Genomic DNA, 72,089 nt, shown 5'->3' on the forward strand with positions numbered 1-72,089 from the left:
GTCTCCTAGTAAAGGGGCCGTAATTGTTCAATTCATGGCTCCTAAAGGGGGCTCTAGACATATAGCTAATGTCCCAGAGAAGCCCTGGTTATGTTTAGATCCTGCTCTGTTAGGCAGAAGTAAAAGGCGAGGAAGAAAAGGAGGGTGGAGGCCAGGGGGGAGGAGCGGGGGCAGGGGAGAGAGGCTGGGAGGGGGATGAGGGCAGGCAGATGGGGGAGAAACTGAGTTTGATCATCAGTGACAACGAGAAGGAAAACCTGTCCTAAATAAGTGTCTCAGACTTTCAGTCCTAGCACTTGTGGGGGCAGAGGAACAAAGATTACTGTGACCTGAAAGGCCAGCATGGCCTAAGGGAGGAGGGCCAAAACCAGATGGTCATCAAATCTCCTTATTTTGTTTATTTAGAAAAGTGGACATAGTTTAACAGCTGAACGTGTGATTCAGAATACGCCTTTAGGCAATACACCAGTTATAATGGTTTTCAAATGCAGTGTTTGGATATTCCCTTTGAATTTCTCCTTTAAAGATTATTAATTACACATTTGTACTTAAGTTTCTCTCAGGGAGTTCATAATGTAGTATGATAGTTTGGGACCATTTTGAGTTATTGACTATCTCAAAACTCTGATTTAAAACATAGCTGTGCTCATCAGGAACGCAGGAATACAAGTAAAATTTGCATTAGTTCTAGAGTTTAAAGACTACCTGGACCTTAAGAATGCTTGATATTAAGGAAACAATAGGGGAAAACTAACTCAGAAGTAACACAAATTAAAACAGTAAGTTCAGATAAAGAAGGATTTTCATGGATATGGTCTGAGCGGGGAGGGATTCACGGTGAGGAGCATTGTGGCTTGACATGGAAGGATGAGGGGATCTTCCTGAGGCCCCAAGCTCCCGGGGAGAACCCACTTCTATGACTTTACTAACTGGATGTAGTATCAAACTGCCCTCTAAGTAATTATCTCAACCCTTTCCACATAAATTTACTTTTGCAATGGATAGGGGTTAATAAGTGTGGTGGTTTCTAATGTGGGCTTTTCCACTCATGCCCAGTTCCCAAATAATAACTCAAAGTATTACTATTATTAATAAATGCCTAGACCATAAACTATGCTCATTCCCTGACTAATTCTTAACGTATATCCCGTTTATTCTAACCTGATTTCAGCTACGGATGGTTTCCTTTCCTCTGCCACTTAAGTCTCCTTCCAGTGCCAACAGAAAAAAAAAAAAAAAAAAAAAAAAAAAACTTTTTTTCCAGTCTCATGCTCTCCCAACTGGAAGTCCCTCCTTCTAGTCCTGCCTCAGTTTATTGGCCATTAGCTTTTTTATTGACAAGTGATTCTTCAACACAGTGCACAGGAGATTATACCTATGGTGGTTTGAATGAGAATGTCCTTCATAGGCTCCGATGTTTGAATAATTGGTGACTAGTTGATAGCGATGTTTGGGAGAATTAGGAGGTGCGGCCTAGATGGAGGAAGTATCTATGTCACAGGGGTGAGCTTTGAGATTTCAAAGCCCCTTCCTTTCCCAGTACATTGTACTTGCTTCACACTTGAGTCTTAAGATATGAGCAATCAGCTGTTCCTGCCACTATAACTTCCCAACCAGGCCATGATGGTTACGAACTCTTTAACCCTATGAAACTGTAGGTCTAAATCAAGTCTTTCTTCTGTAAGTTTGTTTGGCCAGGATGTTTCATCTCAGCAACAGAAAAAGAGCTAGAATGATAGAGAAACTCCAACTTGTCAAAGTACAGAAAATAAATGTGGAGTGCTCAGCCATGTGCCCAGGCTCAGGAAATACTGCAGGTGACAGGGCAGAAATATGGTAATAGCCAAGAGTTGGGGGGGGGGGCTGCTTAGAAACAGTGTCTCCCCAACATGGTAAGGCCATTGCACTAGAACTCACAGCACGAGACTGGCCTAAAGCAAGTCAGTGAACATGGAGCACAGAGCAGGAGCCCCACTCCTAGTGGAGGAACTACTGGCAGCTAATAGCTGCTGAGAGAGAGTCCGGTTTGTTGCTGTTGTTTGTTTGTTTCTTTGTTTGTTTGTTTTTCCAGGACAGAAGCCCAGGATAGGTCCCCAAGTTCCAGCTTATGGCCCCACACCCATGTTTATTCAGACAATACTAATTGAACTCAGTAGGTTTAGGGTGTGGGGAATTGTTGTGGATAGCCCTAGTGTTGCTTTCATTTTGATGCTAATTCTGCTTTTGGGGAGGTGGAACAAGGAATGAGTCAAGTATTCAGGTGACTTCTTGTGAACCCCCCCCCCCCATGAATAAAGGGACCAATCACTGGGCGAATAGGCAGGACTTCCAGGTTGGATGGAAGACAGGAAGCAGGAGAGAGTTAGGGACTTTTAGGACACAGATAGCAAGAGAGCAAGATGTAGATACTAGTGTCTCCTGGTGGATTCGCCACTGGAGGACTTAGATTTAATATGGTCTACAAGATTAGGAATCTAGTTGTTGTGCCCAGGCCCAGCGATTGAGTTACCATTGTTTCTGAAGTAAGTTTGTGTGGTGTTTTCCTTCATGCAGTGGCTTGACTGGGTTCAAGAGAGAAAGGTACTGCAGCAAAGCGTGGGTTTGCCAGATGTGCATCACAAAAGGCCTTGGGCATTTGAAGTATGGGTCTGGCCAGCAAGGTAAGAACTGGCAGGCAAGATGACCGGGCTGAGAATAGCTGGGTGTAGCACGGGATCCTGCCATTCTTTTCAATATTTCCAGCAACAACAACAAATATATATATATTGGGGAGGGGTCCTTGAGGGGGTGGAGGAAGACCGTAGGGATAAATTTAAATACACTGTATACATGTCTGAATTAACAAATAATTATGAAAGTAGGGATGGGGAAACACATTCAATGCTAAAAGAGTAAAGTAAGGAATGAGACATCAGATAAATATATGAATTTTTGGCATGCCCAAAAAAGGGAAATCTTTAAAACAAAGGAAGGTTTGAGTTATTCTATACATAATGCCAAGTTGTTCAGGTTCTGTGCAGGGGAAAGGACAAAGTCAGAACAGCACATAGGAAAGAATGTCTAGCGACACTAAAGGATGAAGGGGTTTGGACAGGACTGAGAATACAGAGAAAACTACCACACAGTCATTGATAAGTGAGTGGTCAGTGGCTATCAGGGCAAAATAGCAGTGTCTTCTGGGATGTGAAGGGGTTCGCAGAAAGAATTAGAAAACTTTACAAAGCTGTGTTTCTTAAATGATAGGGAACATAGGATATGAACATTTTCAGGGCAGACTGAGTTTGGGCTGTGAGTGTTTCCTGAAAATTGATGTAGCATGCAGCTTACAACTCTGTGACTCAGAATAGTAGTGATATTAATAGTTGTAACAGTGATGAGGGAATATTAAAGTGTCATTGAAAACAGAAGAGTCTTCAAGGAGCTAGGGTTGCAGAAAGTTAAGGGTCACCAAAGCTGCTCCAAACCAGTAGCTTTCAGGTTCTTATGCCTAGAAGTTGAAAAATAAAATTAATAGACCATAGAGATGAATTTTAGAGAAAAGTTTAGACCCAAGAAAACCTTATAGACTTTCCTATGGTCTACACCAGAGGCAGGAATTATGGAAAGAAAAACCACATTGCATTAGCTCACTACAGGTATAATTATTCCTCCTATTGTCTTTAACAGGGCTTAAAATGGACCTGCCTCCATGGAGGTGGTCCTTTGGCCAGGTGATTAACCTACCCAACTATTAAGAGAGGAGACAACAGGATTTCTCTACCCAGAGGTAGGTTCCTTTTGTCTTATTGGGCCCTCAATGCCACTGTAATAATGTTAAGACTAAATTAAAATTTTTCAAACTGTTGAAAAATTGCTGAACCCCCTCCCAAGAGAATTTTCAGCCCTTGAATAGGTAGAAGATCAGCAATTAGTTTGGGATTCCTATCCTATTCCAAACCCTTAGCCTCTTAACTTGTTTTCTTGTTTGTTTCCTTTTTCTCCACTTCTAATTAAAATATAATTACACCAATATATAAATCATCCCAATGTTAGTATGTATGTATATGTATATTGTTAGGGAGTATATAGTTTCAGAGCTGACCATCCCTGTGAAAGGCTAATTCTCCCTCTCTCCTTACTCATTAGTTACCTATGCTCTTTGTATATGGGTGGACCTTGAGATTTTCTTTGTCTGGGACTTATTTATGCAGAGGTTTCTAATGAGGCAGTCTCACAGAGAACTTCCCAGTACCCTGGTTCTTGCACTCTTTCTGCCCATTAATGCAACATGATCCTTGGAGTGTGAAGATAGAAAGTGTGGTATGCAGACAGCAGAGGTGAGTGATATAGCCAACTACTTCAGAAACTCTTATTTTATACAGGGAGACAATCTCATCAGAACTGTTGAGGTGACAGACAGTTCACAGCATCGTACATTGGAGTGCTGATCAGAAATGAGTTTCTTTCCTCTTCCTCAACTGAACGCATAATAGTGGGTACAGAGGTGAACTGGTGGTATATCCTTGCTTGAGCAAACACAGGGGTCATGTTCCGGAACATTCAGGAAGTCAGTGTGCAAGCAGGTGACAGATTGGAGTTACAACTTGTGGCTGCTGATGACCAGTCCAGATGTGCTTTCCCCAGCCCAGTGTCCTTAGAAGATTTGGGGCCATGAATGAGCCCAGCGGAGCTGGAGCGCTGACCTAAGTCCTGCAAAGCAGGTGTCTTGGGACCATGGAGCTGCCACTCTGATGGATGGATGGAGCTGCCTCCAGCTGTTTGAGCCTTTCCAGCCTCTGGTGGAGAGAGGGACATGGACTTCACACGTGTTTATTTAGGAGGAGAAGGTAAGGAAAGCAAAATGGTTTCTTCACAGGAGGTCTCTACATCTTTCTGAATTTCTTTTCCAGTTCTCCTAACCTGCTAGCATGAACTGAGACCTGATACAAAGACTCTGTTTTGTAGCCTGCCCTTCTGTCTCATGGACCCTCATACTCCTTCCTTGAGAGAATGCATAAGACCCACTTCTCTGAGGGTTAATTTTTTATTTCAGAGTGTAGGAAAAACACAAACACACAGAGAGAGGCAGGAGCAGAAACTGTGAGCCCTGTCAAAAATGGTGCCGAATCAGGGCTGTAGAGGTGCCTCTGTCAGTAAAGGTTTGCCTGGCAATCAGGAAGTCTGAGTCCCAACCCCTAGAACCTGTGTAAAAAGCTGGACATGGTGATGTACATTTGTAACTCCAGCCCTGAGAAAGTGGCAACTGGCAGGTCCCTAGGGCTCACTGGCCAGTCAGCCAAGCCTACTTAGTGGGTTCAAGGCTGGTGAGAGGCTGTGGGGGTTTGGGGGAAGAGAGGGGTGGCACCTGGGCAGGAGTGGGAGGTTACTTAGTGGATCAGAGGCAATTTATCTATGGCTACATTAGTGAGGAAAGTGACACCCTCTGGCAACATTAATGGCCTGAGTCACACAAGAAAACCAGACATCAAAGTCGGAGGGAACTCCCTGAGAAGGTTCCAGATGAAGTGGTGAGAATAAGAAAGAGACATGGGGGATCAAAATGAATGTTATGTGAAGGTATGAAACTGTCACACAATAAAAACAAAATGTTTAAGGTGAACAGTGCATGAAGACTCAAGGCTGCTCTTTGATATTTACAACTAGGTGCACACAAGTACACATGCACACACAAGTACACATGCACTTGCCACACATACGGGCACCTAAAAGCACAGAGAAATATACACGTGTGTGCATTTCAGACATATTAGAAAGCCTCTAATTTTAAAAAGTACACACATCCCTTCTCGGCCTTTTGGCTAAGATCAAGTGTAAAAAGAAGTACACAGATGATTTTTTTCAGAGATGGAATTTTTGATGGTCCATTTTAATGGCTACTATGTGTTGACAGGAGGGAGCAACAGAACCCTGCTGAAGACGGAACTGGAGTGTGACATGGTGAGCCTTGAAGCTTGCTTGGGGTGTGGGGCTTGGGTATAGGACTGTGAAAGGTAACCTAGTTTCTGTTTGAGCTAAGGTTTGAAACCCCGGTGACTCTGCAGGGGATAACCCTGCAAGGGACAGTAGGTGTTTGGCCACTATCCTGGACACCAGGCTTCTGGCACGAGGCCACAGCTCTCCATAGGTTTGTGGCCATCAGTCACGTAATGGCAACACCCTAAGCCCCTCCAAAGGTAGAGGGCATGACCACAGGTCATGGGTCACATAGCCTCAAGACAGATCTCCATTTTAATGAGGTACCTAAAGGCCTGGAGGCTTAGCCAATAAACTCCCCTTCCCGGACACTCCTCCCTGCAAAAGGCATTTAACCTCTGGGCCACCCTGAGAAAGTGGGGTACAATTTTACTCATCGCCACTCTCCATCATGACAATAAATGCCATAAAACCATGGACTGTCTCTTTCCATCAGGATCCGAGGTGGGGAACAATGGAACCATCCTTCCCTAAAGAGCCACGTCTAATCTCTCGCAAAAGGCCTCTCAGTGCTCCTTGTATGGTCTCCACCAAGCCAAGCCAACCACCAAGCAAGCCAAGGACTCTCCACCCCATGGGACCCAGCTGGAGTTCTCACCTCTTTTCCTCTATGGCCCCAGAATAGATCCAGCCCACGGGACCCCACTCTGTTCTCAGCTCTTCCGCGGCATCCAGTGGCATCTGGGGTACCCAAGAGCCTGAGAACTAGGCAGCCCCAGCCTCTGTGCAGGCCCGGGGACCCCTGATCCAGCCCCAGCTATCCCTGGGAACCTCAGACTGTGCTCCCCCACCCCCGGGTGGGGTCCAGTGACTTCACATAGCCTAACACCGACCCAGCGCTGGCGTGGGGTGAGTGCAGTCAAAACTCCCTGTGTCCTGCCTCCCTCAATAGCCCAAGCCCTGTGGCAGAGTGGACACCCCATAACCCAACACTTGGGGTCTTCTCCCAGCACTCTGTCCCATATGGAAGATCTCCTGTGAATAACCCAGAAATCTTGCAATGTTGCACATGGAGACCGGATATTCTTAACAATTTTTCTATCTTCACCTTTGAATTTCAGGGAGTAAACTTCTAACAGGACATATATTTCAGCTTAATTCTTAAAGGAAGGAAATCATGAGAAGATGATTGGAGACAAAACTATACAAGCAATACACTTTCTATGCACCACTTCAGTGGTGTTCTTTGCTTATTTGCCAACCAAAGATTTATGTACCCCAAAAATGTTCAACTCACTTGCCATTCACATAAGAAAAGCAGCAGGCATCTCACCTCACAAACCACAATTCATGGCTATTTATAAGTGGAGTGGAATAGTAAATCATTAGGGCGTGTCAGGGAGCGTGGGTAACACGCTTATTGTATTTCATGTGTCCATGTGCTATCTCAGCGTTTACAGACCCAGCAGGAGGAGTTTCTTAATATTTCCTTCTCAGTTGCAGCCAGATGGTAAAATTACAGTGTTTCTGGTTCACAGAGAACTGTGGCCTTTGTACAGGAAGGGTGTTGGGCTCCTAATAGGTAAAGAGAGTGTCGGTAATAAGAACTAGTGTTTCTCAACGTGCTTGATGCTTCTTCAATCTAACTTCAGCTCTTCGCTTGGACCATCTGTGACACCCTGGTCCACATTGGCACTTGGAATGGTTACCAAATGACACATTCTGAAAAGATATTTCAGATAAAGTTACATTCACTGTAATGGGAGGGTGCACTCCACAGCGGGAAGGGTTCAGGCAGAGGGGCTTCTGGGAATTTTGTCATTTTGCTGATGCGTTATCCATCTCTGACATCCTAAGGGACTTGAACTTGTACTGGACCTCACAGTCAGAGTTAGTAATACACACTGACGTCACTTAAGTCTGCTGTCCTACTATGTGCTCAGCCTGTCTGTTTAACCTGCCTTTAAGAGAACAATGTCACAACCAACCTCCTATGCCTTAGAATCCCCACATCATCGGCTTTACAACCTAAACTACCACATAGCTGCAATCTTAAATTCTGCATTCTTCCATGCCCCTGACCAAAGACTGACACATGTGTGATTCTACATGTGTTTTAATAAGCATTTGCTGCAAACAGCAAAGAGATGGAGAACAATCTTATAAAATGAGTATCATTGTAAGGGCTTGATAGACAATGGTGACTGAGATGCTGTTTGCTGTCTGGGTGTGGAGTGGATTGACCTGATGCTGCTTATATTCTACAGCTAATACTGGTTCCTCAAGACCTGGTTGCCCCAGAGACGACAGAATCCACATGTATACCCAAGTGACACTATGTGACTTTGCCCCCAAGTTATTTATGATTGGTGACTAAAGATGCCAACAGCCAATAGCCGGGCAGAAGAGATATGGGTTGGGGTTGGGGTTTCCTGGACTTGGGGGTCAGAGGAAAACCCAAGGGAGAGAAGAAGATGAAAGAGGAGAACCTGCCATAGGTTAGGTGAGTCATGAAAACTGGCTAATTGGAGTTAAAAGCAGACCAGATGAAACATAGTAAGTGAAAATCAGGGTTATCTGTAGGAAAATGGATTCTAATAGCATAGAGAGTAGATACCTGCTCAGGTCTTGTGCATGTGTCTTTTATCCTGGAACTGAATGATCAAGGTGGGGTAGAAACTCCAAATTGAGATTGAAATTTTCTACAACATAAGTGAGCAGGAGTCAGTGAGTTTACCTCTTGTAAAACACTGTAAAGGACCTGTAAAGGTTTCCTCTCTCCTTCCCCATGTGAGGCTTTCTGTGCTGACCGATAAAAGAGAAGGCAAAGCCCTTTTGCCGGACAGGCACAGTGACAGATTCACAAGACAGCACTCAGGCAGGCACATACTCAGACATATATGACAGACAGACAGACAGGCAGACAATGAAAGACACAGAGATTGAAGGAGAGAATTCAAATCTAGGCTCACTCTGGTCAAACAACATCAAGGGGAAATGCTTTGATTTCCTCCCTTAATGCTACATTAACAAATCAATTGTGACTCCGATCTTATTATCAATGCGTTCAAACTGACTACAGGTGATGTTCTATTTGTTAGCCATTCTGGCTTCTTTGTGAAACTCAGCTCACTATGTGTGTGTATATGTGGGGTTTTTTTTTTTTACATACACATAACATTTTACAGTAAAAATAAAAGTTAGACATATTAGTATAACTCACTAAATCATATCTGACCCCCCACACACACGCACACACACACACTGAGATTATGTTAGAATTACACAGAAAGGATTGTCTTCCCAAGCCATGAACCCACAGAACTAGGAGACTGGAGGAAAGTAAGGTAGAAACCAGAGAGACCAAGTACATTTTAGAGTAGCTCATGTGGTATAACAAGTGACTGACGTAACAAAGGGAAAACTCCCCACACCCGGGAAGGGGAAGGAACAATCCTTGGAAAGTCTCAAGGGTTAGTCCTACCAGACAGCCCTGAAGCTGAGGTGTTGTCGGGACTCAAGATGACAGGATTGGCACCCAGTCCTTATAAGAAGCAGTCAGGCCTCCAGATGCCTCCATCACCACAGCAAAGATGACAGATGAGAACCAATGGGAGTCACTTTGCACAGCCCAGAGCCCCAGTGCTGGGTGAAATTTCAGATGCTGAGGAAGGAGACAACTTACACACTTCCTGACTTGACCTCCTGCGTCCTGGCAGTGAGCCACACAGCCCTCGACAGGAAAGGACCAATTTCTGTCCAAGAAAACTGGCTGAATGTAAAGACTCAAATACTCAGATATGCAAAGTCCATCAATAAACAGACTCCTCTGGCAAGCACACACAACGCGAAACATAAAGATATACTATACATACATATGTAAATATGTTTATACATACATGTATAAACAAAAGTACATGTGTGCAGTCACAAACAAATACACATTTGTACACACATACATACACAGAAATACAAAACATATACACATAAAATACATATATGTACACATATAAATATATTCATAAATACAAATACATGTATGCACTCACAAACATATATTTGCACATGCATGCCCTTATGTATACAAATATGCATGCATACACTTACATATACACACTCATGCACACTCTTATGTATACACACAGGCACACACTTACATATACACACACATGCACACACATTCCCACAAAAAGTACATACATATACCATATGCACACACACATGCTCACATATACACTCATAAACACACACACATACACACAGAGAGTGCTTTTAATCAATACTTTAAGCCTTCACTATCCACTATAAACAGGAAAAAAGTGATCAGATATTTGAAGAAAACCCTTTGGCACTGAGACTGTCACAAAAGTAAAAATAAACAAGAGTGGAGTTTAGATGACACAGTTACTGTGGAGAGCAAAATAAAACCATAGACACTAAACATGCTAGATTTAACTTCATCAAACAGGAACAGAATGCAGTAAAAAGGAAACATTTAAGAAAAAGACTCACAAGTAATTAAATGATAAGATGACAGAAATAAAATACAAAATTTTAGATATAAAAATGCTGAGAAAAAAAAACATCTACTTAGGCTGATGATGTAGCTCAGGCTAGACACTTACCCAGCATATATGGGGCCAATGGGCCTGACCTACCATCACAAGTAAAAAGAGCTGAGTGATGGGGATGGTGAGAAACTCCATGAAGGGACAGAGGGAAAAAGTGTAAAAGCCTCCGAAGGAAAGAGAAAACAGGCATTAGAAAGCCAACAGATTCAACAGCAGCCTTGGTCTCCAGCAGAAAATGACACACTGTCCAGCTCTAATAGCAATCTGTAGAGCATTCGTGCACAGAAACACAGGGCACCAACCCTGCAGAAACCAGTCTACAGTGGCATAGGAGGAAGAAACATTTCAGAAAGAGTGTTCCCAAAGGGGTGGGTGATGGGATGCGAAGGCACCTTCAGTGTTGAACATTTGGAGATGAAATTCACACTACTTCTGGCTTTAAGTCCGATGATAAATTTGTTACAATAGAAAAAAAAAGAAAACCTACCAGAGTGGGAAAATTGTTTTTCCTGAACGTAAGAGGAAAAGTTATAAAATGACTTGTAGCTTCCACCCAAGACAAATGAGCAGAGACTAGGTTTACCACCTGAACAAACCAAACCAAAAGGGACAAAATAGTCACCTAAAGTAAAGATGTCCAGACGCTGGCCATCTCTCACGCAACCATGTCCTGATACGTGATCTTTCAAGTGAACCACATTATGGATCATATTTTTTCCTAAGTCTTGGGCTACGGGAGATAGCTCAGCTGGTAACAGGCTTGCCTTGAGAACCCCAGGATCTGAGCTTGGCTCCCCAGACTCCACCACAGAAGGCCAGGGTGGCAGTGCATGCTTGCAATCCCAGCGCTACAGAAGCAGCACTGGCAACTCCCGGGCCTCACTCATCTGCTGTTCTAAACTACTTGGTGAGCTCCAAGCCAGTGAGGGGCTGTGTCACCAACCAAAGTGGCTGGTATGAAACAAATATGAACTAACAAAGAATCTGGCCAAAGATGAGGAAGAAATATATACTGGAAACTGGAAGACATTGTTGGGAGAAAGTAAAGGCCTGAAAAAAAAAAAAGTACTGTTGGTGGGCACAAAAATTAATATGATTAGGATTTAACTTCCTAAGTTAATTAATAGATGAATTAACTGGATTTTTTTTTAGAAAATATATCCCAACAGATTCCCTATAGCTATTCACAAGCTGAGTCTAAAATCTGCTAAAAATGCAAAGGCTTGAACAACTCCAATATTTTAAAAACCAGAGTAAAGATCTAACATGCAGGATAACGGTCAACATACAGTCTCAGCCTCAGCACAGAGAGCAAAGCCAGCAGGCCTCTAATGGACTGTTCCACTCAGCTGCAGAAGCTCTGCCCTTTATAATCCAGACATTTTGGTCTTCTCCCCTCCCCTAGCCCTCCCCTCCCTTCTCCTCCTTCTCCTTCTTCTTCTCCTTTTCCTTCTCCTTCTCCTTCTCCTTCTCCTTCTCCTCCTCCTCCTCCTCCTCCTCCTCCTCCTCCTCCTCCTCCTCCTTCTCCTCCCTCTCTCTCTCTCTCTCTCTCTTTCTCTCTCTCTCTCTCTCATTTTCTCCCTGTATGCTCATGTTCTCTCCCCCCCTTCTCTCTGTCTCCCTCCCCATGGTGACTTCTCAGGCCTCTTTCCTTGGGACATGTAAACCAGCTGAAGAGCAGCTTACCAATAAGCCTGCCTTTATATACTTAATTTGGCTTGAATTGGCTCATTTCATCAGTGGCGAATAACTTATCCCCTAGGACCTTGTCAATGCAACACAAGCACTCTACCAACCAAGCTACACCCTTGGCCTGCAAATACACTCTCATTAATAACTATGAGGGACCTGACTACTGCTTGCAAAAGTACCGCATCCAAGGGAAGTTTATAACATGTCATCACCAGCCTGTTATATAACAAACTATTAGTAAGAGAAAACTTTATTTAATAAAGAAGATAGAAAAGAAAAAAGAAGGGAGGAAGGAAGGAAGGGAGGGAGGGAGGGAGGGAGGGAGGGAGGGAGGGAGGGAGGAAGGAAGGAAGGAAGGAAGGAAGGAAGGAAGGAAGGAAGGAAGGAAGGAAGGAAGGAAGGAAGGGTAGTGTGGCATGTGCACATTGGCACCCACCAACTCCCACCTCACCGCTCTAGCAACCCCCTTCTCTGGGGGCATCAAGCCTCCACAGGACCAAGAGCCTCCACTCCCACTGATGCCAGATAAGGCAGTACTCTGCTACATCTGTAGTGGGAGCCATGGACCAGCCCATGTGTATACTTTGGTTGGTGGTTTAGTCCCTGGGAGCTCTGGGGGGGTCTGGTTGGTTGACATTGTTGTTCTTCCTATGGGGATGCAAACCCCTTCAGCTCCTTCAGTCCTTCCCCTAATTCCTCCACTGGAGTCCCCGGGATCAGTCCAATGGTTGTCTGTCAGTATCTGCATCTGTCTTAGTCAGGTGCTCACAGAGCCTCTCAGAGGACAGCCATACCAAGCTCCTGTCTGTAAGCACATCTTGGCATCAGCAATAATGTCGGGGTTTGGTGTCTGAGGATGGAATGGATCATACAGTGGGGCTGTCAGTTTCTAGATGGCCTTTCCTTAAGCCTCTGCTCCATTTTTGTCCTGGCATTTCCTTTAGACACAGACAATTCCGGGTTAAAAAATGTTTAGATGGGGGGGGGGGGGCATCCCTCCACTGGGTGCCATGCCTATCTACTGGAGGTGGTCTCTTTAGGGTCTCTCTCCCTGCTGTTGAGTGTTTCACCTAATGCCACCCACATTTCAGTCCTCCCTTGGCTCAGCTTGTACGAGGCTCAGAGACTTAATCAGTCTCATAGAAACCTTCAGCCTTGGCCAGCTGCTGCCCTAATTGCTCTGAAAGCCTCAAGACACCAAGGCCAATGGGGTTTTCCCTCTGTGGAGCCTCCCCCAAAACTAGGCTTCAGAGTTCTGCTTTCACCATGAATGTTTAATCACTCTAAGCTTTCTCTCTATAATAGTAAGAGCCATCCTTACTATTCATCAAACTGTTCATTTGATCCCTGTGTATCTCAGAATGCTATGATGATCTCAGTACATGGCTATTTCCCAGAGTAAAATGTAAATTTCTACCTGTGGTGGTGAGTGTTAGTGTGTCACCTTAAAAGACACAGCTCATTGCCTGGGAAGGGAGTTTCAATAGGGATTATATAAACCAGTTTGGCCTCTGAGCATATCTTTAGGGACTAGTCCTGGTTATCTTAACTGATGTGAGACAACCCACCCACTGTGGGGGACACTGTTCCCTTCACAGAGGGTCTTGAATGATGTGAGAGTGAAGAAAGCAAATTGAGTGAAAACATGTACACATTACCCCACTGTGCTTTGCTTTTGACTATGCATATAATATGACCAATTCTCTCAACCGCCCATCACTATGACTTCTGTGCTAGATGGAGTTAAGAGATAAAATAAGCCCTTTCTTCCCTAAGGTTATTTTAACACAACAATAAGAAATAAAACCAATACATAACCCAAATCACACTGAATGGTTTTCTTCTTGACTAGCAACATAGACTCAAGTGATAAAGATGTAGCCAAAGGAAAAAATAATATCCGTTACCATAAGGAAAAGTATCTTTCAAAAATTACAGAAGGAAGAGAAGAAAAACAGAGGAGGATAAGAAGACAATAGGGGATAGGGGGTGTTGGTTGATTTGGGTCAAAGTGACACAAAGCTAGACACACCCGAGAGGAGGGGACCTCGACTGAGGAAATATATTCCATCAGACTGGCCTGTGGGCATGTTTGTGGAGCTTTTTTATTAACGGTTGTTGTGGGAGGGCACAGATCATTGGGGTTGCCCTGGGTCTGGTGGTCTAGGCTCTATACGAAAGCAGGCTGAAGAAACCATGGTGAGCAAGCCAATAAGCAGCGCTCCTCGATGGCCTCTGCTTTGGTTCCTGCCTCCAGGTTCCTGCCTCCAGGTTCCTGCCTCCAGGTTCCTGCCACACTGGACTTCCTTGCTTGACTTTCCTTCAATCATTGGCTGTCATCTGTGAGCCAAATCGACTTTTCCTCTCCAATTTCCTTCACAGTGTTGTGTCACAGCAATGACAGAAAAGCTAGCTGTGACCGAGGGTGAAGAGAGGACAGAAGAAGAGAAGGCAGCAGAGGGCGAAAAGGAGGAAACAAGGGGAGGGAAGCAGTCTATGAGACACTGGACTATAGACATGCCATCTTCTGCTCCTTTTCAACCCCATAGAACCAGTACAGCATGTGAATTCTCTCCATGGCTCTAAGTTGCTGCACGCCAGTCACTACCATTGATTAAAGCCACTACCTTTCATTTTTAATTTTGTGTAAAAGAGAGTTGCAACCAGTCTTCATAGCAGGTCACTGTGGGAGCTCAAAAAGTGAGAAGCCTTATGTGGAGACAGAAACTCTCACTCTGGGTGAAAATTAAATGCTTAATTAAAATGATGTTCCACAGTGGCTGTAACACTCATCTTTCTGAAAGGGGGTGTTGTGTATTCCAACACCTACAGTGTGAAAGCTAAATTCTCCAGTCTAAAATTATTTCTATCCAGCTGTAGGGATGATGTCACCTTAAAAGGAGCCCATGGTGGGATTTGCCATTTGAATAAAATGTAGTTTAACTCGAGGCAGGATGATTCGATTATTCTTTTAATTTTATGCTACACACCTGAATAACACTTATTCTGCTTCATAATGAAGTTGTCTTAAAAATAAAAGCAAAGAGTTATTGACCAAACTCTTGCATAGCCCCCACTGATGAGATCTCACTAGGGTCAGCAAGGGGATGAAGAAAAGACAGACAGACACAGACACAGAAAAATCTGAAATCAGGTGGACTGGGCTCTGATGGAGAAGTCAGAGGACCCCAGGAGTTCAGCATGTTTCTCATGAACAGCTGAACAGGGAAGCAGCAATACTGTATACAGCTAAACAAGGGTGCAGGGTTATTTCCCAAAAATAACCTAAAAATCATGGTCAATGTGATCAGAACTTCAAGGAAAGTGGTCTGTCTGCAATAGATTAAGCTCAAATTTCTTGGAACAGTCCAGCTCCATTTGTTCTGTCTCGTACATATGCTTCTGTCCCCATTTTTGGTACAAATTAAAAAAATAAGTCCTAAAGGTCCATGTCTATAGGACATCCATGCTAACATCTGCAGCAAGTCCTTACGTAAGTCTGGGTAAAAAAAAAAAAAATGCATCTTTTTTACCCAGAATCTCAGAAAAAAATAGATTTGGGAATCATAAATATGGGATTCAAATCCCTACTAGCCCACATATTATCTCTGAAATCATTAGCAAGACGCTCTCATTCTCACTCTCTCGCTCTCCTCCCAGGTTCTTCCTTATATAAAATCTAATTACCTACCTGAAAAAGTAGATTGGAGTATTCATGCAAAACTACAAGGTACATGATGCTCAGAGAGTCGTTGAGACGTGGTTGTGTTTTAATTGTAAAGGTTCAGCTTTAATTACTTACATCCTTTCATGGTTCTTAGAAATACCAAGATAAATTAAAAAGGGAAACTACAGTAGGCTGGAGCCAAAACTCTTCCCTCCATCTCACCTTACTGAGACACTGTAGAATGTATTTGCCCAGGAAGCAGAGGCTCTGGGGAAGCTGCTGTGTGGTTGCCTTCACTCTAGGAGGGAAGGATCTGGATTCCAATCGTGACCTCTGTGCTGCTCCCTAGTTCGAGGTCCATGCCCCATCCTAAAGCAAACACATGAAATCAATTACACATCTGAATTCCAGGCAGGCTCCTCTTAGCAGGGGATATCGCTGTGGCCAAGAAAACCTGGTTTACCACGGAGAGATTTCTGCAGAGAATGTAAAGTCACATCAGTGAGATTGTTACACGCCATATCTTAGCAGAAGAATGCAACCTGGGTGTTCTACTGGTCTCGTGTGTCTGTGTGTGTGCACCTTCAGTGTGGCTGTGTCTACTCTAGAAGACTGCAGTCTAGGACTAAGAAGACCCCAGACAGAGCAGGTGAGGGGACCAATCATATACTGCTAGCTGTTTGGAGGAGAAATGCAAGGATTCCAATCTGAATCACATGTCATTGGTCCTTAAAATACTCACTTCTCACTTATAATTCTCTGAACTCTGACCTTTCATCTGTTTTAGCAGAACTTGCTATGTTGGAATTTGCCAGGCCTTCAGACCCTCCATCTCAAGACCTCCCACTTAAGTTCAACTGAAACTATTTTTATTTTTATTTTCATAAACTGAAGGGGAGAAAAGGATCGCTTCCCTTAGCAAGAGGAAAACAAGCAGACTTATTAAGAAGGCGTCTTGGTCAGTGTTCTGTGGCTATGAATAGACACCATGACCAGAGACACAACTCTTATGAATGAAGATATTAAACTGGGCCTGGTTTACAGTTCAGAAGTTTAGTTCATTACTATTATGGCAGGAAGCATGGCAGCATCAAGGCAGACATGGTGCTGGAGAAGGAGCTGAGAGTTCTGCATCTGGACTGGTGAGAGAGAGAGAGAGAGAGAGAGAGAGAGAGAGAGAGAGAGAGAGAGAGAGAGAGAGAGACTGGACCTGGCTTGAGAATTTGAAACTGCAAAGCCCACCCCAGAGACTCATTTCCTCCAACAAGATCACACCTACTCCAACAAGGCCACACCTCCTAATCCCTGTCACATAGCACCACTCCTAATGACCAAGCTTCCAAGCCTGTGAGCCCATGGGAGCCATTCCTCCTCACACCACCACAAGAGAACAGCTGGCTTCCCAAGTGAGGGAAGTGGCTCAAGGCACAGAGTGGCCAAGGCATCTACAATAAAAAGTCCATGTTTTAACAAGCAAATGTAACTTAGAAAAGGGTGGTACAACAGAAAACAGTCTAAAGCTACAGAGGTGGAAATGATCATAAAATTTGCCATTTTAACCATTAGTAAATGTTGAAATCTAAGGCATTAGTTACACATATAGTGTGTTCTGCAAACACCAGTACTATCTAATCAATGAATCCTCAAAGAAAAAAAGTGTTTCCTTAGAGAACTGTTCTCCAGTGAGTATGGTAGCACACACAGTCCATGCTAGAGGAGGCTGGGGAACACAGGATCTAGAGTCTGAGACCATAGTGCTAGACGTGGCTCAGCAGTTAAGAACAGCTTGCATCTCTTGCAAAAGATACAAGTTTAGTTCCTAAAGCCCACATGGAGTGGCTCATAGTGATTGTAATGATATGACACCCTTTTCTAGTCCTACAGACACCTACATACACAAAGAGCACCTATACATATTCAAGTACCATACACATTAAATAAATAAATAAATCTAAAAAATTTAAAAAAAAAAAAAAGGAGTGTGAGGCCAGCTGGAGGAAAAGGAGCTCTTATTGTTGATATTCATCCTCACTTTTAAAGGCTCTCTTTTGGTAATGTGATAGTTAATATGGAAGGTCATCTTGACAGGATCTAGAATAGCCTAGGAGACCAGGCTCTGGGCATAGCTGGGAGGGGGTGGGTTTCTAGACTGAGTTACTTGGCATGGGAAGGTGCACCCTACTTATGGGGGACATCATTCCGTGAACTGGATAAAAAGGAGGACGTAGCTGAGCTCTGGCTTTCATCTCTCTGCTTCCTGACTGCGGGATGTGAGCACAGCCTCACGCTCCTGCTGCCACGCCCTCAAACTGTGAGCCAGAGTGAAGCTCTCCTCCTTGTCTTCTCCTCGTGAGCCAGAATGAAGCCCTCCTTCCTTTAAGTGGCTTTTGGCCAATATTTTGTCACCACAATCAGAAAAGTAACTAAGATGACAGTTTATGTAACTACATCTGCACCGTGCATCATACTCCGCAAACATGCTAAATGCCATTCTCAGTGCCAATCAAAGACGCTAAGATATTGGAACTTCTAAAGCTTCTCTGGGCCAGAGATCAAGATAGACATCTCGGAAAACTTTTTTTATTCCATTTATTTATTTATCTCTTTAGTGTGAATGTGTGTGCACATGTGCGCATCCTTGCACCCATACACACATGCATATCACAGTACAAGTCAGAAGACAGCATGAAGGAAATTAGTTCTCTGCTACCCCTGTGTGAGTCCTGGGCATTTGAGAAGGCTTGTTAGCCGTAGCTGCAAGAGTTTTTAACTACTTACTAGTGGCCTCTCTCTCCCTCCACTGCCTTTAAATAAGAAGAAAATAGTGGTGAACAGATCTAAAACGTAAAGCATTGTTTTTTCTTTAATTTTTTTTTAAATTTCTTTTCTTGTTGGAAAACAACTATGGTAATGGATCATAATTTAGGCAAGAAGACCAATTTTCCAATTTCTGTAAGAGAATTTGAGCCTGTCTTCAGCTTGTTTTTTTTTTTTTTTTTTTCAGTTGTTCCTGAGAGTACAGATCTGCTCTTAATAAAGAACCCAGGTCACGTGAAGCTAGTTCCTTGCCAAAAAGAATGCAACCTCAAGTTGGCTACTCACCAACCTTATAAAATCTAGTTGCGAGAAACAGCATTAAGAAAAGGACTTATAATCCGTTCTTTCCTCGAGAAGTTCCAATTGTCGTCCTCCGTATTAAGATTTAGAGATAGTAACCTGCCAAAACACAACACAGCTCTTCCTCAAAAGCAAAGATCCTAGACTTAAAAGAATCAATGAAAGCATTTTTTACCAAGGAAGCTGAATTTAACAGTTAACATTTTAGAAGCATTTGTTTGCTATAAACATTCATCCAGGAGAGGGGTGACCACAGGAATAGAAACTTTTAAATGTGTGTTTGTTGAAATGGATTGCATGATTGTTGCAATTTAATACCAACACTCCAAGTAGGAAGGATTCTTTCTAAGGGAAACAATATTCTCTTGAATAACCAAAGAGTCGTCAAAAGAATCAGGAAGAAATATTTAAATTTCTACAATCAAATGAAAATTCAAATCCAGCTGACCAAAACCTTTGGGATAAAGTCCAGGAAGTTGGAAGAGATAAAGTTATAACTATGTGAGCCTGCATTTAAAAATCAGAAGGAATGGGATTTTTGTAGACTTTTTGTTTTCTTTTGCTTTTTTTTTCCTTATTGGTCTTTTGTCTGTTTTGATTTTGGTTGGCTGGTTGGTTGGTTGGTTGGTTGGTTGGTTGGTTGGTTGGCTGGTTGGTTGGTTGGTTGGTTGGCTGGTTGGTTGGTTGGTTGGTTGGTTGGTTGGTTGGTTGGTTGGCTGGCTGGCTGGCTGGTTGGTTGGTTGGTTGGTTGGTTGGTTGGTTGGTTGGTTGGCTGGCTGGCTGGCTGGTTGGTTGGTTGGTTGGTTGGTTGGTTGGTTGGTTGGTTGGCTGGCTGGTTGGTTGGTTGGTTGGTTGGTTGGTTGGTTGGTTGGCTGGTTGGTTGGTTGGCTGGTTGGTTGGTTTTGAAAGACCGAGAGAAAAACATAAAGGGAGGTGGTGAGAATCTGGGAAGTGTTTGGGTTGTGAAAAAATGTAGTCAATATATTGTATAAAAAGTTAATAAAAAGATTTCAAGAGAATAAAAATAAAAATCAGAAAATTCAAATAAATAGCCTACTCAAAGTCTTAAGAAAAAACGAGAGAAATACAAACTTGAAATCAGTAACAATGAGAAATATTGGAAACCAAGGCAGAGATCAATTAAATGGAGAAAGAGACCCATATTTGAAATAATAAACAAAACTGACAATCCTTAGATAAGCTACCCAAAGAAAAGAGAAGGCCCAAATTAGTGTAACTAAGGACAAAGGAGTTGAGGTTGGTGCATCTTCCAGTAAAATACAAAGAACCACTGAAAATAGCTTGAAAATCATAGCTTGAAAGCAGGACTGTCTACAATAAATAGATACAAATTTCTAAATATACATGACCTAACAAATTAAATCAAGAGGGCACAGAAAACTCAAATAGTTTGGTAATCACCGACAAGATCAAGTATGCATTAAGAAGGTGCCCACTAGCCAATTTGGCTTCATTCCACTGATGCATTGACATTCATAAAAGATTTGAGGCAGAGATTTTACAAGCATCTCGCAAAAAAGAAAACCCTTGGTCCTAACAGATTCATTGTTAAATTCTACCAATAAGGAGGACTAACACCAATGCTCCTAAACCTGTTTTATAAAATGGGAAAGGGGGCTAGAGAGATAGCTCGGTTGTTAAGAGCACTGACTGCTCTTCCAGAGGTGAATTCCCAGCAACCACATGGTGGCTCACAACCATCTGTAATGGAATCCAGTGCCATCTTCTGGTGTGTCTGAAGACAGCTACATGTAGTCATATACATAAAATAAATGTGAGAAATATTTAAAAAATAAAATAAAATGGGACAGGAATGAGTAGTCCCAAACTCATGCTATGAAGCCAAAATTATGCTGATACCAAAACTGGATCATAACACAAAGAAAGAAGCAGAGGAGGCAGGAACTCAAATTTCCCAGATTGACCGAGATGTAAATAGTCCCATAATATTCTGAAAAACCAAATTCAAGTATGCATTAAGAAGGTGCCCAGTGACCAATTTGGCTTCACTCCACAGATACAAGATTGGTTTGACGTTCATAAATCAAAATCTGTAGTTCAGCACATGAGTAGACTTAAGGATACAAATCATAAGATCATTTCAATCAGTAAAGAAAAGGGCTTTGGCAAAGTTCAATGTACATTTATGATAAAATCCCTGGAAAAGCTACGAATTTCATGCCTATGTATTGCAAACCTATAGCTAAAATTATATTGAATAAGAAAAGACTGTGTGTTTTCTCTAAAATATGGGATGACATAAGGGTGGGCCACTCTCTCTTCTCTTCCTCGAAGAACTCTTACAGCAATAGAGATAGACATGAAACGGATAGAAACAGAAAAAGAAGAAGCCAAATATCCCTGCTTACAGAGGACATGAGCTTATACTTAACAGCTTTAACAGCTGTGTCTGAAGTCTTAGACCTGATAAACAGTTTTAGCAAAGTAGTAAAATACAAAACCAATACATAAAATATATATGATATATATAGCTTTCCTATATGCCAATAACAATCTTGCCAAGAGAGAAACGCCCCGGATTGTGGGTAATCCCATTCATAATAGCTTCGGAAGGAAAAAAATTAACTTTGGAGTAAATATAACCAAGAAGGAAATTGAAAGGTGCTACAATAAAAGACATTAATTAATGAAAAAACTTGAGGAGAGATGGCGCTATAAGATAAATCTCCATGTTCATGGATTGACAGAATCAATGCTATAAAAATGACTATATTATTAAAGGTGTCTACATATAGAATACAATCCCCATCAAAATCCCAATGACATTCTTCATAGATCTGGGAGGAAGGAATCCTAAAATTCATATGAAATTTAAAAAGTGGATAGCCTAAGCCATCCTAAGCAGCAAAAAACAATGCCAGCAGTTTCACAGTGTCTGAGCTCAAGTTATACTACAGAACCATGGTGGCAAAGACAGCTTCATAGTGTCACACAACAGATATATAGATACACAGAACAGAACAGAACAGAACAGAACAGAACAGAACAGAACAGAACAGAACAGAGGACCCAGAAGTAAGCCCACATGCCTACAGTCACCTAACTTTTGACAAAGTTGTCAAATATATACATTGGAGAAAAGAAAGCCTCTTTTATATGTGGTGCTGTTCAAATACATGTCGAAGAATGAAACTAAATTCATTTCTCTCACCCTGTACCCTGCACAAAACAGACCTAAGGCCTTAATATTAGATGGGGAACTTGGAAACTGCCAGACCAGAACATTTACAAAATACAGGATAGGCAAAGGTTTTCTAAGAAGACCCCAATCAGCACAGGACAAAACCCCAAGAACTGACAAAGCGGTGCTATTTGAAATGAAAAGGCTTCCAGGCAGTAAAGAGGGTGATCAGCAGAGTGCAGAGACAGCCTACCAAGTCCAAAGGAAATCTTCCCCACAGTGGATTAACATCTAGGTCATAAAAGAACTGTAAGATAAACATTATATCAGCAAGTCACCATCAGGCCTATGGGTGAGCTCATTCATAAAACACAATAGCTCTCGGAGAAGGACAAAAAATGCTCAATAAATATGTGTGTGAGTTCTTAGCTATCAAGAAAATGCAAATCACTCAGAGCTCCCAGGGACTAAGCCACCAACCAAAGAGTACACATGGAGGGACCCATGGCTCTAGCTGCAGATGCAGCAGAGGATGGCCTAGTCGGTCATCAGTGGGTGGAGAGGCCCTTGGTTCTGTGAAGGTTCTATGCCCCAGTGTAGGGGAATGCCAGGGCCAGGAAGCAGGAGTGGGTAGGTTGGCGAGCAGGGGGAGGGAAGAGGGGATAGAGAGTTTTCAGAGGGGAAACCAGGAAATGGGATAATATTTGAAATGTAAATTTAAAAAAATATCTAATTAAAAAAAAGAAAATGCAAATTAAAATTGCTTTGAGAATCTATTATAGACAAGTCAAGGAAACAGTGACAGTCAATGCAGGTGAAGGCATGGAGAAAGAGGACCGTTTATTTTCTTTTAAAGTTGTATGATTATTTAACTGTGTGTGGAGGGGTGTCCTTGAGTGCAGTGCCAGCCAAGGCCAGAAGAGGGTTTCAGATTCCCTGTAGCTGGAGTTATCCAGAATCAGGAGTCACCACCAAGTGGGTCCTGGGAACTGAACTCAGCTCCTCTGAGAAACAACACAGGCTCTCAATCAAGGGCCACTGCCCCAGGCCCCCTTTTTTTCTGCTTTAGTTCACTGTTTACACTGGCATCCCAAGTGAGTTTTTCAGGCAGCATTGTCATGCATATTCATTAGAATTTGTTCTTGCACATTTCTCTCTCCCACTATCATCCTAACATAGTAGGCATTGGGGCGGGGGGTGGGGGGGATGGCTCAGTGGTAAGGAACACTGGCTGCTCTTACCAAGAGCCCAGGTTCTATTCCCAGCACCTACATGGTGGTTCACAACCATCTGTAACTCCAGTTCCTGAGTATCTGAGGGTCATTTCTGGACTCTCTGGGCACTGCACATATGGTGTACAAACATACATGCAGACAAAATGCCGCACATAAAATAAATAAGATCTCAAAAAAAATTAAAATAAGGATATACTTAAATCTCTCTGCTTATGCCCCCTGCCCTCTACAAGCAAGGCAAGAAGGCACTCAGCCCTTCTCCAACTACCTAGAGATCATACTGCAGGAGTCACACATTGTCCCACCCAGGGATAGAATGACCACTGTCACTTAGCTTAGATCGCATACACCCCCACAATCTTGCCTCTGTCCCACGTACTAAGCCTGCTTCCTCGAATGCAGGACCTGCCCTTCCCCAGAGACCTATAAAACTGGCTGCCTTTCTTTGTCTAGTAGGAACTGGAATTCTTCTGCCCCATCCCTACCCTCGTGTTATCCTCTTGACTGAAGGACACAAGACTCAGCACCTGTTTCTCACCTGCTCTAAAAAGCTAACCCCCCATATGAATACTTTATGGTCTACTTTAGGCAAAAAGGGGGGGTGAGCAGGTTTTTGTTACCCCCTTGGTCATCAGAGTAACGATATGCAGGAGAAAAATAGTTTGGGTCAACATGACATTGGCAGGCATTAATTCAAACTTCAAAGTCTAACCCCAAGCACGTTATTTTAGGCATATTTAAGCACAGCACAATTGGATGAAAATTCTCCTGGTGACAATTAACACAGTCCCACGGGCACAATAAGACTTAAGATGCAGCTACATCACAGCTACATGACAAGACGGGCAGTGGTGGCGCACGCCTTTAATTCCTGCAGTTGGGAGGCAGAGGCAGGTGGATTTCTGTGTTCGAGGCCAGCCTGGTCTACAGAGTGAGTTCCAGGACAGCCAGGACTACAGAGAAACCCTGTCTTGAAAAATAAAAACAAAACAAAGTGTATGTGACATATTTCATAAAGATGGGTTCTCCAAATGCCCCTCAACAGAGGAATGGATACAGAAAATGTGGTACATTTACACAATGGTGTACTACTCAGCTATTAAAAAGAATGAATTTATGAAATTCCTAGCCAAATGGATGGACCTGGAGGGTATCATCCTGAGTGAGGTAACCCAATCACAAAGGAACTCACACAATATGTACTCACTGATAAGTGGATATTAGCCCAGAAACTTAGGATACCCAAGATATAAGATACAATTTGCTAAACGCATGAAACTCAAGAAGAATGAAGACCAAAGTGTGGACACTTTGCCCCTTCTTAGAATTGGGAACAAAACACCCATGGAAGGAGTTACAGAGACAAAGTTTGGAGCTGTGTCAAAAGGATGGACCATCTAGAGCCTGCCATATCCAGTGTTCCATCCCATAATCAGCTTCCAAACGCTGACACCATTGCATACTCTAGCAAGATTTTGCTGAAAGGACCCAGATATAGCTGTCTCTTGTGAGACTATGCCAGGGCCTAGCAAACACAGAAGTGGATGCTCACAGTCAGCTATTGGATGGATCACAGGGCCCCCAATGGAGGAGCTAGAGAAAGTACCCAAGGAGCTAAAGGGATCTGCAACCCTATAGATGGAACAACATTATGAACTAACCAGTACCCCGGAGCTCTTGACTCTAGCTGCATATGTATCAAAAGATGGCCTAGTCGGCCATCACTGGAAAGAGAGGCCCATTGGACACACAAACTTTATATGCCCCAGTACAGGGGAACGCCAGGGCCAAAAAGTAGGAGTGGGTGGGTAGGGGAGTGGGTGGGAGGGTATGGGAGACTTTTGGGATAGCATTGGAAATGTAAATGAGAAAAATACCTAATAAAAAGTATAAAAAAATAAAATAAAGATGGGTTCTACAGACTGACTGCATGTGACACCTTGTGTAAAATTAGGTACTATAGATTGACAAGCTCATGATAGGGTCTGGGGGGAGGAGCCCGTGTGGTCTTAGCCACACAGAGTGTGAAGGTCACCAGGCTATTGACCCCCTTCTGAGTGGATGACAGGTAATGTGTTCCTTCCTTTGAAGGAAGAAGCTCGTGTGTTTGACATTCCTGTGACCACAGTGACCTCAGTGGCTCCCACAGTGGGGAGAGGTCAGAGAAACCTTTCTTCACATGCTTTCCCAAATTCCTTCAACTTGAAATATTCAGTATGACAAGGTGCAGTCTTTCAAGGAACATGTCTTGAGCATTTCTACGGCCTAACATCTGCCTGCCCTTTCTTACACATCTGAACCCTCTTGGACTTAAGTATCAAAAACCTGGGGGCATTGGCTTTCATTTCTGCCCTCAGTTCCCACAGTGCCCTGCCATATATAATTGGCAAGTCACCAACCTTAGGGGACTGATTTAGCCCCACACATTTGCCCACCAGAGAAGGGCTTGGCTTGGTCTACTTAGCTTCCCTACCATTCAGCCCGCTATGACGAACTCTGGTTTGCCAGAAACGGCTGAGTTTTGAAATAAGGAGACAGACAGGAACGGCGAAGTGAGAAAGAAGAAAAAGTAAAAGACCTTTGGGAAGAAGCAAGACTTGGGCTGATACTCAGGAGGGACCATTTGTGAGGCCCCACAAAACAGGAGTAAACCGGAGAGGTCGTCAGGGGTGTAGGATAAGCAGGTACCCATGCACTGAGGAGAAGAAGGCAGAGGAGAGCCTCTAGATGTGGCTGGAAGCTCCCAGCTTGTGTTACTCTCAGCCTACTTTGGAGGCCCAAGGCAGGAATTCCTATTTAACTCCTTTTGGTTGCTAGGTTGTGTCCCTTTAGCATGGCTCTTTTCTAGGGCTGGGCCATATGGGCTTACTTGCATTCCACCTGAAGCATGCATTCACATGCCACGTTAACAGAGGACTTCCTCCAGACCTGTGTTTCGTGGTACTCCGAGAGAACTCTCACTAAGCATGTTCAGGGGTTTGGTTTGGGCATAAGCTGTTGCCTTTGCATGAGTCTGGGCATGTCTAATGAGGTGGAGACAGAGGTTTCTATCTATACAAGACAATCTCCCTTGGAGAGATGACGGGTGAGGTGGGGGCAGGAAAATGGACTTTCCAAAGCACACGGTGGGAGAGAGCCCAGATGGCTCTCCTGATTATCTTAGAGGCTTGTGTGAGCCCTAACAAGAAGGCAACTACAAGAAGAAGGAAAAAAATGGGAAGAAAAAAATAAACTGTTTTCCCAAGGGACCTGTGTAAGCACACGGCTTCTAAAGCAGAGATCACTGAGTATGCAGCTGAGGAAACAACTCCCACGTCGTGTGGTTTGTTTCTAAGGGGTAGGGTCAACCGCAGAGTGTACGACTGTCCCTGATATCTCAAAGTCGCAGCTCTGAGAGCAGCAGGCTGTACTAACAATGGGCAGCAGGCTCTTGACACATCCCCAGATAGGGGACTTTAAGCAGAAACTTATACCTGATCATGCGCTTAGAGTGCGCATGACTACAGGGTCGCAGGAGGCGAACTGCATCATTTGTGAAGCTGCCGCATCTGATAGCACAGACCTAACACCGTGTTCTGTTGATGCCAAAAAAGTAAGTCTCTCTTTTTTTTTTTCAGTCTTTAAAAACATATGACCAAGTGTGGTTTATAGTGGACAACGTGAGCAAATGCAACTTTATAACCCAGCCTCTGCTCAGACCGCCACAATTTACAGCAGCTCGCTCCATTCCACAGATGCCCACGAGCACTGGCACACTGCTAAGGCACTGTGTGGGCCAGCATCTCTCACCTGGAAAGAGAATTTACATAAAAGCAGGTATTTTTAGCCACCTACACACACACACACACACACCACCCCTTCCCTACCTCCCACCTTGGAACCAGAGAGCCTGGCTGCAGGGTTGTAATGTGAGACCTCCCGCAGCTTCAGAAAGGTATAAAGAGACCCCACTTCTGCCCACATTTCCACTGCTTGGCGTCCTGGCCATGCTATTGCTTGAGTTAAGAGACTTTCCCTGCTGTCGTTTTTGTTCAAATCTCCAGGTACATAAGGACTGAAAGGTCTCTGCTGGCATCACAAAGAAGTAACAACCCTGGTCTGGAGAAGAATTCCAAGTATCTTGACCAAATAAACCCTCACAGCCATTAAGCTATCTGGCTGCACTGCTCTGTTCTATGCTGTGCTGCTCTGCGCTGTGTTCTCTGTAGTGCACATCAATCCACATCACTAGAGCAGCATCGACTGCCACATCAGCCTCCCACTGACCTTGGGCCACCAATGGGAAGACTTCCTGTGTCCTGATCCCTAACTGACTACAGAGGTCACTTCCCTGGGTTCCAGCATTTTTGGCTCTGCCTCAGTCAAGGAACCTGTGCCACCATCTTGAGCCCAGAAGACTGAGGGGACAGAGGCTCTGTCTCATGTTGTATTTAGTGGACAGATTCTATTTCATTTTAAAGTGGATTTGAAGCAGCTAACTTGTTAGTGGTTTGAAACCTGAAGTTGTCCTGTTAGTCTTAGTTGGGGTTTTACTGCAGTGAACAGACACCATGACCAAGGCAACACTTATAAGGACAACATTTAATTGGGGCTGGCTTACAGGTTCAGAGGGTCAGTCCATTATCATCAAGGTGAGACCACGGCAGTGTCCAGGAAGGAATGGTGCAGGTATTGTTGACAGTTCTACATCTTCATCTGAAGGCTGCTAGTGGAAGACTGACTCCCAGACAGCTAGTATGAGGGTCTTAAAGCCCATGCCTACGCCCATGCGCACAGAGACACACCTACTCCAACAAGGCCACACCTCCTGAGAGTGCCACTCCCTGGGCCAAGCATATACAAACCATCACAGACAGGAAGAAAAATACAGCCTTTCCTGAAGCTGCACAAACATGAACGTGTGCCTGTAAACCCCACAGTCTGAGGTAGGTTGTGAGCTCATTCCAGGAGTGTGTGCTGAGACAGTAACTCACTGTTTATAAAGAGTGAGGAAAGGGAGGGGTGAACAGGAGCAGTTGTACCCTGTCCTCGGTGTTCCATGGGATCTGAGGTTGTGTTCTCTCATACAAAAAAAATAATTCTCAATTTATATCATTTGTTGCTGCTATTTTGCATTTTTATAGCATATATATATATATATGATATTTTAAAACCTCTTCTTAAAAGATGATCTAATATAGGATGACAGCGGTTGCTCTATGATTAAGAGCACTGGCTGCTCATACAGAAGACCCTAGGCTCCCAGCACCCACATCAAGGCTTACAACCTCTGTGACTTCAGTTCCAGGAGACCCAACGCCCACTCCCAGCCTCCACGCACCAAGCATGCTTATGGCACACATACATACATGGAGGCTAGCACTCACATACATAAAATAAAAATAAAATTTTTCAAAGATGATGTAATGTAGAGAATGGGACTATTGTGTTTTGTTAGCAACAGAAAGTGCACACCCCTCAAACAATAATTTATACCCACAATGCCTTTGGACTTCACTGGTGGCTGGGTAAGAATATTCTAAAGAAGAGATTCCCTACAAGCTCAATTATAATCCCTACATCGTGGATAGATAAGCAGTTAAACTTAGCTCTTAAGAGTCTAAAAACAGGAAAAGTGTAAAGACTTCTATATTTTTTTCCATTCTATATAAAATTGTAACTCTAAGAATCTATCCTCTTTCCATTTTTAGAAAAATCCAGCATAAAACAAGAAAATGTAGGAAGCCATGGGTTTCACTTTTTTGTTTTGTTTTCTCTTTTTTCCTTTTAAGAACTTCCCTATGCTCTTCTAAAAGGATTTATCTTGACTCTCACACCAACCACAGGAATCTGAAATTTGATCTGCTTCTGGTGGTCCATGAAGTAAAGTCTTTCAAACCCCACTTGACAGATGTTGCAACGAAAAAGGTAACGCCCTCCCGTCTCCATTTCTAATTAGCAGGCGGCTCCTCTCCGTTTGCTGGACTTCCAACTGGACACAGGTACCTTGATAAATGTGGAGATGCAGAGATTTGAGCTGTGGTCAGACATTGCACAGGTGTCCTTCATAAATGTCAACGACCAAATTGACTGTTCCTCAGAGGTTGGAGTTTTCGGGGCTAAAGCACTAGACGCATTCATCACAGAGGCAGGCTGGATGCCACGGCCCCAGAGCAGATCCAAGCCAAGCGTGCTTGGTTCCATTAAGATCTTGCAGCACATGGAGTAATCATGGGCTCTGAAATAGAAAGCAGCACATTAATGAAGAAAGTCACTATGGGAAGTGAAATCACAGACGTTTCTGAGCTCACAGAAGTCTAGGGTAGAACAGCAGCCATTTTCTCTGGACTTTTCTATGGCGAAAGGAAATCAAATTATTCCAGGAGGAAAATATGCTGTGGTTTTCCTTTCCGGGGAAAACACAATTTGCTCTCTTATTATGTTTGACTGGGGCTAGGATTTGACATTGTTGCCAGCCTGTCTGCTATTGTGAGTCTTGAATAAGCCTTTAAATAATGGCAAACTAAAGTCCTGAGCAGACACAGAAAACCCCAAAGGTTTTCTTTTTCAAGCTAATATGAATCATTCTTTTCAGTAGCTTGCGACGTTTCTATATAAACACGCTCGGAAGAATTAATGATACTATACATAACATGAGGCATTTAAAACTTCATCTCCCTCATTAGGAAGTCTGGCTTTTAGGGGGCTGGAGGGATGCTAGGCCATTAAGAGCACTTGCTAATCCTACAGAAGGCTCCAGATCGGTTCCCAGGACACACATAGCGCAGCTCACAATTGCCTGTAACTCTAGCTCGAGAGAACCCACAGTTCCCTTCTGGTCTCTGTGGGTACAGCATGCACAAGAAGCACAGAAACAGGTTAGAAAAGAGAGTCTGTCCTTTCACCTGGGTCTACGCAAATGTTTAATGATTCCAGGGTCCTCTCTGTTTCCATGACGATTCTCCACCTTCTCTTCGTTCTTAATGCTTTCCAAACTAAGTTCTTGGTTTCCTCTAAAGCACTTGGAATATGTCACTCATTGAAATCATTTATCAAAGGGGCTAGAACGATGGCTCAAGAGTTAAGAGCCCTTGTTGTGCTTGAGAAGGATCCAAATTCGATTTCCAGAACCCACTTGGTAACTCACAACCATCCATAACTCCAGTTCCCAGGGGATCTGACACCTTCTTCTGACCTCCATGGGTACTAGGTGTGCATATGGTGCACAAACATACCTAAAGGCAAACATCTATGCACATAAAATAAATCCTTAAAAATTATCAAGAATATTCACTAGGAAATGAGGAATTTTATGCTAATATAGAGAATTCTACGACAAAGATGAATGATAGTTTAAGCTAAGCTACTGCAACAAAGACATCAAAAAGCAGTGGTTCAAACAAGATGACATTTTATTTTATTTTCCTTCCATGGAACAATTCAGAGATACTTGCTTAGCATGGACATGTACATGCTACATATCACCACGGAAGAATCAGATTCCTCTGATCTTTATATCCTGTGTCCCCCTATACCCAACTGGGACTAAGTCAGGAGCAATCACCTTGGTTCCCAGTCACCTTGGTCACATAATTGTACAATAATAGGCCAGATAGCCCCATGCATAGCTAAATTCCAGACTTTCTCTTAGCAAAGAGGAAATGATGTCTGGGAGTGCAGATTATGCTAGAACACTTGCATAGTATGCGTCATACCCTGGATGGGATCCCCAGCGTCATCAAGAAAAGCAAATTAAAGCCAAGCTTGGTGACGTATGCTTATAATCACAGGCAGAAGGATCCTTAATTCTCTGACCAGCCTAAATCTGTCAGCAAGACCCTATCTAAAATAAAAGAAGGGAATGAAGGAACAAAGGAAGGAAGAAAGGAAAGGTCGGAGGGAGAGAGAGGTATAAGCATAATGTTTCTGCACTGTGTAAAGATTACCCTTATATTATTCAAAGGCTGATGTCTCTGCCCCACATCCTGTTGCAATCCAGATGTGGCATTGTAATGCTTATTCTAAATAGCTCCATTTTCAAGTTTCCATAAACATTTCTCCCTGTTTATTCTCTGACTTGTCAATAAAAGCAGATGCTGATCAGTCAGTGTCAAAGCAGAAGAGAAAATAGGCTGGGCTTCCACCAGCCAGAAGAAAGAGAGAGACAGAGAGAAGCAAGGGGGATTCACCATGAGGAAGGGGTCTCAGAGACATTATGGGAGGACATACCTGAAGCAGACACACTCAGACCAACACGAAAAGGCAAGTATCTTGGGGATTTGGGCTGGAAGATGGCCAGATTAGCTTAGAGGATTAGAATAGATCAGTGACTGCCCAGCTACTATGTTATAAAGCTAAAGAGATAAATCTTATAGTCTCGGACTCATTCCTTTGGGAGCTAGCTGGGGTTAGTGAAAAACCTAGCAACATTTTTTAAAAAAAAAAAATGTAGGGAAAAGGAGTGAGCGAGGAAGGGGGAGGGGTGAAAGGGAATTAGGAAGAGAGGAAAGGAGAGTCAGGAGGAGAGAGGGAAGGGTGGAGATCGGAGAATGGCTGATAATGAGGGAGAATTACAGTCTCTGCCAATGACAGGATAATGCAAAATGGGCTGAGTAACCCATGAGATGCCATTGGGCTTGCCAGTAAAAGGTCTGTACTCAACTAAGCTCAAGGATCACTAAATTCAATAGGATTTAATGGCGTTTTCTGTAGGTGGACTTACTGTGCATGGCACACTAATGTCGAAGCCTGTGAGTTTGGAGCATTACTCGGTTTCTGCATTTGTTGGGTGTGCATCTCCGTTTTAGACAACACAACTCCTGAGGTTAACACTTTGAAGAACACATTCCAGGGCACTGTTGTGTGCGGAGAGCTCTTGGAATTTGGCAAGAATATTTACAATAAGCCAGGACAGGAAGTAGGCTCAAGAAAAAAAAAATAATACAGCTGAGGAATGTGTTCCTTGCATCTTCGTCATCTTGATTAGTCCCTGGATACAGTGACCAGAGGACCTCTGTTGATGCCTTGTCTGTTCCTTGAATACTTTGTTTATGCCTTAGAACTGACCCTGCTCTTTGTACCTAGAATGGTATGAAAGCAGCATGGAAAAAAATATACTTGCTTCAGTGCTTCCTGGAGTCACACTATATTGTTGTCTAATTGGGTTTTTTTTCTTTATGCTCCCTCCCTCCCTCGAGACCCTGTTGACCAACTGAGAGGGCTTGATCAGTTACTATAAGTATTATAAGCAAAGTCACCAACTTAGTTATATATCATAATTCACTCAGGTGGAGAATGAAAACACTTTCATATTAACACGCTGTATTCTTTAAAGACAGACCTAAAGACTGTTTCAACTCAGAGGCTACACTGAACTTGACTCTTCTGTCAAAAAGAAAAAAAAAGTCTTTTCTTTAAAAGGTAGAAAAATAAAAGAATAAATAAATATAAATGTTAGGCATGGCATATAGTGGAATCATCAACACATTTCAGGGCAGTCACACATGAAATCCTTGTCTATGGGAGGAAATTCACAAGACCGTAAGACAAATATCTTTAAAAGCAGGATACCGCCGGGTGTTGGTGGCGCATGCCTTTAATCCCAGCACTTGGGAGGCCAGCCTGGTCTACAAAGTGAGTTCCAGGACAGCCAGGGCTATACAGAGAAACCCTGTCTCGAAAAACAAAGAAAAAAAAAAGCAGAATACCATCAAACATTGTTGATGGTGCCAAATTATGTCCTTTAACACACACAGCTACAGAACCAGCTATTTGGAGCCTATTTTAACAATTCTATGCATCTTGCTGGATACAGTGTCTTAGGGTTTTATTGAATAATAAGACACTATGTCCATGGCAACTCTTTTTTTTTTTTCTTCCAGTTCTCCTGAAACTGGAGTTACAGACAGTTATGAGCTGCCAGGTGAGTATGAGAGTACTCTTAACTGCTATGCCATCTCTACAGCCCTCACAGCAACTCTTACAAAGGAAACCATTTCATTGGAACTGCCTTGAACAGTTCAGTGGTTTAGTTACCATAATGGCAGGAAGTATGGTGGCACACAGGCAGATGTGGTGCTGGAGAGGTAGCTGAGAGTTCTACATCTGAATCATCACGCAGCAGGAAGAGAGAATAAGCCACTAGGCCTGGCTTGAACTTCTGGAACCTCAAAGCCCACCCACAGTGATATACTTCCTCCAAAAAGGCCACACCTCTGACGGTGTTGCTCCCTGTGAACCTATGGGAGCCATTTTCATTCAAACCACCAAAAGCAGTAAAGACTGAAGACGATTAATTCTGTTGACCTCTGTTCATTACTTGACCTGTTGACCTCTATTTGTCACTTTACCTACTGACTTTTGTTCGATAGGTTTAAAAAAAAAAAAAAACATACCTAAGTCTAATTCACACACCGGAGTAAAGTAGAGTGATCACTGGTGTTTACCTTTATGAAATCCTAAGACTCTAGGTTACTGTCAGATCACCAGACAGACAGGGCTAGAAAGATGGCTCAACAGTTAAGAGCACTGGCTGCTCTTGCAGAGGCCATGAATTAGGTTGCCAGCCCCCATATGGTGACTCACACACACCAGTAACTCCAGTTCCAAGGGATCTGAGACCCTCTTCTGGCCTCTGCTGGCATCTCCACTCACAAGCACATGCCCATACACAGAAATACACAGAGATACTTAGTTAAATTTTTAAATAAATATTTTTAAATAAGAAATTAATGCTCAATTTTGTCTCCTACACAGAGGATGTCATGAGCAACTCTAACCCTGATACGTGTTGTCTAGCCTCCGAAGCTCTCTGGAACCTTTGGGTAAACTTTCATGACTCCTACTCCTTTGATGCTCCCAGGTGAGGGTATATCAGTCTCCTAAGACCACAGCTTCAGTGACCTCTGTGTGCTTTTGACTCTGAGCCAGGAAATATACTGTCCTAGGTGGCTGATCACTGAGTACAAAGCCCTCACGGTTCTCGTTGTGAATCCACTATGCTGGATGAATAAGAACATGCCCCGTAGGCTCATATATTTGAATGGCCAGTCGTGGGTTGGCAGAATGTTTGTGAAGGATTAGGAGGTGTAGCCTCGTTGCAAGATGTGTGGCACCTTCGTCAGAGGGGGCATGGCTGATGTGTCTCTCTGCCTGCTGCCTGTGGAATACGATGTAAATCTCTCAGCTATTGCTCTAGCATTATGCCTGCATGCAGCCATGATGATCATGGACTAAGCCTCTGAAACTGTAAGCAGGGCCTCAGTTAAGCTAAGCTTTCTTTTGTAAGAGTTGACTTGGTCATGGCGTCTCTTCACACCAATAGGACTAAGACAGTCACTTTTCGAATGAAAGTTTTTCAAGTGAATTTGCAACTGCTTACACTCGAACTCAGAAGGGTTGGAGGCTTTCCTTCAAGGCATCTTTCTTCTGACTATCAGAGCTAAGTCAATGGTTTCTCCTTGATATCACTAGTCCCTTTAACAATGCCATCCACTTTGTCTGCACTTGCTCTCTAAAGAGTTTTAACCAGCTTCTGGCTCCCTTCCTCACCTAACTGCACATTCCATCTATTCTGTCTGCAGCTTTAGCTGGGGATCTGCTTTTCTCTGCACCAAACTATGTTTTCATGTCTTCTGGCCCTACTTTCTCCTCTGTCTAAGTGCAGATCTGGATAAATGCAGCCCGTGAGAGTGTGCCTCTATCTAGTGGTAAATGAAAATCTCTTCCAAAAAGAAACTTAAGAGAGGGAGGCTTTGCTTGGACTCTGTTTGGGAGTTACAGGCCATCACTCAGGACAAGGTCTAGGAACCAGAGCTTGAGGCTGCTGTACTTCTCTGCAGAGCAAGAAACAAGAAGAAAAAATGCTGGCCCTTAGCTATGGGACTTTAGACAAGTACACCTGGGTTTCCTTGTCTGTAACATACAAATTATAAGGCTTGCCTCATATTTGAAGGAAATGAAGTGAAAAACAGAATGCAAAGCACCTATGACAATGGCTGTCACATGCAGGGACACAAATACGTTTATCTCCATTCCTAACCAATTTTCCCAATCACAGTGGTTCAGAACAAGGGTGATGGAGCAAACATACCTAAGCTTGCATCCTTGTTCTTCTGCGAGTCTGAACCAGATATTTAATCTCTCTACACCTATATTTCCTCATCCATAAACTAGAATACTTATCTATTAGATTGCTAAAATGTTGCTAAAGATTTCAAGAGTAATAGAATAGAGGACACATAGTTCACTAAACCTAAGACTCCATCCAGTTCAAATGCAGCCTGGTTTTAGAAATGTATGTGGAGAACTGCTTATATTATTGAATTGATAAAATATGGTGGTAAGCCCCCGTTAAATACTATACTTTGTTACTTCATATAACTTCTTATTGAGATGGCTTGTTTGGAGGTGCAGGGGTATGGCTTACAGACATTGGAAAGGTCACCCTTTGTCCCAGAATGCCGAGTGAAGTTATATTGGCTACAATATAGGATAATAAATGTGCTATCAGGAGTGTGTGCATTGGGCAAAGACATGAGAGCAGAAGTTATGTGAAACCTGGTCTCAGATTATGCGTCGGGGTATGGGGAAGTCAGGACCTAAAGGGAAAGGCGGCTTCCAAATAACAGATTCATAAACAGGGTTTTGAAAGATGAACAGGAGGTTTAATGGCTGGGAAATGACATTCCAGAAAGTGGAGGAAGGAACTGAAAAGCAACCTCCAGTGCTGAGGAGTATGGGGCTAATCAGCGGGGCTGGAATGTGCACAGCCTTCATCCTGACTGAACGAGGGCACGCAGACATGCGCAGAGGCCGGAGCGCGCAGACATGCAGAGACCAGAGGAGATGATCTTTCTGTATTCCCTGAGACAGCAGCTTCTAAGCAGAGGAATTTATATTCATTCAGGGAAGAATCATAAAGCAAGTGTACCAAAACTCCCAACCCTGTAGGATAATGCAAAAAAAAAAAAAAAATGGATAAAAAATCTCTAAGGAAAAAAGAAAAATAGGTCTCGAGTCTATTTCTTAAAGAAAAATGTGTGCCAATCAATGAGAAACTGACAAATTTGAGCATCTTTTATGTTTCCAAGAGACTAAATCCCAAACCTTCTGTATTTTAAGCACATTTTATTTCTAGTTTAAATTTAGATATGGTTTTGCATATTTAATACGACCCCACCTTTTGGAATTTTTTTTTTTAAAGAACTTTAGCACTCCGAGTACCATCCTGTTTTTTGTTTGGTTGGTTTTGCTTCTTATTTTTTGTTGTTGCTTCCTGGGGATGTGGTCATTTGACTATGCTTGGCACATAGGAAGTGTATGGCCTTATTGGAGGAAGGGTGTCACTGTGGAGATAGGCTTTGAGATCCTCCTGGCTGCCTGGCGAAGACAGTCCCTCCCAGTTGCCTGTGGATCAAGATGGAGAACTCTCAGCTCCTTCTCCAGCACCATATCTGCCTGCATGCTGCCATGATTCCCACTCTGACAACAATGGACTGAACCTCTGTAAGCCACCCAATTAAATGTTTTTCTTTATAAGAGTTGCCTTGGTCACAGTGTCTTCTCACAGCAATAAAACCCAAACTAAAACAGGGAGAGTGGGTTTTGGTTTGGTTTTTCAGTTTTTTGTTTTGTTTTGTTTGGGGGGAGTTGTTTTGTTTTGTGATGCTAATATGTCACTAAAATCCACTCTGAAGCAACACATCTCTTAGGAGTGTATTAAAACACACACTTATTGAGATCAATACATAGTCAACTTTGAGATACAAAAATAACCATTAAATCAAAATTAAAACTCCCTTAGAAATGCTAAGTATAGTATATTCTCATATGAGGAGACAGCGACCCCCACAGCTGCTTATGTTTCACCCACGAGCCCACCCAGAGTTCCCTGTACTGCAGTGCTCACACGTATTTCCCAGTCTTTCCTATGCGCCTGCGTGCACAGTGGCCCAGGTGAAGGGCCAATGGAACAAGGTAACTCCTAACACTGTACACATTGACAAGGGTGCTGTGTGTTTTGTTACTTTTTGAGACATGGTTTTTTTCATGTCTGACCTCAAACTCACCCTGCTCGGGCCTTAGCTTCCCGAGTGCTGGGGCTATAAGTATTGCTGCTTCATTAGTTTTTAAATAGCATGCTTGCTGCTATGCGGAAAAGAGTAGAAATGTGCTCTGTGGAGGGCTCCATTAGTGAACCCAGCAGACATAAAGCCTATACCTAAATCTTATGTAGTCCTCAGAGATAAACCATAGAACATTAAAAGCCATTTTAAAGCTCATTTGAGGGCCTGGAGAGATTGTTCATTTGTAAAGAACACTAGCTGCTCTTCTAGAGGATCCAAGTTCACTCCCAGCACCCAAGTTGGGCAGCTCACAAGCGCCTGTAACTCCAACTCTAAGGGATTTTATACCCACTTATGGCCTCCACGGCTCCCAGTTTGCATGCTTGCACACACACACACACACACACACACACAGAGTGTTGGGAAGAATCTGGCTGTTGGTGCACTACGTGCATGCAGTGCCTGCAGAGGCCAGAAGAGGGCACCAAACAACATGGTGCTGAAGTTGCAGATACCTGTGAGCCACCAAGGTGCTGAGAATCAAACACAGACCCTGTGAAAGAGCAGCCTCTGTGCTTATCCACTGACCCATCCCTCCAACCCTCCACCTGGTGTTTCTTAATTATCTTTGGCTCAAAAACATTTGTATGTCAAAAGAGAATTTATTTGGGATGGCATAATTCAGTTTTCTCCACCTTCCAATTAATTAAAAAATAATAATAAAAAATAAAAGAGGAGTGGGCAGAGGAAGAGAAAGAACTATCAAAGCATGAGAATATGCCCTCTAAGCAGGTCCGAGAAGTGAGGCCTGTCCTGCAAAGACAGCCTTTGGGAAGGCCCTGACTCCAAGACATAAAACCAAACGATTTCCACACTGCAGTATCAGGCGTTTAAGTTGCTCCAGTGTATCCTTCAGGATCTTTCCACAACCTTGAAACACGAACACTCCAAGGTTCTATAGTCACTGTGAGACCTGGGTGGGGTAAAGTGCGGATCAGGAAATATCAACTAAGGAAACAGCTCTTACTTCAAAGAAATAAAAGGTGTGGTTTATTCTGAGGCAAAATATGAGTGACCTTGGCCTGGGAACAGTGACTTAGATCTCCCTAGCAACAGCGCTCCCATGAGGTAGGATACTGTGAACACCTTTACAGTAACTAAAACAAGAAAGCCATAAGTCAAGACAGTGTTCAAATACATTGCTGGGAACATCAAGCCATAGCAGGGTGAACAACTCTGGGTTAGGCCTTAGGTGCTGTGCAACAACTCTCTTAGCCCTTTGGTTGATGGAAAACTAGGGTTTCTGTTGAGTTAATACACCCAGGTTTTTATTTGTGTATCAGGATGTTATGTCTGTCTTTGTCTTATTAGTAATAGAATGTTAAATCCAAAGCAAAGTGGGGACAAGAAAATGACTATTTAGTAGGTCAAAGATGACCCACCATAAATTATAGTTATGCTTTGAACTTGCACTATTCCCACCTCTCCACATCAGTGAAGTTTTCATCAGTCAATCAACATTTGCAGACACGGCTTTTTTTTCCTAGGAATTTTTTGATCACAGAAGAAAGATATTTAAAATGAAGACAGCCCTGGGCCCAGGGGACTGCTGGAATGTAGAGTCGTGGCTCTCATACAGTCCTTGTCCAATTAGAAGAAAAAAGTGCCTCCTCCTTCCCCAGTCACTGGTCTGTTTCCCTGCCTTGCTTTTGCTCTCTTTCTTCTCTGCAGGAACTTCTTCAAATCCCAGAACCTTCTCCTCTGTCCTGCCGAGGTTGCTTAGCCTTCCTGGGGGTAACATTTAATGGTTTGCAGCTTGACAACTTTCATTGCAGTCTATTTTAAGGTAGGGAGATTTCTGTTATTACAGAAATAGAAGAGGCGACAGAGAGAGAGAGAGAGAGAGAGAGAGAGAGAATCACCTCATTACTCTCATTACTCCCTCTCCCTGCAAGAAGCCAGGTATGGGGGTTCCCTAAGTTCCCCTGAAGGGTAACAACAGCTCTAAATCTGAGGCCAGGAGGGCTGGAGTGACAAGATTCTGAAGATATAACTGATGCCAAGAAATTAGCAGAGACTCAGCAAAAACTAAACTCTCTCCTATGCCCAGTCAGTTTGAAACAATTTCTTTGTCTTCATTTTTGGTGTCCTTAAAGGGAAACGCTTACCCAGTTTGAGCCTGACCCTTAATCTGCAGCTGTTGGCTGCTAAGCTGATTGCCAAAACCTTTTACTTCATCATCAAGAACAGGGGTGTGTGTGTTTGGAGGGGAATCCTGGGTAACAGCTCAGTTGGTCCAGTGTTGCTGCACAGGAGTGGGGAGCTGAGGTGCGTCCCCAGTACTCACGTCCTAAGCTGGGTGTGGTGGCTTGTACCCTACATCACAACGCTGGGGGCACAGAGATAGGGGATCCTGAGGGCTGGCGTCCCAGCCAGCATAACCAAATCGGCGACCTCCAGACTCAGTGAAAGAGCCTGCCTCAGACAAACAAGGTACACAGCATCTGAAAAGCACCTGGGTTTGGCCTCTGGTCTGTCCATGAACACACAGACAGGTCAAGGTTAAGCTGAGAAAATACTGAATTAAACAAACTCCAATTTTATTGGCCTTACCAGAGTTCCCGATATGGTGGAACACTTGAGAGGTGGGATCTAGTTGGAGGAAGTTAAGACATTAGGGAGTTTTCTTGAAGGGGACTGTCTTAGGGTTTCTATTCCTGCACAAACATCAGGACCAAGAAGCACTTGAGGAGAAAAGGGTTTATTCAGCTTACACTTCCACATTGCTGTTCATCACCAGAGGATATCAGGACTGGAACTCAAGCAGGTCAGGAAGCAGGAGCTGATGCAGAGGCCATGGAGGGATGTTCCTTACTGGCTTACTTCCCCTGGCTTGCTCAGCCTGCTCTCTTACAGAACCAAGACTACCAGCCCAGAGATGGCACCACCCATAAGGGGACCTCCTCCCTAATTGAGAAAATGCCTTACAGGTGGATCTCATGGAGGCATTTCCCCAACTGAAGCTCCTTTCTTTGTGATAATTCCAGTCTGTGTCAAGTTGACACACAAAACTAGCCAGTACAGGGACATTGGCTTCCAGCCCCTTGGTTTCTCTCTGGAACCATAAGGACTATGGGTGCCCTCTGCCATGAGATTCTGAGTGCCCATTGGCTCAAATCAGCAAGGCCAAGGTTTCAAGTCAAAACTCCTACACTGTGAATTGAGCTGACCCCCCCCCTTCTTAGTTGATCATATCGGGTATTTTGCCACAGACCAGCTCGCTGTGTCCTTCAGAGCCAGTTAGATAACAGTCTCTCGATTTCACAGCATCTGAGCTGTCATCTTCTTGCACTTTCAGGATTCAAATAATTATTCAGCATTGGCCTTTACCTCCACCCCCAACTCCATGGCTCAGTGTTCTGAATTTTAAATAAGGAGGGGATTGCTCTCTTTAGTTCAGGCCAGCTTTCTTCACTTACTCTCAAAATATTTTTTCTTGCCTCCTTCCATTTCACAAAGATAAATCCAGAGACTTCTGTCTTGATTGCTTCTTTATTTCTATGATAAGACACCATGACCAAGGCAACTTATAAAAGAAAGCGCTCAACTCAAGTCTCATAGTGCCTGAGGGTAGTAGAATCCATCAGCATCCATGCAGGGGGCACATCAGCAGGCAGGCAGGCAGCATGGTGCTGGAGCAGCTGAAAGCTCACATCTGGTCTTCAAGCACAAGGAAGAGTGAGTTGACTGGGAATAGGGTGGGTTTTTGAAAGCTCAAAGCATGCCATGACACACCTCCTCCAACAAGGCCCTAATTCCTAATCCTTCCCAAACAGTTCCACCAAACATTCAAATATATGAGTTTTAAGGCCCATTCTCATTCAAACCATGTGTAGATGTTGTGATATATGTGAGTACAATCTTAAGGCACTGAGAATGAAATTAACATAGGGTTTATTAATTAAGAAACAGCACACATGAATGCTAACATGAGATAAAAAGACAGAGTTATGAATGCAAATGGAACCACCATGCCCAATAAATCAAGTAATAATATTTGATGGATCAAGTAGTTCTGGAATATTCTATTTGTGTATCTGATATAGGTGAAATAAATATAGTATAATCAAAACTGGAGAGATGGCTCAGCAGCTAATAACACTGATTGCTCTTTCAGAAGACCCAGGATTGATTCCCAGCACCCACAAAATGGCTCACAAACATCTGGAACTCCAGTTCCAAAGGATCCGATGCCCTCTTCTGGCCTCCATAGGCACTAGGAATGCACATGGTGCACAGACATATGTGCAGGCACAACACCCATACACATGAACTAATTAGATATAAATGATTTAAATTTGGCAATGTAGAGCTTTGATGAAATTAGACATTAGCTTTTATAAGAAAGCATTTAACTGGGGGCTTACAGTTTCAGAAGGCTAGCTTGTTATTAACATGGTGGGAAGCATGATTGCACAGAGACAGTTGTGGTGCTGGAGAAATACTGAGAGTTCTATATCCTGATCCACAGGCAACAGGCAACAGGCAAAGAAAGAGAACTTTTGAAACCTCAAAGCCCACCCCCAGAGACACACCTCCACCAAAAATCCACACCTCCTAATCCTTCCCAACAGTCTACCAGCTCTGGCCTAAGTATTCAAATATATGAGCCCAGGACTATAGTTTGCTTACTCACTCATTTGTCATAGACGAGGAATGTTTCCTATCTTCCACAGTGTGAGCCATGCTGCCATAGACATGGAAATACAAAAATCTCTCCCATATCATTCTGCTCATTCTTTTGAATGGTTGCTCTGTAGTGGAACTGGCAGGTCATATGGAATATCTAGTTTTAATGCTTTTAAAAAGTATCCATTTAATTAAATTTTAAAAAAGAGATACTCTGTTTCCATGTTTAAAAATATAAATATGTGTGTGTATTTCCATATATATGTATATGTGTGTGTATGTATATATGTATATGTATATATGTGTGTGTGTGTATATATATATATATATATATTTAACATGGAAACATAAATCTCTGTCTGCTCATCCAGAAGTCCTGAGTTCAGTTCCTAGCAACCATATGGTGGCTTGCACATACATGCAGCTGAGCACTCATACATTAAATAAATAAATAAATAAATCCATGCCAGAGAGCACTCATACATTAAATAAATAAATAAATAAATAAATAAATAAATAAATAAATATATATATATATCCATGCCATGCCAGAGACCCAGAACAGGGAAGGACCCAGGGAATCTAGAGAGGTGACTCTAGCTGAGACTCCTAGCAGTGGGGAATATGGAGCCTGGTGTGGCTAGCTCCTATAGCCATGCAGGACTCCCAGTAGAGGAGTAAGGACTCTAACCCACCCACAAAACCTAAAATGTATCCTGCCTACAAGATGTACAGGGACAAAGATGGAGCCGAGATAGAGGGAATGGCCAGCCAATGACAGGCCCAACCTGAGACCCATCCCATGGGCAAGAACCAATTCCTGACACTTTTAATGATACACTATTAATGATACACTATTAATGATAGGCTTGCAGATAGGAGGAGTCTAGCATGGCTGTCCTCTGAGAGGCTCCACCCAGCAGCCAATGGAAACAGGTACAGAAACGCACAGCCAAACATTGGACAGAGCTAGGGAAGTCTTGAGGAATAGTTGGGGGAAGGATTGAGGGACCCAAAAAGGACAGGGGCTCCACAAGAGTCAACAAACCCAGAGACTGAACCACCAACCAAAGAGCAAGCATGGACTGGACCTAAACTCCCCCACCTCCACCCCACCCCCAGCACATATGTAACAGATATTCAGCTTGGTCCTCATGTGGGTACCCCAACAATTGGAGCAGGGGCTGTCCCTGACTCTTGTCTGCCTCCTGTAACTAGGCTGCCTTGTCTGGCCTCAGTGGGAGAGGATATACCTAGTCCTGCAGTGAGTTTATGTGCCAGGGTCAGGGGATACCTCCCCCTTCTCAGAGGAGAATAAGAGGAGGGATGGGGGAGAGACTGTGTGAGGGAGGACCAGGAAGAAGTGGGGCTGTGATCAGGATGCAAAGTATATAAATAAATTAATGAAAACAAAAGTCTCCATGCTTCTTTCCATAGATTCTGCACTATTTTATATTCCTATATAAAATCATCTATTCTCTGAACATCTTCACCAACACTTTTTATGGATTTTAATTAACAGCCATGCCAACAAGTATAAAATGGTATATTAAATTGTAAAAATTCCTGCACTGTGCAAATCATTCCATGGATGCCATTTCTCCCCACCAAATTCTCAATGAAATTTTCTTCTCGAGATTATAGAATCCAGGTGTAGAGATACAGCTAAGAACTGGTTAAGAACACTAACTGCTCTAGCAGAGGACAGGAGTTCAGTTGTCAGCATTTACCTCCATAGGTACTGAATATACAGATATAGACAGATAGACAGACACACACACACATACAGACCTCCACGGGCATTATATGCACACACATATACACATATACAGATACACATATACACAACTTCATAAGTACCTGGACACATACATAAAGACACATTCTAATAAAAATGTAAATATTTAAAATATTCTAAAATTCACATGTAACCACAAAAGAAACAGAATAGCCAAAGAAATTTTGAAAAAAACTAAGCTGTAGATATTATACATTGACTTCTAATTATCTTATATATAAGTTTAATAATTAAAACAGTGTGGTGTTAGCCTAAAGATAGCCACAGATATCAGTAGAACAAATAGAGTCAAAATAAGTTTACAGACAGAAGGTCAACTAATCCGTGATAAGGGAGCCAAGAATATTCAATGAAGATGAGGTAGACTTCTCAACAAATGGTGCTGGGAAACTAAGTAGCCATAAACAAAAGAATGAAGTCAGGTCTTATCTTCTACCATTAAAAATCAACCCAAACACATTGAAGACGTCCGTGAGGAGCCAGGCATGGTAGTAGGTTCCCATAATCCCGGCACTGGGGAGGCTGAGGCAGGAAGACGACACATTCCAGGCCAGCCAGAGTTACAAGATAAGACCTTTTCTCAAAAACAAAACAAAAACGTAAGAGCAAGCAACGCCCACATCTATAAAACTCTAAAGAAGAAAAGAGAAGCATACCTAAAGGATTAGCAATAATTTCTCTTGCAAATGACGTCAGACACAAAAACAGTAAAAAATGAATTAGTGCTTCAATGTCCAACGGAAAGGCTAGGCTGGCAGAGGAGGTGGTGAGCCGAATGAACGGGCAGCCCCGCAACTGGGAGAAAATATTTGCAGGCTATGACTATCATTAGATACTGATTCCCAAATTTTATAACTAACACCCACAACCTAGAAAAAAAGCAAAATAACAACAACAAAACAAACAAAACAAAAACTCCAGGTTTGAAAGTTGGCAAAGAGCCGGAGCACAGGTATTTCTCCAAAGTTGTACATATCAATGACCAACAGTGCAGTTGACTGAAGACCTGTCCTCCAACACCATTGATTATGAAGGACATGTGAATCGTTTCTTAACCTACATAATGATAGTCTGAGGAAATGGTCTGAAATGAAAGCCCAAAATTGCGGGACTCAGACAGGCATTGCCTGCCTTTGGCAAACTCTGCCCCCTGGTGGCTGTAATAGAAATTTATCTATCTTCAGCAGCAGTGCATTGTGGGAAACAAACAGTAAAGCCTTTCTTTTGATCTTTTTGTTGTTTGTTTGTTTGTTTGTTCATCTTGTACTGGGAATGAACTTAGGGCCTCATGTGTGATAGGTAAATGCTCTACCTTTGAGCTATACCCCCAACCGTAAGATAACTTTTTTAAAATATAATATTTTTTTACTAATTATTTGGAAATTTTACATCGTGCACCCAGATCACCCTTATTTCCCAGTCCTTCCGGGTCTGTCTGCCGACTCTTGTGGCTTCCCTTGATTTAAAAAGAAAAAGTCCAATTTGTGCTGTCCATATAGTCACTGGAGCATGGCCAAACTCAGGATGGTCAGTCCTTTAAAGAAAAGTGTGTCTTCCCTCATCCACACTCCTACCAGTAGCTATCTATTGTGGAGAGATATATTTCAGCATTCTTGTCACAATTTTTTAGATCTCTCTTCAATGGCTTCTTGCCTAGGTTGTTACTTTTTGTGGGGTTGTCACAGAAGTGTCACTCTTTGTCAACTGTGAGTCCGCAGTTATCGATACCAATGCAGAAGGGGCTTCTGTGTCCTTTACAGCAGCAGGACTACAGATCATGAACTTCTTGGTATCTGGTGACAGCAGGGACTACGGGCGTCCCTCTGGCATCAGTGCGAGCCAGGGACCTCAGCATAGTCTCCAATGACAGTACAGGCCACAGACACCAACACAGTCCCCAGCAGCAGCCCAGCCCATGGAGAAAACGGCTTCAGGAGGTAATATTGAGTACACACATAGCATGGATTTCAGTGGTAACACAGGCCGCAGACATCAACACAGCCCCCAGCTGCAGAAGGACCCAGACATGGCCACTGGTAGCATCGTGGCCCACGGACACCAACATAGCTTCAAGGGGCTTGAGCACCACTTGGCAGGCTCTTACAGGCAGCTGCCCCACACCAAGATAAGTTTGTTGTTGTTGTTGTTGTTGTTGTTGTTGTTGTTTAATTTGGTGTGTGTGTGTGTGTGTGTGTGTGTGTGTGTGTGTGTGCAGATGCTCTTCAGGGACAGAAAGTGTGTGTGTTCATGTATGCGTGTGTATGTGCGTAAATGTTCTCCAGGGCCAGAAGGCAGTGCCGGAGCCTCTGTAACTGTAGTTAAGCAGCCCAACAAGGGCACAAGGAACTGAACTGGAGTCCTCTGTAAGGGCAGTAAGAGCTCTTGACAATTGAGTCATCTCTTCCACCGCTCAATACCAGTGTTTTACTCCGGACTTCCTCATCTCCCAGCAGCTGTTTCTTACTTGCTTTTATCAACTGACTGACGTAAACAATACAGGAAACCCCAGGATGCTGCCAGTCACCCAGAGAAACTGCAGCATGTGTTTTGGGGTTTGGGGGTTGCTTTTCTCTCTTCTCAGGATCACCAGGATTGGTACAGACTACTCATGTCTGTGGTGGTTTGAATCTGCTCGGCCAGGGGGAAGTGGCACTATTTGGAGGTGTGGCCTTGTTGGAGGAAGTGTGTCACTGTGTAGGCAGGCTCTGAGGACTCCTATTGCTCAACCTTCTCCCAGTGCGGAAGAGAGAGTCTCCTGGCAGCCTTCAGATCAGGATGTAGAACTCTCAGCTCCTTCTCTAGCACCATATCTGCCTGGACACTGCCATGCTTCAAGCCATGATGATAATGGACTGAACCTCTGAAACTGTAAGCCAACCCCAATTAAATGTTGTCCTTTGTAAAAGTTGCCTTGTAAGTTATGATTTAAAAAAAAAAAAAAAAGCATAAAATGTACCTTCTATGGCCCAGTATAGGGGAATGCCAGGGCCAGGAAGCAAAAGTGGGTGGGTTGGGGAGCAGGGAAAGGAGGGAGGGGATAGGGGATTTTCATAGGGGAAACTAGGAAATGTAAATAAAGAAAATATCTAATAAAAATTTTATAAAAAGAAAAAATGTCTATTTCATTGCCATAAAATATTTATATTGCCATGCTAGAATTAATTTTGGTTTTGTTTTTCTTTTATAAATAAAAGTAAATCATTTAGAAGCCTTATAAGCAGAAAGGGTAGTGAAAACAGAAGTAAAATAGTACCCTAAAATCCAGAAATGTTACTGAATAGATACAGCTTGAGGTCATCTGGCTCTCCACAGTCCTGGGTTTCATGAGAACATCTTCATGGTAGCACATCTTTGATCACGCTTCTCCCCTCAGCCTTTCATCTATGACCACACTCTTCCCTCCCTGTCTCGTTAGTCACCTTCATGCCTTCAAAGGACTCTCCTCATACTTTCATGATGTGTGTGTTTGTGTGTGTGTGTGTGATTTTATACACCACTCTAAAATCTAGGGCCCACAAACAAGAGAAAGCATTTGATATTTGTCTTTCATACTGTGAACTGAATTCTAACACCTGCCCAAAAAAGAAAAAAAAAAAGTGGGCCTATTTTACTAGATAGCTTTATATCAGCTTGACACAAACTACTGTCATCTGAGAGGACAGACTCTCAGTTGAAAGAATATTTCCATAAGAAGCGGACAAGGCTGTAGTGCATTCTGTTAATTAGTGATTGTTGGGGTAGGGGCAGCCCCTTGTGGGTGGTGCCACCCCTGCGCTGGCGGTCTTGGATTCTATAAGAAAGCAGGTTGAGCAAGACATGAGGAGCCAGTAAACAGTACCCCCTCTGTGGCCTCTGCATCAGGCTCTGCATCTGGGTTCCTGCCCTGCTTGAGTTCCTGCCTTGACATCTATCTTTCCATGATGACCAGTGAGGTGGTAGCACAGACCATCAACATCTGCATAGACTCACAGTTGAGAAAGAGAGGCATAGAAGGCTTTTGTGACAACCCCCACTCCCATACTAACCCCAAAAGTAACAGCTTGGTCAGGAAGTCATTGAAGAGAACTCTTTAAAATTGTGATAAGGATGCTGACGTGTACTTCATATCCTTATTCTTAAAAGCAATACTAGATGGCTTCTAGTGGGAGTGGGGGGCAGGAGGAAAGACTCCATTTTCTCTAAGAGGCTGGCTACCAGCAGTGTGACCATGCTCCAGTGACTGTACAGAAAACACAGACTGGGCTTGGTTTGCTGTTGTTGTTCTTGTTGTGTTGTTTGGCTTTGTTTTTTCCATTTTTTTTCCCCAGGGAGAGGCCACTTGGGTGGAGAAGCAGACCTGGGAAGGGTACTAAGGAGAGGGAGTGATCAGGGTGTACAATGTAAAGCCTCCAAATAATCAATAAACATGTTAAAAATAAAGGAAAGGGGGTGTTCACAGACACCAATGCCAGACACATGCCAGTCCAATAGAGACCATCCCTCAGTGAGGGTCTCCATTCCCAAGTGTGACAAGTGGATAACTTAAGTTAACTCTGGCAGTAGCTATGAGCATTACTGTATTCTTTCTCCTTTTTTTACTATGAAAGATTAAAAAAGTGATATCTTTTTAGGTGCTTGTTTCATTTTCTCTGATTAAAAATAAAGTGTTTTGCATATGTACTGCCATCCACACATCTCCATTTGTGGATAATGTTAGCTTTGGGGCCATTTTTCTATTGGTACGTTTATCTTTCTCTTAGGAATTCATGAGAAGAACTTTTAAATGAATAATATTTTTATTTTACTTTTGTTTGGAAATTCTCTTTTCCTTAGCAATCTTTCCCATTACAACTAGACCATAAAAACAAGACTTGGTGTTTTAGTAATGTCTATAAAGAAAACAAAAATTCAAATTCTTGAGTCTGAGCTCCAAAACAGTTACTTGATAGCCACAGTCCAGATGATAATCTCTGAAGTCATGAGACCACTGAATGAAAAAGTCAGGTTCTAAGCCAAGAAAATATTAAGAACCAAAACCTGACACATTTACTACATAAAGTTTATACTCGGTGGAATTAAAGAAAATGAAAGATGATAAAAGGGCCAATTCTCATTCAAAGTAAAGTACGTAAAAGTCACTGGGTGCCTGACATTCAAACAGATCTGAGGATCTGACTGCAAAAGACTAGAATTTCTCTGTGAATTCAGCGTGGATGCTGCCTGACATGCGTACTGGATCTCGCACATCCGATGTGAGAATTCAGAACAGAAGGGAAATGCCTACTGAACTATTTCAGTTAATTCCAAGAGCGAAGACCTTGGCCTTCTCTACAAGGTGAAACCCAAGAAAGTATGGCGACTCATCTGAAGTCCCCAGACCCAGAAAGATGTCAGAGTATCAAACCATAAAATGGGCCCACAGGAGTCAATTACCTTCTTACAGCCAAAGAAATAGCTGTGCAGCTCAGGGGAATCTAGTCAAAGCCATGCCTTCCTCAGACAGAGTATGGATTGCATGAACAACAAGCTGTGACCAATGCAAAACCAGCAGAGACTATAAATGTCAGCAGGTGTAGTGAGTTATAGACTGCAAAGGAAAGTCTCATGTCAGCTGACATACATACCCTAGTGTAAAACACCCAAGGACCACACTGCTTTCCCTCTACCTGTGCCAAGAACCTCGCCAACCACCTAGAACACAGATTCCCACTGTGGAGATTTGAACGAGAGTGGCCCCCGTAGGCTCATAGATTTGAATGCTTAGTCACATGGGAGTGGCACTGTTTGAAAGGATTACGAGGTGTGGCCTCGTCGGAGGACAGGCAGACCTGGGACAACTTGTGTAAATATTAAATTTCAATATGAGATAAAAAATGCATCTGAAGTCGCCATAAGAAAAATGATGCTTCTCATAATTGGTTGGAACAATTGCTTATGCACTTGAGAAGAAATAAAATTTGACCCATACCCCTCAAAAGACCTGTGCCACCGCCTCTATGTCCTCCAAGAAAGAAAGAAAAGAAAGAAAGAAAGAAAGAAAGAAAGAAAGAAAGAAAGAAAGAAAGAAAGAAAGAAAAGAAAGGAAGGAAGGAAGGAAGGAAGGAAGGAAGAGAGAGAGAGAAAAGAGAAAGAGAGAGAGACGAGAGAGAAAAGAAAGAAAGGAAGGAAGGAAGGAAGAGAGAGAGAGAGAGAGAGAGAGAGAGAGAGAGAGAGAGAGAGAGAATGAAAAAAAGGTAAAATGAGCTAGATATGGCAGCTTGTGCCTGGAATCCCAGCACTTGGGAGATGGAAGCTGGAGGCCAACCTTGGCTACACCACAAGTTTGAGGCCAGCTCTGCTTCATGATCTACTCTTCAAAACCATCTGAATGCTTGGATTATAGGCAGGCACCACCAGGACAAAGCAGTCGAAGTCACCTCCCGACCGACGTGTGATGTGGATCCCAGGCTCTGGCAAACACCTTGCCACAAAATCCACCTCAGCGTGTAAATCCCTAAGTAAGGGTTTCACGGGTTTCAATCACTCTTTCTGCAAGGCATGCACCAGTGCTAAGACTTAAAACGGCTCCTAAAATGGAAACAAAGTAGTAAATTGTGTGACAGAGAAATGGCCAGGTTCCAGCGAAGGCCTGTGGAGAGAATAGAAAGATGCCTGTGGTCAGAGCCCAGTGTTCACATAGAGGAGGAAGTCGGCTTTGCAGTCTGAGGCTGAAGACTGGAAACATCTTAACTTGATATTAGTAATATAAAACTACCACAGGTACAATAGTAATATTGTGTAAGCCCCTCCCACTTTGTCCATTCACATGTTAACACTGCTCTACAAACAACAAAGGGGCATCAGACACAATGTTCAGGAAGGGACTTGCCCAATACAACACGGGTGCCCACGAAGTACATCCTTTCCCATCAGCCTGATAATCAACACAAAGAGAACGCCATCACAAAAGTGTGCTTTAAATGATAAAACTTATCTTTAGGGATAACCCCCCTGAAACAAAATTAGCTACTTCTCCAAAAATGGCCCAGAATTTATGTTACAGGCCTGCAGAGCACAGAGCACTGTCGGCACGAGCAAAAGGTCTAATGTATGTTTTCTGCCACTGTGCTGTTTTATGAAACAAAATGTTCCTTTTTTAACATCTTTTCTTGGCTGTCACTTGTGAAGTTATTTGTCACAAGAGCCTCCCCGTGGGTTCTGTGGGGAAGACGAATCTACTTGCTGCTCTTCCGGGGCGATTCTTCTGTTCAATGTTCTCACCCTACTGCACACCCACTGCAGACTGTCTGAGTATATACACACACACATGTGTGTGTAGCCGTGTGTGCTACATACAATGTGCTTAACAGTGCTTCCTCAGTTGATAGAGAATAGAGACACACTGTAAAAAAGAAATGAGCCCGTTTTTCTATGAGCAGTTGTCTTGTCGCTTAGGAAAGGGATCTTTGGCACCCAGGTCATTCACAGCTGAGTTTCAGATTGGACGTAAAGCTTGTGATACAGTAGTCTTCCCTAACTGCAACTGAAAGGGAAAAAAAAATCACACATGAGATGGAAATCTGTTCAAACTTAGAAAAGCTTCCTTTTTAGAAGCGAGTTACGGTTTCTGCTTTAACCTATCTGGTATTTTACAAGATGCTTGAGAATTACTTTAAGCCCTGTTCGACACAGGCCCTTCGCTTTCCCAGAGTCTGCCCTTACCTAACGCCATCTGGCGTACATCAGCTTATTACATATCACATAACCTCCTAAAGAATTCTCTGTATTAGTTATAAATATTATAATATGGGTTGTAATAAATCATGAAATAACGCAAACCCCATCTGGAAGTCCTTTAAGAAAAACCAATAAGCCCTTCATGAATTCAAGCATCACTCATATGTCTATCTGATTGGCTCAACCGAACATTTCCATTGTTTCACTAAGCGTTGCCTGTTTGTCCAAATATGCCTCAGAGTTGATCAAAGGAGTTGGAGTCTGCATAAGACCCTGACGTTTGCGTTTCCCAAGTGCCATTCCATGTTGCCCGCTCACACTGCCCAGCCTTTGGTTAAGCGACACAATATGAACACCTCAGGTACGCTGGTAAAAGAGAAAGAGGTTTATAACCATCTATACTAACTAAATAAATAAAATAACCATATATCATCCAGGCATTCCATACAAAAGAAATAACTAAAATAACCCACCAAACATGACTTTGCCAAAGTAGCCCCCTAAACACTACCTTACACCTCCATATCTCTTCTCTACTCCAGTACAACTGCCAGAGAGCCCCATAAAAGGGATTCTTGGCACATGTTTAAACCACCCAAACTATAGTCTCATGCCTTTCAAATCCTAGTGGGCTTGTCTTTGTGAAGTTCTCATTGGCTTCAGCAGGACAGACCCCTTCCCAGAGTTCCTCCGGCCTTTCTCATCTCTAATGGGAGAAAGTGGCCCATCAATGAAGCAGGCCGCAACCATTGCAAACACATCACTGAATATGAAATGGTGAGGGGCTTTCTGAGCTACAGACTGGTAATAAAACAACATCCCAGTGGGTGGGTGTCAAGTGGGCATAGGGGGTCTCCTACAGACCCTTTCTGAAAACATGTGACCTCTTGCCCTGGAAGGCGGGAAGACTGTTGGCGCTCCTGAATGCAGATGCATGCTCTGTGCCAAGCATGTAGGAGGCATGCTGCATACATTAGCACCTCACACAAAGGTTAAGTTTAAACGTTTTCACCAGGCCTGGCGGCACACTAATCTTAGCACTCAAGAGGCAGAGGCAGGCAGATCTCTGTGAGTTCAAGGCTACCCTGATCTACAGAGAGTTCCAGGCCAACCAGGACCACACAGTGAGACCCTGTCTCAAAGAAACCCAGACCAAAAGGAAGGTGGTCAAAGCTAAAACAAATTACCTACTGAAGGATTTGTAACACAAAAGAGTCAGGGAGACTACCCAAGGCCCCATCCACTTTGCTATTACTCTAATGTGCCCTTACCAAAAAGAATATAAACCAGCTCACCACCACCTAGTGTACAAGGAGAGCTCGGCTGGGCTCTGCTGTCTGAGTTCATGGAGTTTTCATGATGAGCCCCTACTACCTGGGCAGCAGGAGACAAAAGTACTAAGAGTCACTTTGGTTAAAGCTCCCTGCAATCTAGTCTTTTAAACTGGTGGCATCTCTGCCTGGTGCCACCATCAAGGTCTAGAGTGTGATTTAAGCAGTACCACCTGAGCTCTAGGGAATAAATGCAATGAAGTGGCTTCTTGATCTATGTGTGAGGGAGAATAAAGGATCTTAGACATCCCTCTGATGCTTTCTTTAGACTGCTTGCTTTACAGGATTGCGATCTTGGGGATAATTTTCAAAATAGGGCACTATATTAACATACACTATATCTATAGACGTATACCTGCACCCATATAGAAATAGATTTTATATAAGAGCGATGAAATAGATATGACCAAAGGAGATGGAGGTTGGAAAGTTATATTAGAGTTAAGAGCACTGGCTGCTTTTAAAAGGTACCAGGGTTCAGTTCCCAAGACCCACACTGTGTCTCACAACCAATTCCAGTTCCAGGGGAGCCAGCATCTTCTTGTGACCTTCTCAGGCACCAGACATGCATGTGGTGCACATATATGCATGCAGACCAAAAACAGGTACATACATAAAATAAAAATAAACCTTTTCTTAAAGTGTGAGAGAGAGCAAAGTATAAATAGGTATATTTCCCTAGTAGGCTTTCCCCTATGATAACAAGACTAATACTGATGCTCTATATTTGCCCACTTGTGTGTCCACACATGCAAACACATGAAGACATATAAGTAGGGATTTTTATATGATTGAACAAACTAAGCATATTCGCAATAACTTGCTTTTTCTTATTTAAAAATCATTAAAACCCATCAAAACAACTAAAAATAAAAAGTTCCACGCAGATATTAACCATTATAAGCACTTCAGAATTGTATTTATATAAATGGTGAAATGTGAATACTTTATTAGTACTAGATTAAATGTAAAGTTGGTCACTTCCCTACAGGGAAATAAAGACATAACTTTGGGTTATCTTCTTTACCATACAGAAAAAAAAAACTAATAAATTTAATCTCTTCCTAGAGCCCCACAGGGTATCCTCTAGCTTTTTACCAAGCCATAAGATGATTGGCCTTAATCCACTGTAAGCATTGATGAAGCCAAGTGCCTTAACACTTGGGAGACAGGCAGGACACCCTCAGACTGACTAGACAATGCTAGAGCAGGAGCCAAACGATTTGCCTTACCTCCAAGTTTAGGATGGGTTTCCTAAACAAGAGACAGTGAGTGCCCTTCTGGACAACAGATACGCTTCCATTTTGCCTCTCACAGCTGCAGTAAAATGTTTTGCAAACACTCCAACAGTCCCACTACGGATGGAAATGAAGGTTTGTCTCCAAGGTTCTGACCACTGCTATAATATCTTCATATAGATGACTCAGTACCAATAATTCCATCCTGGAAAGCAGGGTCTTCCAAAGCAGGGACAGCCAAGCAAAGACATGGATGTTGCAAGCTAACACTCCTTCATGCTGTCTTGTAAGTGCTGTCTTGGGATGCAGTCCTATGTATATATTTTTTAACCTAGTTAAAATAATCCTAATAATCGAGCACTGCTTCCTTCAGTGCAAAACGCTGCAGCCACCGATCAGCACTTCACTGGAGTTCTTCTGTCGTATAGCTCTCAGCCTGTACATCACATGCCTTCCAAACCTACATGGGAAAGGGGGAAAGAGAAGTTTAGATCAGGGCCAGAGCATTGTGGTCTTATACACTTTGGGTCTCTCATTTCTTTACACCAGTAACTCAGTTCTCACTGGTTCCTTTCCCTAAGGAAATCTCTGTGACTACACAACTATTTTGATTACACATTAATTTTTCCTATAAAACCATAAGCTATGGGCTGTGAGATGGTTCAGTGTGTAAGGGCCCAGAAGTGAAATAGAAATGCTATGCCCTATGAGATAGGTCCTAGAGATGAGGGGAGATGTAAACAGGAGAGTCCTTAGAAGCTTTCTAACCCAGCTAGTCTAGCCTGCTCAGCAGCAATCAGGTCAATGAGAAACCCTATCTCAAACAAATGGGGAAGGCATTTGAGGTTGTCCTTTGACCACCACATATGTACACCCACACAAGCATGCACACACACAGGTTCAGGCACATGCACACACACACAGAGGTACAGGCCCATGCACATAGTCATGCACATACTAACACAGACGTGTGTGTGTGTGTGTGTGTGTGTGTGTGTGTGTGTGTGTGTGTGTGACACGACTCTAGGGCAGAGGTTTGAGGTTCGTCGTGCACACTCCCAGGTCCAGCAATATATCACATGAGCACTCACCAAATCACTTGCTGATTGAACATCTGAAGAGGCTAGCTCTGGTTTCAAGGGATCAACTCCAAACTGAAAAAACAGAGCCCCTGCCAGCACAGTGGTATTACCCAGCCTAAGTAAACAGGAGTGATTTGCAATGTTCTGCTCCTATGGCGTCTTCTGGGTTTGAGATTTTTAATAAGGATACCACTTCAAAAACATTCCTGGTGGGTACAGCCCAACAGCTCCGAGAGAAGATGGTGAATTCCCTGATGAAAGGCAGCCCACACTGTCCTTTGCGTTTCTGGGTCACAGATCACTTCCAAAATCAACCCAGAAGCATACAAAATAAGCAATGCCCTTCCCAAGACACTCTGAGTGTTTTATATCCTGTTGTGGCTTTCAGAGAAACCCCCGAGAATCAAAATGGAAAGTTCCAGTTGTCCGGCCGATGATCGGCAGTCTTGAAGGAGTTTTTGCAAACGTAAACGGTCAATCTGGCAGAAGCATTCGAATCCTCTCCTCGAGCTTTCTGAGATGCACGGTACACAAGTATCATCCGCAGTGTCTGCATTGGTTATGCTCAGTGTAATGAAACCATTCTTCTAGCAAAATAAGGCAAGCAAGGATGATTTAACGATGAGTTGGGGAAGCACTCAGGACGCTAAGGTAGAAGGATTTCCTGAGCTGCTTCCGGGGTTGCACGAGATGCCTGCATGCGTTGTCATTGCGTGATACCCCATTAATATTTGTGTTTGTGTATCAAATCAAATTAAATTTGAAGTTTCATTTAGAAATTGCCCTGAAAGTTAAGACAACGTCCTCAATATTTATGAATCCATTTGCGGGAAACTCTGCGATTCTGTTGAGTTCATTCGGTTGTTTGCAGTCGCTTGTTTTTCTGCGCTGGGCTGGTGAGTGTTTCTCTTCCTGATTTCCTTCATAGCCCATCTTGTCATGCTGCATTTACGGTGGGAGTGAGCAGGGCGTGCATGTGTGCTAACAAGCTCATCCTTGTTGAGTAGAGGAGTGATAAAGTTCGAGTTATAAATGGGTGAGCACTTCAGGGCAGAGGCCTTTGAAGGCCCAGTACCAAAGCTTGGACCTTTGAGCCAATCCTTGCTGGCACCTGCCCACTCTCGTCTCTTATCTGTACTGTCCCTTTTTCCGTTCCTGGCATCTGAGGATCGGGAGCTAAGCTCCACAGATTCTTAAAAACGTGTCATTTTTCTTTCTGCATTTGGCTTACCTCACTCAGCAGGTTTTCTGCTTTTATTCATTTACCTGCAAATGTTTTATTTCTATTTTCTTCATAGCTGAATAACATCCCTCTGGGCCTATGTACCCCATTTTCATCTTTCATTTATCAACTGAAGGACATGTGGGTTGTTTCCACTTCCTGGATACTGTGACTAGAGCATGGCCGAGCAAGTGTCTGTGGAGTAGGAGGCCGGGTGCTTTGGACGTATGCCAAGGAGCAATGTAGCTGAGTCATGTTGTAGATTTATTTTTAGCATTTTGAGGGATCGCTGCGTTGACATCCAGAGTGGCCACATTAAGGGACATTCTCAGCATCACTGAGCAACTGTCCATTATCCCTGCACCCAGACGGCTTTTGCTGTCAGTTAGGTTCTCCATCTTAGCCATTCTGGCTGTGGGGAGATGAAATCTGAAAGCTGCTTTAGTTAGCGTGTCTATGTCGCTAAGAATGCTGACATGCTCAGCCGTGACTCTTGCTCTCTTCTATTTCTTTTGAGACCTCTGTGTTCAGATCTATAGCCTGTTTTTGTCAGCTGAGCCACAAGCCTGCTCGAGTCTTTGCTTTGTGAGCTCTGTGGGCATTTTAGACATTAGTCCTCTCACAAATGTATAACTGTCCACAGTTCTCTCCCACCCTGTGAGCGTCTCCTTCATTCATTAGATTGTTTCCATTGTTCTACAGACGTGTCTCAATGTTGTGAGGTCCCATTTGTCAGTCATTGTCCTTAATTCCTGAACAAATGGAGTCCTATTCTGAAAGTTCTTCTTATAATGTCCTTGTAGGTTCCTGCCTGAGTTCTCTTCAAGCGGTTTTAACAGTCCTGGCTTTGCATTGGGATCTTTGATTCACATGGAGTGGATTTCTGCACAGGGTGATAGATATGACTCCAATTTCATTTTTCTACACTTGGTCATCAAAGGATGCTCTCAACGGAAGACTGGTCAAGCATCACAAAGTAGAAAATAAACCAAGAGGGTAGACCTGTCTACAGGATGAGGATGAAGGTGGCTCTAATTGCAAAGGGAGCTCTTAAGACTAAAGAACCAGCAAAGATCCCCCACACTGTGAGACTTGCTGGAATATCTGGAAATTGCGTGCTGAACACCTACTGTGTGCCAGGCAACATTCGGGAAATCTGTTGGTGTCTCACTGAGTTATATTCTCTGGGAATGTACAGAAATGAGCTGGCAAATTCAGGACAGAACATTGTTTCAGGGAGGCATTAGAGGTGAGTCAGCCAAAGGACCCTGCCAAGTGAGGAGAACTTAATAAACTGAACTTTATCATGCATGAAAGTTCCCATTCCTCAAAATGCAATATGGAGAGAGAGGAGGCAACAGCTGCAGATGTGGAGAAGGCATCTGTACAACACTCAGACAAGGATGCGCATCTAGACATTTTACATCTCTCAAAAATCAATTGGTAGGGCCTGGTGAGATAGCTGTTAGATGCACTTGCTTCCAAAAGCATGAAGAACTAATATTAGATTCCCAAGACCCATGTTAAAAATGCTGGGTGTGATGGTGCACACTTGTGTTCTCTTCAATAGTGAGACAGATGTTGGAGGCAGGTGGATTCCTGGAAGCTCACATGTCAGCTAGCCTAGGCCACTTGGCAAAGTTCTGGGCCAATGTCTCAAAAAGTAGATAGTGCCTGCAGACCAACACCAGTGGCTATCACACACAAACACACACACACACACACAGAGAGAGAGAGAGAGAGAGAGAGAGAGAGAGAGAGAGAGAGAGAGAGAGAGAGAAACAGAGGGGGAGAAAGAGAGAGAGAGAAGCATACATATGTGTGTGCACATCCATACAATAAAAAAAAAACAAATTTTAAAAAGCCAATTAGAAGATGAATAAAAGATACAAAAGGCATGCCATGGGTTTTAATATATCTAATAAATGTCTTAAAAGATGTTCAAATTAGCCAGAAGAGGAAGGGAGTTAAGGGGAGTTAAGACTACATCAAGGTAGTTTCATAGGCCTCTTGGGATTGCAAAACCAGTGCAGAGACAACACCTGACAGTCATAGATCTTTGGGACTCATTGGCTCTGTCAACTTTTTGCATTCCTCTGCGTTTAAAATGTTTTAACAAATTTATTTGTGTGAATGTGCACATGCACGTGGTGTGTGCGTGCACACACGCATATGTAAATTGTCATACTAAGATGTGTATGTGACCTCAGAGGACAACTTTCAGGCCTTGGTTCTCTGCTTCCTCCATGTGGTTCAGGCGACTGAATTCCAGTTGTCAGACTTGGGGACAAGTGCCTTTACCTAATCTTATACTTCGTGTTAGCATATGGTCAAAGCGCTAGCAACCACCCTGGTTGGGTTACTTGCTACTGAGCAGGGTTCATGAGGCACAGAGGAGTGAGAGACTCAGCACATGTTCTCTGCCTCACAACTGGTCTCCCTGCACGTCAAAACTGAAAGGCAGAGCAGGCCATCCCCTACCTGGAAGAGAGCCATCAGTTTGAGTGAATACCCAGGGTTTGCTGGACACGGAAAGTGCCTGATGCTTCCCGTGCACCTAGGTGGGCATGAAGGATGAGGGAGATCTCCGTTCAGACATCCAAGCGTGCACGTAGGAAGCCAGTTGCCAGCACCTCAGTGAGTCAGGGACAAAGCCAGATCCAGAACCATTTCTTCTAATTCCAAGGCTGAAACTCCCCGAGGCCAGCTGGACCTCTCCTGCTAACAGCTTCAGACAGCCTTTGGCTAGCAGCTCTACAGAAAGCTGGGCTGGCGGGGGCAGAAAGGAGCGCGATTAAATTGATCATTTTCACCTCTCATCATGTGGGCTCTGAACACTAGTTTGGACAGATAAACCTTTTGAGTTCACATGTGGAAAACTATATTGCCTGTGGACACTGCCTTTCATTAATAAAGCACTGAGTCCTTTCAAGCACACTTGATCCCCACGCAATCCTATGAAAAGGTAAGGCTGGCTTTGTTAAAACCATTTATTTAAAAATGACACTGGTGAGGCTAAGTGGCTTGGCAAAGATGACATGGTTTCTAGTGGGCGGGGGGGGGGGGGGGGGCAGGGTGGCCTGAGATGAGGAGTCACATTCTCTACTGGCAGCTGGTTTTCCCCGTGTTGTTCTTTTCCTGTGTGTGCTTGTGTGTGTGTGTGCATGTGTGTGTGTGTGTATGCATATCTGTGTATGTGTGTATGCACATGTGTGTATGTGTGTATATGTATGTGTGTGAGTGTGTGTGTATGTGTGAGTGTGTGTGTATGTGTGTGAGTGTGTGTATGTGTGTGTGTATGTGTGTCTGTGTATGTGTGTGTGCACATGCGTGTATGTGTGTGTATATGTCTGTGTGTGTGTGAGTGTGTGTATGTATGTGTGTGAGTATGTGTATGTGTGTGTGTGTGTGTGTGTGTGTGTGTGTGTGTGTGTGTGTGTGTGTGTGAGTGTGTGTGTGTATGCGCGAAAGCATGTTTGTGGTGTGTGCCAGAGTGCATGTGGAGGACAGAAGCTGATATGGGAAATCTTCAACTGCTCCTCCACCCTTGTCTTTCAAAAACAGTTTTCTCCTTCAAACTTGGAAGTCCCTAACACAGCTAGTCTGCACAGCCAGCTTTCTCCAAGTCTCCCATCTCTGCCTTTCCAGGCTGGACTTGGAACTGCATTGCTGTGTAGGGATCTGAACCTTGGTCCTCTGACATGAATAGCAAGCATTGTAACCACCGAGCCGTATTCCCAGATGCTCTGTTGCTGGGGTAAAGCACCGCCCAAAAGCACCTTGCAGGGCGAGGTGTTTCCTTCATCTTAATACTCCCATCCCTGAGGAAGCCAAGGCAGGAGCTCAAGCAGGACTTGACGACTTGCTCGCCATGGGGTGTTCAGCACGCTTTCGTATACATCCCAGTACCACATAAAACATTATGTTCAAAGTACTCTGTGCCCTCCCACATCAATCGATCAAGAAACTACCCACACCCACTCGCCTACAGGCCAGGCTGAGGAAGGCCGTTCTGCATGTAGAGGTCTCTCTTCCCTGTGACTCTGATCTGTGTCAAGTTGACAAGACTAACCAGAAGAGCAGCCAGTATTTTTTTTAATGTTTGAGACTGGATCTCACTATGTAGCCCAGGCTGGCCTTGAACACATGAACCTCCTGTCTCAGACTCATGAATGCTGGGATTTCTGCTCAGTTTTGTTAATCCTTTTACATGTGAAAACACTTATATTATTAACTACCCAGACTAAGATCGTAAGTGTTGTCCATAATTCTCCTCTCTGACGAGCAACCCCAGCGATCACCACCAGTGTACAAGAGAGCAGGCAGACACTCCACGGCTGTGCCCAGGCAGCCCCTTGCCAACCCCCTCTCCATCAGTCTGTACTTCTGCTCATCACTCTCTTGCTTTTCATGATGCTTTAGTGCATATCTTTATTTCTCTAAAAGTATGCTGCTTAGCTTCATCCACGGCCTTCTGGAACTAGCTTTACCACTCTGTGTTTTGCTTTCATGGTGTGTCTGTCTCTCATTTTTCTTCCCTGAAGTGTGGGATTCTGTAGCATGAATTCCCTACAGCTCCTCCTCCTGCTAAACATGGGCTTTGATTCCTGTTTGGGACTATCATAAACACTGTAACCATGGACTATTCCACCAACACCCAAGTTCCCTAAACAATGACTCTGAGACTGAATTACTTATGAATCAATGTCTAAGCTTAAAGCTTTGGCTCAGTCCCATTAGTTCATAATTCAATTATCTGGTTTATTCTAAGTTCTGCCATGTAGCTAGTTCCTTCTCCTCAGGTTCATGCGACCCTCTTCATCAGCATTCAGGGTAACCCCCTCCCAAACCTGAGTCTACCCAGAATCCTCTCTCCCTGCCAGAACTCCCACCTCCTATCCCCTGCCTAAGCTAATAGGCCAAAGGCTTTTTTATCGGCAGGTGACGCTTCCACACAGTACTCAAGAGATTACAAACACAGGTCCACACACAGCATCTGTGGGTATTCTTGGACACATCTCCTGAGCTACAGGTGCAAACTTCCCCCAGGTCTGAGGGAAGCAATGTAACCACTGGGGAAAAAGATTTACAAATTTTCAACATGGCTGCATGACTTAAGGTTTTCCAGGTTATGTGCTAACTTGTACTTTAATCACCAGTGTGTTTCTGCTTTACCAGTGCCTGGCCATAGGAGGCATAAAATCTCATTGTCACTCTTTGTGTTTTATTGGTCGCTGGTAGGATTGATCTGTGTGTGTGTGTGTGTGTGTGTGTGTGTGTGTGTGTGTGTGGTCCCTGGTCATGTCATTAGTCCTTGTTTGAGTTTTTCTTCCTAATATTTTAAAAGAATGTGTACTTATCTGTCAGTGATACACCTGACATTTGTTCTTTACAGATTGGAGGATGGTTAAGATAACCACACTGTGGTTTTGAGTGAGTTTATTAAGTAACAAGCAAAAGGAGAGAGAGAGAGAGAGAGAGAGAGAGAGAGAGAGAGAGAGAGAGAGAGAGAGAGAGAGAAGTTTCCTGTACTGAGCACAGATGACAATTTAAATCCTAAACTACAGTGCAGGCTTTTGTCAGAACAGTGTCGGGTTTCTTGGATGGAAAGAAATGGTGAAATCTATGGGAGACAGTTTTAACTACTTGGGTTTCAGGTCAATTAAAGCTCTTTCAACCTAAGTTTTTAATAGAGAAGAGTTAAAGACATAGAGAGTCATAAAGAAAAATATTATTTTTAATTGCCCCAAAACTATCACAACTACTTTGTGTAAATGTATAAACATATATAACATCTACGCATATTTTCATATACACATAGCACACTGTGAATTTTTAATCTAAGGAAATATAGATCTACATAAGTTTTGAGTAGTACTCCGTGAAGTAAATGAATTAAAATTTAACTTGACATCACTTTTATGGCCCTGTATGTTTGAGTCATTTCCTGGTTTTCGTGTTGCAACTCTTCAGTGGACTGCTTGACATCTATGGCTTTGTTTACCTGTTCTGTTACTTCCTGGGTAAACATCGCTAGACGTGATTCTGCCTCCTCTGTTTTATAAAATACCACAGTCTTTGGAATCATCCAGATCATTTAATTGACTGAAAAAAATAATAGATCAAATTCTGACACAGCCATCCCCACTCTGCTGGTCAATAAATTCAAGTATTCCCAAAACTGTAGAGTTCCAAAGAGTATTTAGCCAGGTGTGGACAGAGAAAGAACTCTCTAGAATCCTTTGGGATGTATACATAGCAGTCTTCTCCCACAAGGAAAACAAAACAAAGACACAGCAAAGATTCAAAGAAAACTATGCAAGACTATTAACCTGCTTTTTTTTTTTAGCTATGCTGATTATCGTGTCATTTGTAAATGATGGTTCAAGCCATTCTGCTCAGATAACACATATTTCTCCTCTCCAAAGATGATGACTTATAGGCCTTCCCACTTGACTTTCTTTAAAGTGGTGTCTCTGGAGACAGGAAAACAATTAACAGGAGGCTGGTTACTGGCAGGACAGTGTGGTCTGCACTGGCCACCACTAAGTGCACCCTGCCTTTTCTCTCACCCCCAGTGTATAACTCTTAGGGAGGAAAAAAAGCAACTAAGAGAATTATTCTCCTTAATCTTTTGTAGTTTAATTTGGAAGCATTCCTAGCTCAATATGGCAAAATAATTCAGTGCAAGGGAAAGCCGTGATGTTGACCTTGACCAAGATTCAAGTAACTACTCATGGCTGGCTGTGACTGAAGACAGCACCTGGCAGTAGGGCCAGCTACGGAAGAAAGGCTTCTTCACCCCTAACTCCATCATGCAGGCCAGGGCTGGACAGTTACATGGATCAGGGGGTTGGGATCAAAGAGTGGGCTGGTATCCTATAAAGAACACTAAATGGGACTATAATGGCTTTGGCTTGTGGCCTAAGACCCATCAGTTCTGACAGTCGACTTGGAGCCTGTTCCCCCCCCCCCCAAGTATGGTGCTCACTGTCCTGGGCTTTGGGGTCAAACAAAGGAAAAGAACATCTCCCCAAACTCAAGCAGCCTGGGTACTAAAACTGGGTCAGTGTAAGACTATAGCTCTCACCTCAAAGTGATGAGAATTTGTTCTGGGAGCTGGGAGGATGGTTTAGTGAGTAAAATACTTTCTATGTACACGCCTAAGGACCTGAGTTTGAATCCCTACAACCTACATGAAAGACCAAACATATAGTACAAGCATCTCTAATCCCAGGATTAGATATCTGTAGGAGCCCTGCAGACTGATGGAGGCAGAGCCAGGAGCATCGCTGGGAACTCACGAGCCAGCCAGGCTTGCATGCAAAGAAAGAAACATCAAAGAGAGCTAACACCCAAGATTGTCGCCTGTCCTGTCCTCTGTCCACATGCACCATGAAATGTGTGTACCCACACTCATACACAGCAGTGTTCCAACTGTTTCTATAAGTAACTACAAGAGTAAAGCTCTGGGTCGTCAGAACAAATATTACATGGACCTAGAGAGATGGCTCGGCGGTTAAGAGCACGCTCTTGCAGAGACCCTGAGTTTTGTCCCCAGAGCAGCATAAGACTCATGACCAATGTATCTTCAGCTCCAGGGGACCCAATTCTGAGTTCTGTGAGCACTCATACATGTATGTACATAGGCACACACACATGCACATATATACACATAGTAAAAAGTAACTTTTATAAACACATCAGTCACAAGGAGGAATGCTTCTGATGGTGGACATTGTTTTATATTTGTCAATGATGAAGAACATAACAGGTTTCACCAGGCCGTTTACTTCATGTTATTTATATCTACAATTTAAGTAGAGTTGAGAAACAACTGGCAAACCTGAAACACCCCAGTGTCTATGCTGAACATTTTCAGCCTAAAGAGAAAAAGAGGAACATCAAGACAGAGGGAATGACAGAGCAGTAGAAAGCAGTGATCTGTTAGAAGCAAGCCAGCCCATCAGCCCTGCAAGGCGTGTGGAAATCAGCCATGCATTCCACGGCACTGAATGTTTTCTACCTAAAGGGCCTTCTTGTAAATCTAATATCCATTGTTCTTATTTAAAACTCCAGAATCCTGCCCATATTTATTTTTTTCAATCCACTTATAAGACAAACATGTTCATCTGCTTTTTTGAGGCTCCTTACACACTACATGTGTACCTAGCATGTTATTTACACACACGCACACATATACATAGCCTGCTATGCAGCCCAGACTAGTCTTGAATTGATAATACTCCTGCCTCTTTCTTGAATATTGGAATTACAGACATGGACCACCTGGTATGGTGTGTGTGTGTGTGTGTGTGTGTGTGTGTGTGTGTGTGTGTGTGTACACGCACACACATACGTTTACACCTGCCCATGTGCATGCCTACCTGCCAGCTTCCTGTCTGTCTGTGTTTAAGTTATGTAATTATTTAATATTTAAAGTACTTTGTATGATTAAATAATAGTAGTATAAAGTGTTTAGAAACACAGGATGCTCATTAAATACACATAACCTGTAACCTGCATGAAAATGTTGTTACAAACACACAAACATGCAGGTTGTATGCATGATTGAGTTAACAAAAAATATACAGTATTTGCTGTGAATTTATCACTCAGCAGTGAACTTGGAACTATCCTAAAGTGGTGCACACAACTTCTCTGTGCAATCTCATCCGCAATTCCAAAATCCAGTCTACAGACTCTGGAAATTCTAATAAAGGGTATGCAGGAGTAATTTTCTGTTATGGTGTCTTAGAGCTTTTGTGTTACTTCAGTATAAAATAAGTAAATTAGGCTGAGAAGTTATTATCTTTACATAAAAGAATCCCTGTAAATCCAAGACCTTTGTTCTTCCTTAAAAGGGCATCAGGCTAGTTCCAGATCCCTGCCTTAATTCCTGATATTGGCATGACTCAAGAATGCAAGGGACTTGGATGGCTTTACAAACTGGCTGGCAAACACAATCTGAAGATTAGATGGCTTCATAGAACTAAAAGTTCCATGGCCCGGCATAATGCTTTTGAATTTATAGCCAGCAATTTTAGAACATTGATTTTCCTGCTACAGGAAGCTTACATATATTTTTTTCTTAGAATTTTAACATAAGTAATATGTTAGAAACATCAGTAGCAGTGTAGTGATCCAAGAGACCAGAGGAGACACAGATGAAGCGGTCTAAATGAATGCCCTACCATACACAGGGGGCTGGGTGGGTCCACAACACTGATCTGGAATGTTGCTGATGTCAGCATTAAGCCAGGAGGCATGTTTCAGTGTGTGGAAGACATAGCATAGTCAGTAAACATCAGTTTGGCGACCCCACCTCCCACTACCACCTCCCACCACCACCCCCACCCCCCACGCTCACTCCCTCAAAGAAAAACCTCAATTTATGCACCTCCAACTTTTGGTTTGGAAAGTTTTGGTTTTGCTTTAAGATGGAGACTTGTTCTGTTGCCCAGTCCAGTCTCAAATCATCCTCCTGCCTCAGCCGAATAGGACAGCAGATTCCCGACATGTTCTCCTGAACAACCCAAGTGACGTTCTTTTGACCTGGTTTGGAATGCTAGCAGGTTGACCTCCATTTATGTCTACCCTTAGCCCTATCATGGTGCTGTGTCTACAGAGTTAGGAAACAGGTTATAACGCAGCCAAGTGAGGAACGCAGTGGATGTGTGGTAGATGATCTGTAAACAGATATCCCATACACAAAAGCATGGAACCCAAGAGCCGTGAACGCTTCATAGTACTGTCCTTTCAACCATTAGCCTGAGATGTCCCATCAGATAAAACCGAAGGGTTCATGTCCACTGTTCTCCAGATCCTTGTCAGAGAGAATCCTCCTTGCCTTTCTCTTGGGGCTCTCTGTGGCCTCCACCCTCTGCACCAGCCAGACTGGCATTCCTCAGGAGAGCGCTCACCTCAAAGTGGGGAGCTGTCGAATGAGCTGTACCTGTCCTCAGAAATGAAAGCACTCGCTGACAGAACTCAAATACCCAGATGACAATTTCTTGAGTTACACAGCCTGTCTTGAAATTTACCTGACTTCCATTAGATTTTCACCTAATGTGAAAAATTAGTTTCCGAAGGCCGGGAAGGATATGTTCATATCATAGCTACCCAACTTAGAGAAAAAAATGTATGTAAAAGCACAAAAATTTAGGGATAAAAATATGAAGAAAACCATCATTTCCTCAGCTTTGTTAAGCCATGGCATTTTAGGTTTTTGAGAAGAGCGATGAATGCCCTCTAGTGTTTGTTGGAATACATGTTTGAAGAAGAGAAAGATAAATTGTCTGTTAAAATAAGAGTTCAAAAGGACTTAAAAATTGCCAGACTCACACCTTTAATCCCAGTGCATGGGAGGCTGAGGCAGGAGGATCAGCAGTAGAAGGCTAGCCTGGGCTAATGAGTTACAAGAGGGCATAGGCTATGAAGTGAGGCTGTCTCAAAAGCAAAAAAATAAGTAGATAACTCATACATAATAAAATTTGAATAACTAAAGTGTTTTACACATTATAGTATATTGCTTAAATAATAGATATCACAGTATTATATGATCAGAGAGGTGAAGATCAAAGTGGTGAAGATCAGAGAAGTACCTGTAAATTTTTTGGATATACATAGTGTGCCCATGTGGCCTCCTTTCCAGCTAATAACACCCTAAAGCAGTTGCAAGAGTCATTCTCAAAGACGCAACATACAATTTGTCTCAAGAGCCACTCCTGTGTGTGCCTACAAAGAGCTTCTATTTCTACAATATAAACTCCATTTGCACATGCATCCAGTGCCCCTGAGGAGTGAGTGCCCTTGTTGGTAATGGCCCTTCTGGAGAAAGAAAACAGGAAACGGATATAATTTACCTGGGAAGGTGCCAAACTGCAGTGCTCCAGTGTGTCTGCCGTAACTCTCTACATACCAGCAATCATTCCAAGAAGTCGTGGAAAGAATAAGAACCATCCGGCTGTTCATCTTCTGTAGAACTGACACTCCACAATCTGAGGACCAAGGAATGGGCACAGAAGACAACCTTGGCCAGACTCTAACCCAGGAATACGAAGCTTGGACCAAACGGGGGGGGGGGGGGGGAATGGTGTTCCTCAGATGACCTGAGCTGACTCCCTGTACCCACCCAAGCCCTGTGCATTCCTGAGCGTCTCAGATTGTCACTCTCTTCTTGCTTAGATTAAGCAGAGTGCAATATCAAGTATTTCATAGTAACGTCATATGTTTCAGGATTGCATAAGACATAAAGAAGAGTTGGGCGCTATCATTTTATGTTTTAATTACAAATGAATAAGTCAGGCAGGATATAATATCAAGATTATAGTCTTAAAATATAATTTGTAGAGACAAATTAACAGGTTTTTTTAAAAAAAAAAAAAGGACTGAAAGAACACCAAAAATTCTATTGGAGAAAAAAATGTTATTTATTGCTTGTCTACAAAGATGTCCGCTTTCATCCCCTGCTTCCGCAGTCAGGCAGTACCAAATGACCTTCCTTTACCCCTGTTTTTCTGCTTCCTACAGGTCAGGCACTCAAATTAACTCATAGTTATTCTGTCTTAACCTTTGAAGTGTAATTAAATAACATGATTTTTATTAGTAAATAATCCACATAATTTACAGAGCAGGAGGAAAGGAAAGTCAATATTTCTATTTAAATAATTGATTCAGAATATTTCAAAGACATCTCTGAGTCAGGCTCATACCTGTAAGCCCAACACCTAGGGGTAGAAACAGAAGGAATAGGAGGTCAAGCCCAGCTATGTAGCAAGTTCAAAGCCAGTGTTGCCTGCAGAGGTGGGGGATGGGGTGGGGGTATTGGGGTGAGGGGTGGAGGTGTGAGGGAGTGGGGTGCAAATAATTCCTAATAAAAGATTAAGATGCCTAATTGTTTTCTTTAGCAGATAATTTCATAAAAATAAAGTTAGCAATAATAATAAAACCTCAGTAGACAAATGTGCTTCGTTTTAAATGTTCTCAAGTGGGTTTTGGGGGGAAGGGGATGTTTTGTTTTGCCTTCAATCTAAGATGGATATTTGTTTCTCTGCCAGATACAGAAACAAGCTAAAGAAGGCATGTGACTCACCCAGGTTTGAGGTCACCCAGCAGCAAGGCAGAGGCTCTCTCTGAACTCTCCACCCCCTTGCTGTGTTGTTTGTTTCCTTTCTGCCTCTGCCTCTCGACCTTATTTTCCTAGGGTCCTGGCACCATGTGGTGTCAGGGGACAAGCAAGAGTGCGGTAGACCGTTCTGCAGTTTTTAAAGCTGTAACTACCGTGGCTTTTCTGTCAAGAACCATAAACCTTCTTCTGCCCCGGCACAACACGGACAGTCCTCAGTGGCGGTACAATAGCATGCTTCCCATTTCAGTGATAAAAGTCCAACGAATCTGTCTCCCTAGAGGAACTGGCCCTTATGCTTAAACGTAACAATCAACATGATGCGTTGTGCGTTTACGGAGATGACACCCATGGCTCTTCACAGAAGTGTGATTCTAGAAGGGGATTTGACTTGACGCATCGCACCGTCAGGGTTATACAAAAGCCATCGTGGCTGCAGTGACGTAAGGCAGAGGCTACGTCAGAAGTACTGCCTGTGATCTTGGAGCTTCTGAGCCCACCGGTATTCTAGAACACCTGCCCTTTCAGCACTAGGTACTGATAACAAGGTAGTCCAAATCCTAGAATCTAAGTCTCCTGTCTCCACATCCTCACTTTCCATGAGACTTTCAGATGGGATCTCAAGATAGTCTTAGAGAAGCAGGCACCAAAGCAGAGTCGAATATACAAGGATTCTGTAAAGGGAAATGTTTGCATGAAAAGAAGGAACTAAAAGTCCAGGACAGCTGTCCTAAGTGGACAGAGTCCATCTTTCCCCCAGGGTGCGGTCTATCTCAGCCCTCCTGTGCTAGGTCAGCAGCCTAGGGGAGGCGTGACCTCACCAGGAGCCAAAGAAAGTAGGGATTTCACCCCTACTGTCCGTCCGGTGTAATTTCCCCATCACACGCAGTGTGCAGGGAAGGTGTGAAAGAGAAGTCTCTAGAACCTTCCAGTATTAAAACAAGACACTTCCCCCCCCCCAAAAAAATAGATAATCGTAAGATGGACTAATTCCATATGATTCAGGAGCTGCATCAACAGCTTTGCTGTAGAGGATTCCAAATCAGCAAATACAAATTGGACATTACTTCTGAAAACCACAAGGTGGCGCTCTTTTGCTTTTTTTAAACCTAAAAGGGGATTTTTCTTTCTTTCTTTCTTTCTTTCTTTCTTTCTTTCTTTCTTTCTTTCTTTCTTTCTTTCTTCCTTCCTTCCTTCCTTCCTTCCTTCCTTTCGTCCTTTCTTAATTTAACATGGGTTATGCTGATTGTTTGAAATCTCTTAAATCATCTTTTAAAATCACCTGAATGATTTCACATCGTATTTACAAACTACTTGTAAACCTGATTTTTCTCCCAGTTATCACAGACTGATCAAATTGCAATGCTATTTTTTAAAAAAGCCACCAAGACAAAATAAACAATTAAATCACTAAAATAAAGTCAAAGATAAATTGCTTTTTAAATTAAATTTTTAGGTTGGCATGAAAAGTGGTGGGTTTCAGATCTTCAAGCTTTTTAAGGGAGGCACTTTTTCAATTGCATTGTCTCCCCAGCCCAAAAACAGTATTCTTAACAACCTTTCTGTGCCCACTCCCCAAAGAAGGCAGCACACAAAACACACACTGCAGCCCATGGCCTGGACCAGGAGAAGGAATGTGTTAGGAGGAGGATGGTTTGTGCTGTGCTTTACGGCGCTTTCATTATGATCCCAGGGAAAGATCTTTAAAAGAATATTGTAATAAAAATGCCTAAATATAAGAATAAAATCAGTGACACCAGTGAGAGACCTGCTAAGGATGGAGTTAGAAATCCAGTTTTTACTTTCAGCTGGTATTTAATGATTGCACAGACCACGGGACACAGTGTGAGATGATGCATGCGTGTCCTCATCTGTTTCTTGTCGCTGAGACAGAGTACTGACGGGATGAACTAGGGAAGGAAGGGTCTCGGGAGCCTCAGCAAGAGAATCTAACAGCTGATGCAGTCTAGGAGATAGAAAAGACCCTGCCATGAAGCTACACTCCACCTGACCCGAGACGCCACAGAAGGGGAGTGTGGAACAAAATTAAAATTAAATTAAAATTTTAAAACAAGGTTTTAAGGAGGAGTTTGCTTTTACAGAGAATGGCAGGTGAGAGAGGATGTCAAATTCTAAACGTTGTGTTTTCAGCCTAGCTAGGGGAAAGGTGAATAACGTAGTCTGCTCTCTGCTCTGTGAGGAACACTACGAACAGGAGCAACTTGGAAAGGGTTTATTTGGCTTGCAGGTTTCAGTCTGTCATCCAGGTAAGTCGAACTCGGGACAGGAACCTGGAGGCAAGAGCTGAAGTAGAAACCACAGACACACCGCTTACTAGCTTGCTTTCCTAGGTTGGCTCAGCCTGCCTTCTCTTACTACCCAGGCTCATTACCCAGGGATGACGTCACCCACAGTGGGATGGGTCCTCCCGGTGGGCCCTCCCACATCCATCTGTAACCAAGAAAATACCCTACAGACATGCATACAGGCCAATCTGATGGAAGTTATTTCTCAGTTGAGGTTCCTCTTCCAAGGTAACGCTAGGTAGTATGAAATTGCCAAAAAATAATCAAGACAGTGATCATAAAAGATCAGAGGAGTTTGTGAGAACCGAGTTGCCGAAGGTCTTCCAACAAAACTAAGAAGTCTTCGTTTCCTCCAAGAACCATGGAAAAACTCCATGCTGTGAGTTAAACAGATGCAATAGCTAACTTATGAGTGCTCACTATCCAAAGGAACAACATGTTGAAAAATCAGGAATATCCAAGCAAGATAAACAGATTTGACAAGATTCATTTGATTTTTGTTATCCATTATGGGTGGGGAGATGGCTCAGCGTTTAAGACACATGATGATGGCTCACAAGCATCTGGAACTCCAGTTCCAGGGACCGGATGCCCTCTTCTGGTCGCTTCAGGTACTGCATGCACATGGTGAACCGATATGTAGGCAAAATGCCCATATATATATATATATATATAATTAAAACAATAATAATATTGGGATACAGGATCCATATTCAGTGCCAATGAGTTTTTCACACTAGCTCATTTTAAAAATTTTGAGACTTTCTCCTCTAGGTGTAATACCCTATTACCCTCATACCCTTAAATGAATTACTATATTAAAAGAAAGTGAGATTTCAATATTTCGGTTTCTGAAAAAGCCAATCACTAATTTCCCCAATACCTTTCTAGTCAGGAGATTTCAAAAGTAGCGAGTCCAACTTTTGCTCTATGCTTGGGTGGTTCAAGACCCCTGTGCTCTGTAGGTCCAGGAGACCTGCGCTGCACAGTCGATGGCACACTGGGAAGACTCCTACTTGCTTCAAAGCATCGTGACATCACCTTGTATTTCGACCTGAAGGGTCTTTTCAAGTTATTATAGCCTGCACTTTTAAGTGTAGTATGGACTTGAACAATCATAACTTCCTTAAAATTAAACAACACATACAACTCAGAGAGAAAACACCTTTGAAAGAATGGCTTCCCGATACCCAGAAAC

At 43.1% G+C, this 72,089-nt stretch overlaps 5 long non-coding RNA genes across 8 annotated transcripts; 4 read left to right on the forward strand and 1 right to left on the reverse strand.

Moving 5' to 3' along the window:
- Positions 1-4,371: 4,371 nt before the first annotated feature.
- Gm42216 lies at positions 4,372-7,086 on the forward strand. Its single transcript, XR_880800.2, has 3 exons — positions 4,372-4,826; positions 5,891-5,937; positions 6,410-7,086. It is a non-coding gene; the product is annotated as a predicted gene, 42216 (long non-coding RNA).
- A 19,757-nt stretch (positions 7,087-26,843) lies between these two features.
- On the forward strand, positions 26,844-31,670 carry Gm42217. Of its 4 annotated transcripts, none has more exons than XR_001783818.2 (3): positions 26,844-26,950; positions 29,184-29,265; positions 31,431-31,670. It is a non-coding gene; the product is annotated as a predicted gene, 42217 (long non-coding RNA). The 4 variants fall into 4 exon arrangements; XR_001783815.2 differs by lacking the exon at positions 26,844-26,950 and adding an exon at positions 28,166-28,283 and having other exon boundaries at positions 29,130-29,339; XR_001783816.2 differs by lacking the exon at positions 26,844-26,950 and adding an exon at positions 28,166-28,283 and having other exon boundaries at positions 29,130-29,265.
- A 1,284-nt stretch (positions 31,671-32,954) lies between these two features.
- Gm46801 lies at positions 32,955-35,868 on the forward strand. Its single transcript, XR_001783820.1, has 2 exons — positions 32,955-33,259; positions 34,093-35,868. It is a non-coding gene; the product is annotated as a predicted gene, 46801 (long non-coding RNA).
- Positions 35,869-50,802: 14,934 nt separating this feature from the next.
- 1700017G19Rik (RIKEN cDNA 1700017G19 gene) lies at positions 50,803-68,850 on the reverse strand. Its single transcript, NR_040445.1, has 6 exons — positions 68,553-68,850; positions 67,324-67,458; positions 58,940-59,227; positions 54,149-54,614; positions 52,857-52,959; positions 50,803-51,951 (listed from the first exon to the last, which is right to left on the reverse strand). It is a non-coding gene; the product is annotated as an RIKEN cDNA 1700017G19 gene (long non-coding RNA).
- Positions 55,706-57,769, forward strand: Gm46800. Its single transcript, XR_003954466.1, has 2 exons — positions 55,706-56,132; positions 57,262-57,769. It is a non-coding gene; the product is annotated as a predicted gene, 46800 (long non-coding RNA).
- Positions 68,851-72,089: the final 3,239 nt, after the last annotated feature.

The sequence above is a fragment of the Mus musculus genome, chromosome 3 (genome assembly GCF_000001635.26).
Source record: "Mus musculus strain C57BL/6J chromosome 3, GRCm38.p6 C57BL/6J".
In the NCBI taxonomy this organism is placed as follows: Eukaryota; Metazoa; Chordata; class Mammalia; order Rodentia; family Muridae; genus Mus; species Mus musculus.